Raw genomic sequence first — 70,521 nt, forward strand, 5'->3', positions numbered from 1 at the left:
TTGTAGACACACGCACACACATACTTACATATATACATGCAAATATACATGGACACACATATACACACACGCACACAGAGGTGACATGAAACACAACATACACGCAATGGGCACAACCTGCCTCCCAGGCTTTCAGAAATAGGTTCCGGGGTCAGTGTGGTGAAATGGGGTTTGTGCAGAGAGGACAGGGAGACCGGGGTCACCCAGGGCTGGCTGAAGAGCTGGGGTTAGCAATAGGTGCCCAACTAGAGCCTCCAAGGACCCCATACCTGAGGCAGCTCTGATGGAGATGTGGGTGTTGAGGTTCTGTGGGGCATCTAGGCACAGAGAGAGTTTCAAAAGTGAGGTGAGGGTTCTGCCAGGTGCCCCGGTGCCACCTACATCCCCCAAGATCAGAGTCATACATGAGGCTCTCAAAGTGTGTCATCACAGCTCTCTCACGCCCTCAGTGTCACCCAATGCCGAATACCCCACTTCTGATCCTTCCACTCACAGGCCCCCCAAATGCTGGAGCCCCACTGCTCTACCCACATCAGGACCCTACTCACAGAACACATTGAGTTGGATGGTACTCTCCGTAAATTCCCCAGTGCTCAGGACTGTCACCCGACAACTGAGGTTCCTGCCGTGGTCCTGGAGCCCCGGGGTGAGGCTGAGCTCTGAAGAGGCCTCTGTGTTGGGGTTGATCATCTCGCCAGCCCAAGAGAAATTGAGGTTCGTTTGGTTGCAGGCTCCTGGCAGGATGCAGATGAGGCGCCCGGCGCAGCCTGACACCAAAGGCTCAGGAATGTGGATGATTGGTTTCTGTGTCAGTTCTGAAGACATGGGGCACAGGTCCCCCTGTGGGAACCAGTCAGGTTTTCAACAGACCCATCCTCTCCCCTGAACCTACCTTTCACCTGGATATGTAGTTGTTGGTGCTTTTTTTTGTAGCTATGTGCCACTCCTTCACTCTCCACCCGGAAGATGTATGTGTCAGTGTCCGACCTCCTGACATCACTGATGCTCAGGGAGCAATTTTCGGAATCGGAGCTGCTCAAGAGGTGGAATCGGTCCTTGGTGTTGCTGCTCTCTTTTCTCTGTCCATTGTTCGTGGCCACAGGAGGGTCGTAGCTTACATCAGACTCTTTCCTGAACCAGTAGCCATCGAAGTAAGAGTTCTTAAGGTCACGGTGGTAGAAAGTGCAGGGTACATGGGCACACAGCCCCTCCTGCACCTCCACATCCTGAACCTTCAGCCAGTATCGGTGATCCTGCTGGGCCAGCCCTGGAGGGGACATGTTCAGAGATGTTCAGCCCTGCTCCCAGCATTCCTCCCTACCACAGGCTCAACTGGGAACAGGCTCCTCTGGGGAGCTCCAGGAGGAGACCCTTGGCCTCCCCTGACACCCTTTCCCCCACTCACCCCCACACAGCAGAAGGAGACACATCAGCAGGCAGGGGAGGGCCAAGTTTGCACCTGCCATGGCAGAGCCTGTGTGTTGGGTCTGGCTGTCATGAAGCAAACAGCCAGAGTGTGAGCTGGGGACCAGAAGCCCCAAGAGGATGTGGGGAAAGAAGCAGCAGCCATCAGGGAAGGGGAACTTGAACAACCTAGGTGGAGATGTGGGTGCTGAGTCATGGTCCACTTGTCCTGAGCTGAAGGTGGGTAGTCCAGGCCCTGAACCTTCCATGATGCTGCATCTGTGGTCAGCAGCAGGACTGGGACAGGAGCTCATCTCAGATTCCTGGCCATGTACTCTGCAACCAAGACAGAACATGCTGGAATAAAAGTAGATGCTGACTAAAGAGTGACAGAAGTGAGGAGAGTGTGGGGGGGTCCCAAGAGAGCTAAGAGATAGTGTATATGGACCCCAGGAATATTTAGAGTGCAAGGGTTTTGCTGACTTGCCAATAGGACATGAGAAAGGTCATGAAGCAGGGACATGGGTTCATAAGGGAGGGTCATGGGTCATGGGTCATGAAGAAGTGTCATGATTTATGACAGTGATCATGGCATGAATGTCATAAGTTATCAGGGTGATGGGTCCCTAGAATGGTGGGTGTGTTTGAGACATGGCGTTCTGGTAAATTAGTGTTTCTGTGGACATCAGGGGAGTTACCAATACAAACCACCACCCCATTTAGGGCGATCCCTCAGACCTCCACTCAGCAGATAAACCATTTTTCTACTTTAGTTGAGAATATTCAATCTCAGAGCTCACTCCTCCATTTATGCAAAGCACAGGCATGCCCGAGACAGTGTGGAAGGAAATAAAAACCCAGTTTTTGGAAAATAACCCATTTTTGGAAAAGCCTGTAAAAAGGGCTTTTAGATACTCCTACTGACAAGTTATGCCCGTAAAGTTTCTTTCTTTGTTATTGTCTTAGTTCTGACTCTGCACTCAGGAATTACTCCTGGCAGTGCTTGAAGAACCATACTGGGTGTTGGGGATAGATCCTGGGTCAATTGTGAGCAAGCAAATATCCTTCCATGCATGAGACTCCATGTACCTCAGAGAGGAAACTGATATTGTTAAAGGGATACTGTGGACCCCACTAAAATAGGCAGCTTATTTTCAGGCAGTGAATGCCAGAGATTACAGGTAGCGCAAAGGGACCCTTTGTATATGGTTTTCTCTATTAATATGTATGTATCTATGATAAAGATTAATTCAGAAATTGGGAACAGAAATGTAGATTACCATTGTAGAAGGTGTATTTCTTATATTCTCAAAGCTAAAAAATATTTCAATCAATCATGTCAGAGGAAATATTTAATTCTCAGCTGTATTATTTACACAAGCTTATTATCACTGATGGCATTTGTTTTTACACTTTCCCCAATTTTTCAAGCATCGTGACATCTATTCAAATGATTAAACATAAGATTATTCTCAGTAAAGGATCAACAAAAATATATGATACTCTATGAAGAATGTGTTTTGTAGGTGGTATATCTTGAAATGCTCTGATTTATATATTCATTAATTTTTGGGGTGTGTGTATGTGTGTGTGAGTAAGGGGCCAAATGCTGTGTAACTCAGAGCATATTCCTGGCGCTGCGCTCAGGAATTTCCTTCTGGTAAGACCCTGGGAATCATATGGGATACGAGGTAGCAAAACCAGGTCAGTGCTTGCAATACCAGCACCTACCTACTGTACTAACTTTCTGGCCCTTCTTCAATGTGGGATTTTGTGAACTGCTTGCATAAGCCCTGCTAGGTGAAGGATACCCAAAACAAACAAAGGGTTTTGTGCTTTAGAGATTAGAGATATTGTACAATGGGAAGGAAATTTGCTTGGCATGTGACCGATATCTTTTGAATTTATTTTTGCTACAAGTGCCGCTCAGGGGACTCCTTAGTATGCTTGAACCCAGTTCAGCTGCCTGCAAGACAAGTACCATACCTTCTGTTTTATTGCTCCAATAATACTTTTTCCATTAATTATTTAATTAATCAATAATTTGGGGAGATAATACCCTGCTGTGATTAGAGATTACTCTGGGGCTCAGGGATCTCTTGTTGAGACTCAGGGATACATTGGCCTGTCAGGTATAGAACTCAGGTTGGCTTGAGACAAGTAGTCTCCCCATTGTCCTATCGTTCAGGCTCAACTCCTTCTTAGTCCCTGTCACCATTAACCCTCTGATGGTCCTGCAGGCCAGCTCAGTCACTCTGGCCCCCTGATTCTAGAGAGATTGCCCAAATTACAAATTTTGAAAGATGCCCCCAAACTCTGCACCACACAATCACATCCCTCCTCGCTGTCCTGTTCCAGCTGAGAGGTGCCAGTGGGTGTATTGGAGGAAGGAAGTTGTGAGAGGAAGCCTTGGGCCCAGGTCAAGTTCAAAGACAGGAGAGGAACTTTCTCTATAGTTCTGCTGGCAAAAGACCATGCATGTGGCCTGAGCTGGCAAGGCCAGAATGGGAACTCATCCAAGACTCCTAGACCCCAGGCCCTACTATAATCACAGAACATGCTGGAAAACAAGGAGATGCTGAAAAACATTGCAAGAAGTAAAGAGAATGTTGAAGTGACACAGGAAAGCTGAGTGACAGTGTAAGGGGAACCTAGGTAATTCAGAACACAGGGTTTGCTGAGTTGCCGACGAGATATGAGGGAGGCTCATGGGTCTTGAGGGAGGGTGATGGGGCATGAAGAAGGGTCATGAGTCGTGAGGGTGTCCTTGTCATGAATGTTGCATGTTTTGACAGTGATGGGCCTTAGCAGGGTCCTTGTTGGCAGGTTCCTAGAATGGGGGGATTGTACTTGGGTGGGACATGAGTGACTTGGAGTCTTGGGGTTTGGTAGATAGTGGTTCTGGTGGACCATCAATGGAGTGGCCAATACAAAGCACCTTATTCAGCATGACCTCCCCAACCTAGATTTAATGGATAAACAGTTTGCCACTGTTACCCAAGAATACTCAATTCTGTGGCTCGCCCCTGCCTAGGTGGATCTCTTCTGTGCAAAGCTTGTGACATGTTGTGCCCTTACAGTTTCTTTCTTTGTTATTGTCTTATTTCTGACTCTGCCCTCAGGAAATACTCCTGCCAATGCTCCAGGAACCATAGTGGGTGCTGGGGATTGATCCTGGGTCAATCGTGAGAAAGCAAATACCCTCCCTGATCTAGTCCTGCTCCACGCCCAGCAAGAAAGTTTCTTGAAGTCTCAAGACTCCGTGTGCCTCGGAGAGAAAATACATTGTGGCTTAATGGAGTACAGATGTCCCCACTAAATTAGGGGGCTTTGTTTCAGGTAGTGAATGCCTGAGATTACAGACAGTGTGGGGACATTTTTATATGTTTCTCCATTGGCAGTATGTCTATTTGGAAAAAGTTATTTCAGAAATTCGGCATGGAAATGAACAGCAATAACCATTTTAAAAGGTGTATTTCTGAGATTCTCAGGCTAAAAAAATTGAATCAAGCATGGCAGAGGAAAGATTTAATTGTCCAATGATTATGTATAGAAGTTTATTATCAAAGCTAAAATTTTCACATTATCCCTAACTGTTCAAGTATTCTAATACCTCTTTATTGAGCCAAACATTGGATTGCTCTCAGTCGAGAAGCAAACAACATGAAAAACTAGAGAGCGTGTTTTGCAGATGAATATTTTCCAATGCTATTGTGTGTGTGAGAGAGAGAGATAAGGGGGGAAAGTGTGGAGAGAAGGAGGGATGGACTGTCCTGGCTACGCTCAGAGTTTACGCCTGTCTTTGTACCCAGGAATCACTTCTTGTGAGGCTAGGAAAACTACAAGGGATGAGGGGAATCAAACCTAAGTCAGTGAGTGTATGTAAGGCTTGTGCCCTACTCACTGTACAATCTCTCTGACCCCTTTGTTGAGCTTCTGTAAACTTCTTGCATTTCTTTCCTCATTTCTCAGCACATTGAGAGGGTCAGAGAGATAGAGTGAAAGCGAAAATGCACGTGTACCATGACATTCACCTGGGTTCAATACCCAGCACCCTTGGGTTCATGTGTCCTGCCAGGAATAAGCCCTGAGCTCTGCAGGATATATTCCCCCAAACAAACAAAGGCTGTTTTTGGTCTAGAGACCAGAGAATTTGTACAACGAGTAAGACATTTGCTCTGCATGAGATCACCACCTTTTGAATGCTTTTGCTACACATGCCACTCAGGGGACTCTTTCTTATGCTTGAGGTTGAAGCCAGGTCAGCTGCCAACCAGGCAAGTGCCAGCTCTACTGTATTATTGCTGTGGTAATAATTTTTCCTCTCATCACTTAATAAATTGTTTTGGGAGGGACTAACTTTCTGTGCTCAGACTTATGCCTATGCTCAGAATTTCTCCTGGTAAGACTCAGGGACATAATGAGTGATGGGGTAGAACTCAGGTGGGCTTGAGACAACTGTTCTCCCCACTGTTCTGTTCTTTAGGCTTAAATCCTTCTTAGCTGATGTCTCCCTCTGATGAACCCTCTGATGATTCTGCAGGGCTGCCCTGTGCCTCTTGGAGGATTTGCCCAGAATGTAGACACTACAGGATGCGTCAGTCCTGCATGCTTGCACCCTGGCTCCCATGCATGCTGTCCTTTTCAGGCTGAGAGATGCCAGTGGGCATGCTAGAGAAAGGAAGTTGTGAGAGGAAGTCATGGGCCCAGGTCAAGTTGAAGGCAGGAGAGGAACTTTCCCCATAACCCTGCTGGGAACAGACCAGGGGTGGGGGTGGTGAGGCTGTGTGTCTCCATATGAGCTGCAGACACACCTAATCCAGAAGAAAACCCAAAAGGCCCACTGGTGGAATAACAACAACTACTTTTTCGCAATCAACAAGATGAGAACACTTCAGACATAAGACAGGGTTAAATTCATCACTTGTATTGCTCTTGATTAAGGTGACACTGAGCACCAGTACCCCATAAATTCCCCCCAATTCCTGCCAGGAGTGAACCTGAGTGCAGAGCCAGAAATCAGTTCTGATCACAACTAAGTGTGGAGTCCACTCTGGTGGAACTTGGGGAGAATAGCGAATGATGTGTAAATACCAAAGAATTCAAAACAAACCCCTGGAGTTAATAGAATAACCCCAGAGATAGGTATTTCAGCCCCAAAGGAACAATATTTCATTTTTAGGTAATAGGTCCACTTGGTGGTGCTCTGGGATCTTTTTTTTCTTTACTTTTCTTTTTTTGTTTTTGTTTTTTCTTTTTGGGCCACCCTGGTGGTGCTCAGGTGTTACTCCTGGCTGTCTGCTCAGATATAGCTCCTGGTGAGGCCATCGAGGTGGCGCTAGAGGGAAGGTGTCTGCCTTGCAAGCATGTCCCGTATGGTCCCTCCAATCCAGGGGCAATTTCTGAGCGCTTAGCCAGGAGTAACCCCTGAGCGTCAAACGGGTGTGGCCCGAAAAACAAAAGAAACAAACACACAAACAAACAAAAAACAAATCGCTCCTCTCAGGCACTGGGGACCATATGGGACACTGGGATTCGAACCAACCACCTTTGGTCCTGGATCAGCTGCTTGCAAGGAAAACACCGCTGTGCTATCTCTCTGGCCCTCTTTGTTCTTTTTTCTTTATTCTTTCTTTCTTTCTTTCTTTCTTTCTTTCTTTCTTTCTTTTTTTTTTTTTTGAATCTGGGATCTTTCTTGGAGATACACAGGAGAACCCTTTGTGATGCTATGCATGGAACTCAGATCATCTGCCTACAGCACAAAACTTTAATGCTGCACTATATCTCCAGACCAACAAAGATATTTTAATATCTTTAATATTGGTGTTGTGAGGGTCCGAATTGACCCCCCAAATGGCCCTGAGAGTCAGAGACCACCTCTGATAATGCAAGATGCAAAAGGGTGTTTACATTCAGCTAGCCGAGGTCCCACCTCATCCAACTAACAGATTCTTGACAAGGACCCCAGTCAAATCTTCAATTGGTTTATATAGAAAATATAGTTTTAATTTATGATATCCAAGGTCCATGTGTCTGGGTGAGGCCTTTTCAGGTAGAACATTCCAAGCTCACTCAACCCCTACTTCCTTTGTCCTGGAGGGCACCAATTTTGGTTTAATGTCTGAATGAACTCTCTCTGTCTCAAGAAGAAGTAGTTCACTTCGGTAAGTGATTGAACCTAGAGGGAGCTTGGTTCTTACATTCTGTGGGCATGTTGAGCCACACCTGGCAATGTTTAGGGCTTGCTCCTGGGTCTGTGTTCAGCACTCAGTCTTGGAGTTGCTCAGCAGACCATATCAGATGCAGGGGAGCTACCAGAGGAAAGGTAAGTACCAAAGCCCTGGACAAGCTCTTGATCCCAATGACAATGTTTGTATCAAGGTGAAGTTAACTTCACACAACTTCACTAAAAATCAGTTTGTCTTTTCCTGGTCTTTCTTCTTTTTACTGATACTTTGAATGTGTTAACATTTGGAGGAGGAACTAGCTTAAGAAACATCAGGTAATCAATTATAATGAGGGCCAGGGGGGGCACAGAGGGCAGGACACTTGTCTCAGACCCCCAGCATCCTTTATGATCTCCCAATAGGCCAGGAATGATTGTTGAGCACAAAGCCAGGAGTAACTGCAGAGCACTGTTGGGTGTGGCCCTAAACCCCAAACATAGAGAAGATGGAACAGGGGATGAGCACTTGCCTTGCATGCAGCGAACTCTAGTTTTATCCCTGGCACTGCATGATGCTTTCCCAGCACAGAGTCAGGATAAAGCCATGAGCACTGTCAGGTTTGTCCCCAAAGGCTCATACAGAAAGGGTGAATAAAAGCAAACAAGAAACTTCAAGGGATGATGTCCCCTGGTGGCAGAATGGAGCTGCTGCCAGTTAGACTGCAGGGATTGTGGGCTGTGTGCACAGAAGAGATCAGGGAGATGGAGGGAATGTGAGGTGTGGGATGCAGATATATTGGGGGGGGGGGTCACATCCAGCAGCACTCAGGGGTTACTCCCAGCTCTATGCTCAGTTTTGTTCCCTTTTTTGGTTGTTTTATTTGGGGTGGCTAGGCCACACCCCGTGACGCTAAGGGATTACTCCTGAGGCTCTGTGCTCAGAAATTGCTCCTGGCTTGGGAGACCATATGAGGTGCCAGGGATTGAATCGAGGTTTGTTCTGGCTCAGCTGTGTGTAAGGCAGGTGCCCTGCCATTGTGCTATTGTTCTGGCCCATCATTTTGTTCATTTTTAGAACACAGTTCAGGGTATTGATGCATTTTTATTTTATCTTTTGGTGGGGCTTTCTCCATCAAAGCTCAGGGATTATTTCTGTTCAGTGCTCAAAACTTACTCCTGGTAGTTCAGGGGACCCTATGGGATGCCAGTAATTAAACCTGTACTGGCCATGTGCAATGCAGATATCCTCCATGCAGATTACTCCTGCCCTTGAGTGATTTTTGTTGTCATTTTTGGGGGGAGGACACACTTATCAGTACACAAGTATTATTCCTGATTCTGCACTGACAGGTCATGCCTGATGAGGCTCTTGTCCATGGGATGCTGGGAATTGAACTGGGATTAAGGCAGATGCCCTCATAGCTGCACTATCATCTTGGCTATGATTATTATTATTACTATTTGGAGGTTGTTGCCCCATTCAGCAGTGCTTAGTGTTTATTTTTCAATCTGCAATAGTCCAAACAAACAGGCTCTCTGTCCCCTGGAGGATTTGTATGGGATTGGGATCAAAGTCACGGCATGTGCCCACATCAGCACCCACGAGTCAACACATTCTGGAGATTTGCATATTATTTAATTTGAAGTTAGTCATACATTGTAAAAATATAAAAACGCTTTGGTGAAACACATTTAACATCAACAAGTTGAAAAGTCACATAAATGATTGCGTTGGACATGCCTATACAGACATGAAGCTGCATTGCTGAGTCTACCTTGTCTGCAGTGATCCAATGCATGTGTTTTATATGTTTCCTTTTTTGGACGAGTATCTTGGACTACACATGGTGGTTTTAAAGGTACTCCTAGATTTTTATTCATAAAGTCATTCTTTGGAGGGGTGAAAGACCCTAAGGAATGCCAGGGATCAAACTCAGCTCTGGTGTGTGCAAGGCAAGCACCTTACAATTGTACTATGACTCAGAGCTCCTTATCAGCTCATGCTGTAGAAAGGAGCCCCAAGAAAGGTTTCCAATCATGGCAGAATGTGTCCTGGCTTCTCTAGGAGTCTAAAGAGGATCAAAATCTACCTATTTTGGCCAGAGCTATAGCACAGCACCAAGACATTTGCCTGCCCCAAAACAAAACCAAAACCAAATCACTTTTAGAGTCGCATCTAATCCATGTGCTTGTAGAAAATCCTGCAAATTCCTAAGGACAAGGGAGGCTGAATTGGGGCCAGTGACCCCCCCCCCACCAGGCTGCAAGGTGCGTTCATACTGAAGACAAGGCCAGGCCCAGGAGCATCCACAACTGCACATGTGTTGGAGACAAACACACATCTTCATTCTGTCAGGAGCCTTTGGGGGGCTCAGCCTGGCCTGTGGCTCCCCCACGCCTGCAGGACACAAGGTCTCAGGATACCGCCTGCCCTCTGCTCTTTGGGTGCAGGGTGCAGGGCCATTCCTTACCTGCTGTAGTAGACCCAGGTGAGGCCGTAGGTTAGCAGGAAGCCAGCCCCCATTAGGGTGCCTCTGATCAGCATCAGCACCAGCTGCGAGGAGCCCCAAGATTCAGATCTGCTATTAGTGAGGGACTCTGAGGAGAAAGGGGAGAAAGTATCTTCAGCTCAGACACAGGCAGCACCCACACATCTGCCCCACCCCAAACCTACCCCTTGAGTCCACACCCACAGATTCCATTGCTCTGCCCAGTTCCATTTTTTTCCATGAAGGTCCCGCCCTGCTCCTCTATGGCCTCTTAGCCCCCTCCCCGCCCCAACCTGGCATAGAGAGCCTGACAGAGACTGTCTGAGTGCCCAGGTAGTTTCGAGCCTGGCAGATGAACTCTGCATCTTCCTGGGACTCCGCCAAATGCATCTCCAGTGTGGCCATGTTCTGGGGGACTGCTTCATTCTCGGGGGTGGTGTGGTTCCCTGAGGTGGTGGCCTTTGAAAGGACAATGTCAGTCCCCAGGGACACAGGTATCCAGCTCATCTCTGCTGGGGGGTTGCTGTCTGCTCTGCAGAGAAGCTGCACGCTCTGGGCCCCCGGCCCTGGAAGGATGGAGAGTAGAGATGCACAAGTTGGACAAACACACAAACTGGCATACACACAACCACAGAGGTGAAATGAACCATAACAGACACACATGTGCACATACCTGCCCCAAGCCTTTGGGAAATAGATTCTAGGTTAGGTCTAAGAGCTAATGTGGTGAAATGGGGCTTTTGCGGGCATGAGGGGAGCCTTCGGGACACCCAGGAGAACAACAGGGTGAAGAACTACTGGGTTATCAGCATGTGCCCAAAATCCAGTCCCTAAGGACCTGCGTACCTGAGGTGGCTCTGAAGGAGACATGTGTGCTGAGGTTCTGTGGGGCATCTGGGCACAGAGAGAAGCATCAAAAGTGAGGTGAGGGTGTGGACAAGAGCCCCAATACTAATTTCCCCCAAGATCAGATTCATGCAGAGGGTCTCCAAGCTGCAACATCCCTGCTCACTCATTCCCTCTACATGGACGGTGCCCCACACTTGCTAAGCCGCCCACTGCCAGGCTCCATACTTCTGGTAACCCCACTGTTCTACCCCACATCAGGGACCCCAGGTCCCCACTCACAGAACACGGTGAGTTGAATGGTTCCCTCAGTGCTCTCCCCCGTGCTCAGGACTGTCACCCGACAGCTGAGGTTTCTGCCATGGTCCTGGGGCCCTGGGGTGAGGCTGAGCTCCGAAGAGGCCTCTGTGTGGGGGTTGATCATCTCGACAGCCCAAGAGAAACTGAGGTTCGTTTGGTTGCAGGCTCCTGGCAGGATGCAGATGAGAGTCCCAGCGCGGCCTGACACCAGAGGCTCAGAAATGTGGATAGTTGGTTTCTGTGTCAGTGCTGAAGACACGGGGCACAGGTCCCCCTGTGGGAACCAGTCAGGTTTTCAACAGACCCATCCTCTCCCCTGAACCTACCTTTCACCTGGATATGTAGTTGTTGGTGCTGTTCTTTGAAACTATGTGCCACTCTTCCACTCTCCACCCGGAAGAAGTATGTGTCATTGTCCGACCTCCTGACATCACTGATGCTCAGGGAGCAATTTTGGGAATAGTAGCTGCTGAAGAGGTGGAATCGGCCCTGGGTGTCGCTGCTCACTTTTCTCTCTCCATTGCTCGTGGCCACAGGAGGGTCGTACCTTACATCAGCCTCTTTCCTGAACCAGTAGCCATCGAAGTAAGGGTTCTTCCTAAGGTCATGGTGGTAGAAAGTGCAGGGTACATGGGCACACAGCCCCTCCTGCACCTCCACATCCTGAACCTTCAGCCAGTATCGTTGATCCTGCTGTGCCAGCCCTGGAGGGGACATGTTCAGAGATGTTCAGCCCTGCTCCCAGCATTCCTCCCTACCACAGGCTCAACTGGGAACAGGCTCCTCTGTGGAGCTCCAGGAGGAGACCCTTGGCCTCCCCTGATGCCCTTTCCCCCACTCACCCCCACACAGCAGAAGGAGACACATCAGCAGGCAGGGGGGACCCAAGTTTGCACCTGCCATGGCAGAGCCTGTGTGTTGGGTCTGGCTGTCATGAAGCAAACAGCCAGATTGTGGGCTGGGGACCAGAAGCCACAAGAGGATGTGGGGAAAGAAGCAGCAGCCATCAGGGAAGGGGAACTTGAACAACCTAGGTGGAGAAGTGGGTGCTGAGTCATGGTCCACTTGTCCTGAGCTGAAGGTGGGTAGTCCAGGCCCTGAACCTTCCATGATGCTGCATCTGTGGTCAGCAGCAGGACTGGGACAGGAGCTCATCTCAGATTCCTGGCCATGTACTCTGCAAACATGACAGAACATGCTGGAATAAAAGTAGATGCTGACAAAAGATTGACAGCAGTGAGGAGAGTGTAGGGGGGTCTCAAGAGAGCTAAGAGATAGTGTATATAGACCCCAGGAATACTTAGAGTGCAAGGGTTTTGCTGGTGACAATGAGACATGAGAAAGGTCATGAAGCAGGAACATGGGGTCATAAGGGAGGGTCATGGGTCATGAAGAAGTGTCATGATTTATGACAGTGATCATAGCATGAATGTCATAAGTTATCAGGGTGATGGGTTCCTAGAATGGTGGGTGTGTTTGAGACATGGCGTTCTGGTAAATCAGTGGTTCTGTGGACCATCAGGGGAGTTACCAATACAAACCACCACCCTATTTAGGGCGATCCCTCAGACCTCCACTCAGCAGATAAAGCATTTTTTACTTTACCTGAGAATTTTCGATCTCAGAGCTCACTCCTCTGATGGGTCTCTTTTACGCAAAGCACAGGCATGCCTGAGACAGTGTGGAAGGAAATAAAACCCCATTTTTTTGAAATAGTGGCTTGTAAAAAGTGCTTTTAGATACTCCTACTAACAGGTTATGGCCATAAAATTTCTTTCTTTATTATTGTCTTAGTTCTGACTCTGCACTCAGGAATTACTCCTGGTAGTACTTAAAGAACCATACTGGGTGTTGGAGATAGATCCTGGGTCAATTGTGAGCAAGCAAAATATCCTTCCATGCATGAGACTCCATGTACCTCAGAGAGAAAACTGATATTGTTTGCAGGGGTCCTCAAACTTTTAAACAGGGGGCCAGTTCACTGTCCCTCAGACCATTGGAGGGTTTGACTATAGTAAAAACAAAACTTATGAACGAATTCTTATGCACACTGCATAGATCTTATTTTGCAATGAAGAAACAAAACAGATACAAATACAATATGTGGCCCATGGGCCATAGTTTGAGGACCACTGGTTTAAAGGGATACTGTTAAACTCACTAAAATAGGGACCTTATTTTCAGGCAGTGAATGCCAGAGATTACAGGTAGCACAAAGGGACCCTTTGTATATGGTTTTCTCCATTGATATGTAAGCATCTATGATAAAGATTAATTCAGAAATTTGGAACAGAAATGTAGATTACCATTGTAGAAGGTGTATTTCTTAGATTCCCAAAGCTAAAAAACATTGCAATCAATCATGTCAGAGGAAATATTTAATTCTCAGCTATATTATTTACACAAGCTTATTATCACTGATGTCGTTTGTTTTTTACACTCTCCCCAATTTTTCAAGCATCGTGACATCCATTCAAATGATTAAACATAAGATTATTCTCATTTAAGAATCAACAAAAATATATGATACACTATGAAGAATGTGTTTTGTAGGTGGTATATCTTGAAATGCTCTGATTTATATATTCATTAATTTTTGGGGAGTGTGTATGTGTGTGTGAGTAAGGGGGCCAAACGCTGTGTAACTCAGAGCTTATTCCTGGCTCTGCACTCAGGAATTTCCTTCTGGTAAGACCCCGGGAATCATATGGGATACAAGGTAGCAAAACCAGGTCAGTGCTTGCAAGGCCAGCACCTACCTACTGTACTACTTTCTGGCCCTTCTTCAGTGTGGGATTTTGTGAACTGCTTTCATGAGCCCTGCTAGGTGAGGGATACCCAAAACAAACAAAGGGTTTTGTGCTTTAGAGATTAGAGAAATTGTACAATGGGAAGGATATTTGCTTGGCATGTGACCGATATCTTTTGAATTTATTTTTCCTACAAGTGCCGCTCAGGAGACTCCTTAGTATGCTTGAACCCAGTTCAGCTGCCTGCAAGACAAGTGCCATCTTTGCTGTCTTATTGCTCCAATAATACTTCTTCTTTAATTATTTAATTAATCGATACTTTGGGGAGGTCATACCCTGCTGTGCTTAGAGATTACTCTGGTGCTCAGGGATCTCTTGTTGAGACTCGGGGATACATTGGCGTGTCAGGTATGGAACTCAGGTTGGCTTGAGACAAGTAGTCTCCCCACTGTCGTATCTCTCAGGCTCAACTCCTTCTTAGTCCCTGTCACCATTAACCCTCTGATGGTCCTGCAGGCCATCCTGTGACTCTGGCCCCCTGATTCTAGAGAGATTGCCCAAATTACAGGTTTTGCAAGTTGCCCCAAACTCTGCACCACACAAACACATCCCTCCACGCTCTCCTGTTCGAGCTGAGTGGTGCCAGTGGGTGTATTGGAGGAAGGAAGTTGTGAGAGGAAGCCTTGGGACCAGGTCAAGTTCAAAGACAGGAGAGGAACTTTCTCTAGAACTCTGCTGGCAAAAACAAGTCACTTTTAGAGTCCCATCTAATCCATGTGCTTGTGGAAAATCCTGCAAATTCCTAAGGACAAGGGAGGCTGAATTGGGGTCAGTGACCCCCTGTACTGCAAGGTGCATTCATACTGAAGACAAGGCCAGGCCCAGGAGCATCCACAACTGCACATGTGTTGGAGACAAACACACATCTTCATTCTGTCAGGAGCCTTTGGGGGGCTCAACCTGGCCTGTGGCTCCCCCACGCCTGCAGGACACAAGGTCTCAGGATACCGCCTGCCCTCTGCTCTTTGGGTCAGGGTGCAGGGCCATCCCTTACCTGCTGTAGTAGACCCAGGTGAGGCCTTAGGTTAGCAGGAAGCCAGCCCCCATTAGGGTGCCTCTGATCAGCATCAGCACCAGCTGCGAGGAGCCCCAAGATTCAGATCTGCTATTAGTGAGGGACTCTGAGAAGAAAGAGGAGAAAGTATCTTCAGCTCAGACACAGGCAGCACCCACACATCTGCCCCACCCCAAACCTACCCCTTGAGTCCACACCCACAGATTCCATTGCTCTGCCCAGTTCCATTTTTTCCATGAAGGTCCCACCCTGCTTCTCTATGGCCTCTTTTCCCCCCAACCTGGCACAGAGAGCCTGAGAGAGACTGTCTGGGTGCCCAGGTAGATCTAAGCCTGGCAGATGATCTCTGCATCTTTCTGGAACTCTGCCAAATGCAGCTCCAGCGAGGCCATGTTCTGGGAGTCGGCTTGGTTCCCAGGGCTGGTGTGGTTTCCAGAGACGGTGGCCTTTGAAAGGGCAGTGTCAGTCCCCAGGGACACAGTATCCAGCTCATCTCTGCAGGGGGGTTGCTGTCTGCCCTACAGAGAAACTGAATGCTCTGGGCCCCCAATCCTGGAAGGATGGAGAGTAGAGATGCACAAGTTGTACAAACACACAAACTGACATACACACAACCACAGAGGTGAAATGAACCACAACATACACACATGTGCACACACCTGCACCAAGTCTTTGGTAAATAGGTTCCAGGGTGGGTCTAAGAGCTAATGTGGTGAAATAGGGCTTGTGCAGGAAGAAGGGGAAGCCCTTGGGACACCCAGGAGAAGGACAGGGTGAAGAACTACTGGGTTATCAGCATGTGCCCAAAATCCAGTCCCTAAGGACCTGCGTACCTGAGGTGGCTCTGAAGGAGACATGTGTGCTGAGGTTCTGTGGGGCATCTGGGCACAGAGAGAAGCATCAAAAGTGAGGTGAGGGTGTGGCCAGTTGCCTCAATACTAATTTCCCCCAAGATCAAATCCATACACAACCACCAAAGTACAACATCCCTGCTCACTCATTCCCTCTACGTGTATGGTGCCCCACAGTTGCTAAGCCGCCTACTGCCAGGCTCCATACTTCTGGTAACCCCACTGTTCTACCCCACATCAGGGACCCCAGGTCCCCACTCACAGAACACGTTGAGTTGAACGGTTCCCTCTGTGCTCTTCCCCGTGCTCAGGACTGTCACCCGACAGCTAAGGTTCCTGCCTTGGTCCTGGAGCCCCGGGGTGACACTGAGCTCTGAAGAGGTCTCTGTGTTGGGGTTGATCATCTCGCCAGCCCAAGAGAAACTGAGGTTCGTTTTGTGGCAGGCTCCTGGAAGGCTGCAGACAAGACGCCCGGTGCGGCCTGACACCAGAGGCTGAGGTGCATGGATCGTGGGTTTCTGGGTCAGGTCTGAGGACACAGGGCACCGGGTTCTCCTAAGAGAGATTCCCACCAAACCCTGAGTGGGTCTCCCCTGCTCACCCTTGGGCCCTACCTGTCACCTGGATATGCAGCTGTGGGTGTGGGACGTTGTATTCCACACTCATTTGACTTATTTGTTCCATCCGGATGAATTATGTGCCCTCGTCCGACCTCCTGGCATCACTGATGCTCAGGGAGCAGTTCTGGGATCGGGGATTGTCGAAGAGGCTGAATCGGTCCTGGGTGTCTCTGCTCACTTGTTTCCCTTTATTGTTTGAGGCCACGGGACTGTTCCTGTTTACATCAGCCCCCACCCTGAAGTAGTATACATAGATGTTATAGACTCGCTGAAGTTCAGAGTGGTTGAAGGAGCAAGGCACTTGTGCTCAAAGCCCCTCCTGCACCTCCAGCAGCTCCTGAATTATCAGCTGGTATGTTGGAGCCTTCTGTGCTAGCCCTGGATAGGAGAGAGATGCTAAGCTCTGCTTCTGGCACCCCCCATCCGGCAGGTCAACTAGGACCAGGCTCATCCTATGGGTCCCCAGGAGGGAGCACATTGTCTCCCTGGTTGCCCTGGCCGCGCTTATTCACCCCCATACAGCAGAGGCAGCAGCAGCAGGCTGGCAGGGGGCCTCATGTCTGCACCTACCATGGCAGAGCCCGTGTGGCTGGTCCAGCTGTCAGGGATCAAACAGCCCGAGTGTGGGCTGGGGATCAGAAGCCCCAAGAGGAAGTGGGGCAAGAAGCAGAAACCATCAGGGAAGGGGAATTTGGACACCATAGGCACAGATGTGGAGTGTTGGATCATAGTCCACCCCCAGGTTCCATTTGTCTCCAGCTGCAGGCGGGCAAGCCCAGGCCAACTCTGGTTGTTGGCTGTGACATGAGGCACTTTTTCTGGAGTCTCTTTTAGTTGATATTCTTTGGGCATGCAGAATTTGGCCGCATGTATTCTTTAGCTCTGGTAGTTTCTCTTTAATGATGTTCTTGACCATTGATTCTTCCTGGAGATTTTCTTCCTGGGTCTCTGGGACTCCAATGATTCTTAAATTGTTTCTGTTGAGCTTATCATAGACTTCTATTTTTATCTGTTCACATTCTTTGAGTAATTTTTCCATTGTCTGATTATTTGCTTTACAGCTCTTTTCCAGTTATCCATTTTGTTATTCAATCTGTCTACTGAGTTTTTCAGACCTGTTATTTGAACTGATATTTCAGTTTGGATTTTTCTGATTTCTATCTTCATATTCTCTTTTTTATGTATTTTTTATTTAAACACCTTGATTACATACATGATTGTGTTTGGGTTTCAGTCATAAAAGGAACACCACCCATCACCAGTGCAACATTCCCATCACCCAAGTCCCAAGTCTCCCTCCTCCCCACCCAACCCCCGCCTGTACTCTAAACAGGCTCTACATTTCCCTCATACATTCTCAATATTAGGACAGTTCAAAATGTAGTTATTTCTCTAACTAAACTCATCACTCTTTGTGGTGAGCTTCCTGAGGTGAGCTGGAACTTCTAGCTCTTTTCTCTTTTGTGTCTGAAATTTATTATTGCAAGAATGTCTTTCATTTTTCTTAAAACCCATAGATGAGTGAGACCATTCTGCATTTCTCTCTCTCTCTCTCTCTGACTTATTCCACTCAGCATAATAGATTCTGTGTACATCCATGTATAGGAAAATTTCATGACTTCATCTCTCCTGACAGCTGCATAATATTCCATTGTGTATATGTACCACAGTTTCTTTAGCCATTCGTCTGTTGAAGGGCATCTTGGTTGTTTCCAGAGTCTTGCTATGGTAAATAGTGCTGCAATGAATATAGGTGTAAGGAAGGGATTTTTGTATTGTATTTTTGTGTTCTTAGGGTATATTCCTAGGAGTGGTATAGCTGGGTCGTATGGGAGCTCGATTTCCAGTTTTTGGAGGAATCTCCATATTGCTTTCCATAAAGGTTGAACTAGACGGCATTCCCACCAGCAGTGGATAAGAGTTCCTTTCTCTCCACATCCCCACCAGCACTGTTTGTTCTCATTCTTTGTGATGTGTGCCATTCTCTGTGGTGTGAGGTGGTATCTCATTGTTGTTTTGATTTGCATCTCCCTGATGATTAGTGATGTGGAGCATTTCTTCATGTGTCTTTTGGCCATTTGTATTTCTTCTTTGTCAAAGTGTCTGTTCATTTCTTCTCCCCATTTTTTGATGGGATTAGATGTTTTTTTTCTTGTAAAGTTCTGTCAGTGCCTTGTATATTTTGGAGATTAGCCCCTTGTCTGATGGGTATTGGGTGAATAGATTCTCCCACTCAGTGGGGGACTCTTGTATCCTGGGCACTATTTCCTTTGAGGTGCAGAAGCTTCTCAACTTAATATATTCCCATCTGTTAATCTCTGTTTTCACTTGCTTGGAGAGTGCAGTTTCCTCCTTGAAGATGCCTGTAGTCTCAATGTCCTGGAGAGTTTTGCCTATGTGTTGTTCTATATATCTTATGGTTTGGGGTCTGATATCGAGGTCTTTAATCCATTTGGATTTTACCTTCGTATATGATGTTAGCTGGGGGTCTAAGTTCAATTTTTTGCAAGTGGCTAGCCAGTTGTGCCAACACCACTTGTTGAAGAGGCTTTCCTTGCTCCATTTAGGATTTCCTGCTCCTTTATCAAAAATTAGGTGGTTGTATGTCTGGGGAACATTTTCTGAGTATTCAAGCCTATTCCACTGATCTGAGGGTCTGTCCTTATTCCAATACCATGCTGTTTTGATAACTATTGCTTTGTAGTAAAGTTTAAAGTTGGGGAAAGTAATTCCTCCCATATTCTTTTTCCCAATGATTGCTTTAGCTATTCGAGGGTGTTTATTGTTCCAAACAAATTTCAAAAATGCCTGATCCACTTCTTTGAAGAATGTCATAGGTATCTTTAGAGGGATAGCGTTGAATCTGTATAACGCCTTGGGGAGTATTGCCATTTTGATGATGTTAATCCTGCCAATCCATGAGCAGGGTATGTGTTTCCATTTCCGCGTGTCCTCTCTTATTTCTTGGAGCAGAGTTTTATAGTTTTCTTTGTATAGGTCCTTCACATTTTTAGTCAAGTTGATTCCAAGATATTTGAGTTTGTGTGGCACTATTGTGAATGGGGTTGTTTTCTTAATGTCCATTTCTTCCTTATTACTATTGGTGTATAGAAAGGCTATTGATTTTTGTGTGTTAATTTTGTAGCCTGCCACCTTGCTATATGAGTCTATTGTTTCTAGAAGCTTTTTGGTAGAGTCTTTAGGGTTTTCTAAGTAGAGCATCATGTCATCTGCAAACAGTGAGAGCTTGACTTCTTCCTTTCCTATCTGGATTCCCTTGATATCTTTTTCTTGCCTAATCGCTATAGCAAGTACTTCCAGTGCTATGTTGAATAGGAGTGGTGAGAGAGGACAGCCTTGTCTTGTGCCAGAATTTAGAGGGAAGGCTTTTAGTTTTTCTCCATTGAGGATAATATTTGCCACTGGCTTGTGGTAGATGGCCTTAACTATAATGAGAAAGGTTCCTTCCATTCCCATCTTGCTGAGAGTTTTGATCAAGAATGGGTGTTTGACCTTGTCAAATGCTTTCTCTGCATCTATTGATATAATCATGTGGTTTTTATTTTTCTTGTTGTTGATGTTGTGTATTATGTTGATAGACTTACAGATGTTAAACCATCCTTGCATTCCTGGGATGAAACCTACTTGATCGTAGTGGATGATCTTCTTAATGAGGTATTGAATCCTATTTGCCAGGATTTTGTTGAGGATCTTTGCATCTGCATTCATCAGTGATATTGGTCTGTAATTTTCTTTTTTCGTAGCATCTCTGTCTGGTTTAGGTATTAGGGTGATGTTGGCTTCATAAAAGCTGTTTGGGAGTGTTTTCGTTTGTTCAATTTCATGAAAGAGTCTTGCCAAGATTGGCAGTAGTTCCTCTTGGAAAGTTTGAAAGAATTCATTAGTGAATCTATCTGGGCCTGGGCTTTTGTTTTTGGGCAGACTTTTGATTATCATTTTTATTTCATCAATGGTGATGGGGGTGTTTAGATATGCTACATCCTCTTCCTTCAACCGTGGAAGATTATAAGAGTTCAAGAATTTATCCATTTCTTCCAGGTTCTCATTTTTAGTGGCATAGAGTTTTTCAAAGTAGTTTCTTATTACCCTTTGAATCTCTGTCATATCAGTAGTGATCTCTCCTTTTTCATGCCTAATACGAGTTATCAAGTTTCTCTCTCTCTTTCTTTGTTAGGTTTGCCAGTGGTCTATCAATCTTGTTTATTTTTTCAAAGAACCAACTTCTGCTTTTGTTGATCTTTCGGATTGTTTTTTGGGTTTCCACTTCGTTGATTTCTGCTCTCAGCTTTGTTATTTCCTTCTGTCTTCCTATTTTTGGATCCTTTTGTTGAGTACTTTCTAGTTCTATTAGCTGTGTCATTAAGCTACTCAGGTAAGCTCCTTCTTCCTTCCTGATGTGTGCTTGCAAAGCTATAAATTTTCCTCTCAGTACTGCTTTTGCTGTGTCCCATAAGTTCTGATAGTTTGTGTCTTTATTGTCATTTGTTTCCAGGAACCTTTTGATTTTCTCCTTGATTTCATCTCAGACCCACTGGTTATTGAGTATGAGGCTGTTTAACTTCCAGGTGTTAAAATTTTTCTTCTGAGTCCCTTTGGAATTCACAAATAATTTCAGAGCCTTGTGGTCAGCGAAGGTAGTCTGCAAAATTTCTATCCTCTTGATATTATGGAGGTATGTTTTATGTGCCAGCATGTAGTCTATCTTGGAGAATGTCCCATGTACATTGGAGAAGAATGTGTATCCAGGTTTCTGGGGATGGAGTGTCCTATATATATCCACTAGGCCTCTTTCTTCCATTTCTCTCCTCAGGTCTAGTATATTCTTGTTGGGTTTCAGTCTGGTTGACCTATCCAGTGTTGACAAAGCAGTGTTGAGGTCCCCCACAATTATTGTGTTGTTATTGATATTGTTTTTCAGATTTGTCAACAGTTGTTTTAAATATTTTGCTGGCCCCTCATTTGGTGCATATATGTTTAGGAGAGTTATTTCTTCCTGCTCTACATACCCCTTGATTAATATAAAATGTCCATCTTTGTCCCTTACAACCTTCCTGAGTATAAAGTTTGCATTATCTGATATTAGTATGGCCACTCCAGCTTTTTTATGGGTGTTGTTTGTTTGGATAACTTTTCTCCAGCCTTTTATTTTGAGTCTATGTTTGTTCTGACTATTCAGGTGCATTTCTTCTAGGCAGCAGAAGGTTGGATTGAGTTTTTTGATCCATTTAGCCACTCTGTGTCTCTTAACTGGTGCATTTAGTCCATTGACATTGAGAGAAAGAATTGTCCTGGGATTTAATGCCATCTTTATATCGAAATTTGGTGTGTCTTTTGGTTAGTCTTGTTTTAAATTAGGTCTTTCAGTTTTTCTCTTAAGACTGGTTTTGAGTCTGTAAAGTTTCTGAGCTGTTTTTTTGTCTGTGAAACCATGTATTCTTCCGTCAAACCGGAAAGTGAGTTTTGCTGGGTACAGTATTCTAGGTGAAGCATTCATTTTATTCAGTCTTGTCACAATATCCCACCACTGCTTTCTGGCATTGAGTGTTTCTGGTGACAGGTCTGCTGTAAATCTCAAGGATGCTTGCTTGAATGTAATTTCCCCTTTTGATCTTGCTGTTTTCAGAATTCTGTCTCTATCTGTGGGATTTATCATTGTGACTAGGATGTGTCTTGGGGTGGTTTTTCTTGGGTCTTATTTGGTTGGTACTCTTCGAGCATGCAGGATTTGATCACATATATTCTTTAGCTTTGGGAGTTTCTCTTTAATGATGTTCTTGACCATTGATTCTTCCTGGAAATTTTCTTCCTGGGTCTCTGGGACTCCAATGATTCTTAAGTTGTTTCTGTTGATCTTATCATAGATCTCTATTTTCATCTGTTCCCATTCTTTGACTAATTTTTCCATTGTCTGTTCATTTGTTTTAAGTTTTTTTCCCAGTCTATCCTGTTGTATGGAATTGTTATGTATCTCATCTTCCACAGCACCAAGTCTATTCTCAGCTTCTGATACCCTGTCCCAGAGCTTATCCATTTTGTCATTCACTTCGTTTACTGATTTTTTTCAGGCCTGTTAGTTGACATGTTATTTCAGTTTGGAGTTTTGTGATTTCTGTCTTCATATTTTCTTGATTCTTATTAGTGTTCTGTTCTACTCTATTCATGGTTTCTTTGAGTTCTTTGAGCATATTCCATATTGCTACTCTAAAGTCCTTATCTGAGAGATTGATTAGTTGGTTGGTCGTTAACTGGTCATCAGAATTGTCATCTTCATTCTCTATGTCTGATGCTGGCCTGCGTTGTTTCCCCATTGTCACACTTGTATTGTGGGTTTTTCTACGTGTTGTGGTGGTATTCATTGGTTATATGATGCAGGCAACACACTTCTCTGGCTCCGCCCTTTCTGGATGGGCTGACTTGCCTCCAAGGTAGGGGAGTCCTCCGTGGATGAAGCCTCACACAGAATCAAATCTTAGGCCCGAGCACGCAGCAGAGAAGACAGTCTGGAGAGAAATTCTTGCTTCTGTGATCCAGCACAGTTCTTAGTGTGGTTTTTTTCTTCTTGTGATGGTGTTCTTTTTTTAGAAAGAGTGCACAGCTGTGTAGCGAAGTGGAGCTAAGTGCCTTCTGGAGCCTCTTTTCAGCCCACTCTCAGGAGGTTCACGCAACAGGATAGCAGAGAGACACACACAGGCAGAACTCACAGTTTTTCACAGTCGGGCCCCACTGGTCAGGCATAGTTTTTACTCGCTCGCTGGGCAGCTTCAGAATGCTGTATTTTTGGGGTTCACTTTCCAGGACTCTGAGGAGAGTCACTGGCTCGCTGGGTAGCTTCTGAATGTAGTTTCTTTGGGCATCGCTTCCCAGGGCTCTGAGGAGAGCTTCCAGAGTTCAGGAAAAACAGAGAAGAGTAGGACAGGGCTCCCTTCAGGTGCTCAGTTTCTGGCTCACTGGGTAGCTTCCGAATGTAGTTTCTTTGGGGTTCACTTTCTAGGGCTCTGAGGAGAGCTCCCAGAGTTCAGGAAAGACAGAGAAGGGTAGGACAGGGCTCCCTTCAGGTGCTCAGTTTCCTCAGAAGAAGCACAGCCGGGTGGAGACTCTGCAGGTAGAGCAATCAGCACTCTGCCTGGAAACCCCCACATCCAGCCATTTCTTACTCACTCACTGGCTCGCTGGGTAGCTTCCGAATGTAGTTTCTTTGGGGTTCGCTTCCCAGGGCTCTGAGGAGAGCTTCCAGAGTTCAGGAAAGACAGAGAAGGGTAGGACAGGTCTCCCTTCAGGTGCTCAGTTTCCTCAGAAGAAGCACAGCTGGGTGGAGACTCTGCAGGTAGAGCAATCAGCACTCTGCCTGGAAACCCCCACATCCAGCCATTTCTTACTCACTCCCATATTCTCTTGATTCTTATTAGTGTTCTCTTCTATACTTTCTTTGAGTTCTGTGAACATCCTCCATATTTCTTCTCTAAACTCCATATCTGAGAGACTAACTAGGCTATTGGCCGTTTGGGGGTCTTCAGAATTGCCATCTTCATTTTCATTGCCTGATGTTGACCTGTGTTGTTTCCCCATTGTTACACTTGTATTGTGGGGTTTTTCTACGTGTTGTGGTGGTATTCACTAGCAAGTCCACTAGTAAGGATGCTGAAGAAATACAATCTCAGGCTGCTGGGAACAGCAGGCCCAAGATGACTGCCGAGAGCCTCTGACACCCAGCAGAAACCGGCAGGAATCAGTTTGTGTACGGCTGACCCACCTCTGAAGCAGGCAAGACCGCTGGCAGGAATGCTGGTGCAATCCAATCTCAGGCGTCTGAACAGCATGGCCTAAGATGGCTTCTGCGCACTTTTGACTCCCAGCAGAAACCAGCAATAGGGCTGGGGCAGAAGCTCACCCAAGATTCCTGGCCCCTCTGCTCCCCCCCCCAATAAAAAAGACAGAATATGCTGTAAAAGATATAGATACTGACAAAAGAGTGACAGGAGTGTCAACATTGTAGGGGCGTCTCCAAGAGAGTTAAGAGACAGTGTAGTGAGGACCCTAGGGAGCTGAGAGATAGTGAGGGAGACCCCAGAAATATTCAGAGCACAAGGGTTTTGCTGAGTTGTCAATGGGACATGAAGAAAGGTCATGAAAGAGTGTCATGAGTCGATAAGGGAGGGTCGTGGATCGTGATGGACTGTCATGGGTTATGATTTTCATCGTGTCATGAATGTCATGGTTTATGAAGGTGATGGGGGACCTAGGGTGTCCTATTTGGTTGGTTCCTAGGGTGGTGGTGTAGTAAGTGTGTTGGCATCATGGCATTCTGGAAGTGCCAGAATCATAGTGGTTCTGGAGGACCATTAATGGAGTGGCCAATACAAACCACCCCATTTAGCACTACTCCCCAAACCTATACCTCAGCAGATAAACCTCTTTGCCACTGGTAGCTGAGAATACTAAATCTTGGGGCTCACTTCTGCCATGTCTGTCCCTTTCTTTTGCAAGCTCAAGACAGTGTGGAATGGAAAAAAGACATTTTTTTTGGAAAGAGTGGCCTGTAACCTCTTAACCTGGGCTTTTAGATAGTTCTAGTGACAAGTTGTATCTTAAGGTTTCTTTCTTTGTTATTGTCTTATTTATGACTCTGCAGTCAGGATTAATCACTCCTGGCAGTGCTCAGGAAACCATAGTGGGGGCTGGGGATTGATCCTGGGTCAATCCAAAAGAAGCAAATACCCTCCCCCCTGTAGTCCTACTCCACTCCCAGCAAGAGAGTTTCTTGAGACTCCATGTGCCTCAGAGAGAAAGCACATGTGGTTAAAGAGGTACAGCTGTCCCCACTAAATGAGGGGGCTTCGTTTCAGGCAGTGAATGCCTGAGATTACAGGTGGGTGGGACCCTTTGAATACTGTTTTCTCCATTGATGCATATTTATCTGTGGTAAAGGTTAATTCAGAAGTTTAGCACAGAAATGAACAGCAATAACCATTTTAAGAAGAAGTGTTTTTAGATCCTCAAAGCCAAAAAGAGATTTCAATCAAGCTCACCAGAGGAAATGTTTAATTCTCCCTTATATTGTGTATGTAATTTTATTATCACTGATATTTGTTCTTACATTTTCCCCCATTATTCAAGCACTGCAATACCCAAATTCGAATAATCAAACATAAGCTTATTCTCAGTGAAGAAGAAACCAAAGAATATGAAACACTGTGTTTTGCGGTTGGTATATCTTTAAATGTTAATATATATGATGCATAGATTTATATATATAAAGTGTAGGTGTAGGTATGTGAGGGAGAGGGCCACACCCATCATTTCTCAGAGATTATTCCTATCTCTGCACTAAGCAATCAGTTCTGATGGGACACTAGACATCATAGGGGATGTGGGGGACCTAACCCAGGTCAGAGCTTGCAAGTTCAACACCCTCCACACTGTGATATTTCTGTGGCCCTTCTATGAAAGTTAGTGTGATCTGCTTGCATGCATTTTCTCCTTTCACAGATTTGAGAGACAGAACAAAGGCTGAAATACTTGTCCCCCATTGGACTTCAATATCCAGCACCCTAAGTTTCATGCATACTTCCAGGAATAAGCCCTGAGCTCTCTGGGTGTGGCCCTCAAAACAAACAAAGGTGTCTGTGGTTTAGAGAACAGATAGTACAGTGAAAGGCACTTGCTTTGCATAAGGCCCTTTTGCTGGGGGCTACACCTGCTGCTCAGGGGACCCATTGGGATAGTTGGACTTGAACCTGCATGGGCTACCTACAAGGCAAGTTCCTTCCTGCTGTATTATTGTTTCAGCCCCAAGTCCTTTTTCTTAATTAATTAATGAATTAATTGGCTTATTGCCCAGCTGTGCCCCTCCAGGAGGGGCTCTGGGACACATTGGGTTGTCAAGTATGGAACCTAGGTTGGCTTGAAACAAGTGTCTCCCCATGCCTTATCACTCAGGCTTAAAATCTTATTCCCGGGCCCGGAGAGATAGCACAGCGGCGTTGGCCTTGCAAGCAGCCGATCCAGGATCCAAGGTGGTTGGTTCGAATCCCGGTGTCCCATATGGTCCCCTGTGCCTGCCAGGAGCTACTTCTGAGCAGACAGCCAGGAGTAACCCCTGAGCAACGCCGGTTGTGACCCAAAAACCAAAAAAAAAAAAATCTTATTCCCTGTCTTTTGTGAACCCTCTGATGGTTCTGCATTGTTCTGCAGGGCCTCCCCCCACGCCTTTGGCACCCCAATTTTGAGGAATCTCCCAGAATGTTGACTCTTCACGATGCCTCAGTCCCATAACCCTTCATCCCCCACATCTCTGCTTCCTTACTGTGTCACAGCCTGCTTGGTATGGACACCAAAGGTTTTTGTGGGGTCCTTCTTCTGGAAAGGGGGTACAAAGAAGTCTGTTATAAAAACAGAGTCACACTCAGAAGTGGGGGTGAATCTAAATCTAATTTATTGAAAATTACAGTGGGCTATTTAAGCAAGATTTTTGCAAATCATATCTTTTTGTTGTATGTGAAAAACACATCTGTTTTTCTGCAGTTAAACATATACTTTCTTGGGGCCGGCGAGGTAAGGTGTCTGCTTGCAAGCACTAGCATAGGACGGACCACGGTTTGATCCCCCAGCATCCTGTATGGTCCCTCCAAGCCAGGAGCGATTTCTGAGTGCATAGCCAGGAGTAACCCCTGAGCATCAAACGAGTGTGGCCCAAAAACCAAAAACAACAACAACAACAAAAACCTTATACTTTCTTGTTAACAAGAGCTGACATAAATGTCTACCTTCTGCTTAACCAATAAACTTCTTTACAATAGACAGTTAGCAGGCCTTTTAATTTTAAGATTTCAACAAATAACCATACTTCCTAAGTCTCTTCTTAAGTCTAACTTAGAGAGACAGGTTTTTTTATAAAAAGGGGCAAAGTCTGACTGAAAATATAAGCTTAATTAAAAAGGGGCAAATATTTATCTGAGAAAAGCTTTCTTAACAACCCATTGTTATTTCCAGATCAATCGTTGGGAATTATTCCTGATGTAAAAGATTAGCAAGTCTCTAGACGTCCCTTATGCATCAGATATGTCCCACATCAAGGTTTTTTTTTTTTTTTTTCATCTGAGAGGACAGGGTGATTAGCAGAGCAGTAAGGCACAGGACATTCTATCACTAACTAACTGTTACTAAAATAACAAAATAACTGGTAGTTATTTCACCTACAATATGTTTCTCTTGATGCTAAGTGTTCCAGGTAAAGATATAAATGCTCAAATATATACATCCTTAGCACAACATAAGGGAGATTCCTATTTAGGCCAACTATATGTTTGCAACTATCAATAAGCTAAGAATGAGATATACAACAACTTCTTGTCAAGGAAGCAATTTCTTTTTGAGATCTGATCTCAGTTATCTATGCCAGGACCATTCCACAGTAGGCCTACAGGTTTCCAACTTCCTCTAAACCATTGTTGTGGTACCTGAAGGTAATCTTGTTGAGGGATGCCAGTGGGTGTGTTAGAGGAAAGGAAGTTGTGAGAGAAAGAGGTGGGCCCAGGTCAAGTTAGAAATGCAGGAGAGGGGGCCGGGTGGTGGCGCTAAAGGTAAGGTGCCTGCCTTGCCTGCTCTAGCCTTGGACGGACCGCGGTTCGATCCCCCGGTGTCCCATATGGTCCCCCAAGCCAGGAGCAACTTCTGAGCACATAGCCAGGAGTAACCCCTGAGCGTTACTGGGTGTGGCCCAAAAACCAAAAAAAAAAAAAAAAAAAAAAAGAAATGCAGGAGAGGAAATTTCCCCATAACCCTGCAGGAACAGATCAGAAAGTGGGGTTGGTTGGGTTGTTTCACCCTAGGGGTGTGGATACATGTAATCCAGTAAAGGAATCCAAAGGACATATTTGAGGAATAGCGGCAACTGCTTTTTATACTCAACAAGTTTAGAAAACTGAAGAGATAAAACAAGAGTGAAAGCACTTGCCTTGGGGTTGGAGTAGTGGCGCAAGCTATGAGATCTCTGTTTGCCTTGTGCCCATTAGCCTAGGACAGACCTCGGTTCGATCCCCCACAGCATCCCATATTTCTGAGCTTACAGCCAGGAGTAACCCCTGAGCATCACTGGTGTGTCTGAAAAAAAAAAAAAAAAAAAAAAGCATTTGACTTGCTGGTAGCCAAGATGGCACTGATCCCTAGCACCCCATAAATTCCCCAATTCCTGCCAGGAGTAAACCCTGAGTGCAAAGTCAGGAGTCAGCCCTGAGCAATTCTGAGTATGTGGTATGGTACACTCTGGTAGAAGTCGGGAGTCGCAGCATGTATGAACCCTTTTCAGGGCAATATTGATTATCATGGTGTGTAATTACAACGAATTAAAAACAAACACCAAGAGTAAGATAGAGTAATTTCATAGATACGTATTTACTTCCAAAGGAATGAAAATATTTCATTTTGGGGTTCACCTGGCTGTGTTCAGGGATCACCTTTGGAGATGTTCGGGGAGTCCTATAAAATGCTGGGGATTGAAATTGGGTCAGTTGCTTCAGTGCAAACTCCTTACCTGCTGTGCTATTTCTCCAGCTCCACAAATAAAATATTTTAAATACATATTATTTGTGTGTGTGTTGGGTCACACTTGACAGTGTTCAGGGCATGCTCCTGGTTCTGTGCTCAGGGCTCTGTATTAGAAGTGCTTTGGTGACCAAATTGGATGCCAGGGCCATCCAATATGTCTCCAAGGAGGGACATATTCAACAAATATGTCATTTGGATCCTTTAAATGGATTACACGTGTCCACGCCCCTAGGGTAAAACAACCCCACTTTCTATTCTGTTCCTGCAAGATTATGGGGAAAGTTCCTCTCCTGCATTTCTAAGTTGACCTGGGCCCACCCTGTTCTCTCATAACTTCCTTTCCTCTAACGCATCCACTGGCATCCCTCAGCAAGATAACCATAGAAAAGGTAAGTATTTTAGCCCTGGCCAGCTCTCAATTCCTAATAACAATATTTTTATTGGGGTGAGTTACTTGACACAATATCACTTTGAGTGTTTTTGCTAATGAAAGCATCTGACTTTTTGAATGTGTTGACATTTAGAGGAAGAAGAGTAAGAAACATTGGATAATCAAGTACAATGAAGGCCTGGAGGAGTGCAGTGGGCCAGGCACTTGCCTTGCAATCAGCGGACTTGGGGTTGCATCCCCAGCCTCCCTATGATCCCCCAGTGGGCCAGGAGTGATCCTTGAGCACGGAATCAGGAGTAACCCAAATCACTGCTGGGTGTGGCCCCAAACCCGTGACAAAGAGAAGACAGAACAGGGGGTGAGCACTTGTCTTGCATGAGCAAACCCTAGTTCTATCTCCAGCACTTAGAGTTCCTCAAGCACTGTCAAAAGTGATCCCCGAGCACTGCCAGGTTTGTCCCCAAACGCTCTTACAGAAAGGGTGAATAAAAGCAAACAAGAAACTTCAAGCAATGTCGTCCCCCGGAGGCAGAATGGAGCTATTGCCAGTTAGACTGCAGAGACTGTGAGCTGTGAGCAAGAAGGATGTAGGGAAAGTGGTGTGAGGTGTGCAGATGAATTGATAGGCACTTGCTGCAAATCCAGTACTGGTATATTCAGGCCCAGCTGAGTTCTGCCTGAAAGGGTCCTTCCCTTTGCTCTCTCCACAACTGACAGAAGCATTTGCTCAGCAGAGTTCGTGGGAGGCTGAGCAGAACTTCTCTGGAAAAAAACTCGGGCTATGAACAAGATAGGTGCAAATTGCTTACATGCTCGGGCTTTGCACATGCTGGGCCCAGACTTGATTCTCCATTCCATATGATGCCCTGAGCACCATCTAAAGGAATCTCAAAGCACTGATATGGGAGTAGCCCTCCAACAGTACTGTGAGTGCTCCCCACAAGGAAACTACTCCACTCATATGAAGCAAGAAAAGTAGAAGCTTGCAGAGTTGAGTCAGAGCACAATGGGACCAACCTGGCTTAAATCTACTGCAACCCATCAAGGTACCTGAGTCTCACCAGGAGTAAGTTCTGGGTACTGTGGGGTATATAGTTATTCCCACATGTTTGAATTGGGCATTTGGAGAGAGCTGATGAGGCAGAGTAGTGCCTGTCACTTGCAGGGCACTGGGTTCAATGCCATGTTTGCAAGTTCTCCGCCCCTTATTTGGTGGCCCCCAAGCACTTCTGGGTGTGGCCCCTATGCAAACATCTATGTAAAGCATATGGCACAGAAGACATACTTGCCTGACATGTGTGAGGCCCTGGGTTCAGTTTCAGCCCCATTATCATCAACTTGTTTCTTTGATTTTGGTGTGCTCAGATCTGACTCCTGGCTCCAAGCTCCTGATTAACCCTTGAATTCACCCCTGGTGGAATTCAGGGACCATTGGGGTGTAGGGGATTGACCCTGGGTTGGTTGTATGCAAGGCACATTGCTTTATCTTCAGGGCTGGAGAGATAGCAAGGAGGTAAGGCGTTTGACTTACATGCAGAAGGACAGTGGTTTGAATCCTGGCATCCCATATGGTCCTCTAAGCCTGCCAGGAGCAATCTCTGAGCATAGAGCCAGGAGCAACCCCTGAGCGCTGCCAAGTGTGACCCAAAAAATAAAAACAGAAAAAATGCTTTATCTTTTTGACCCCTCAACAATATTTTTAATGCTTTTATTTGGTGAAAAACACATTACACAATAATAACTAATTTAGTCATTTGCTCAAGCACAGTTTAGGGTATTGATTTATTTTTATTTTATTTTGGGGGGGTTCATCCATCAAGCTCAGGGATTTTTCCTGCTCCATGCTCAAAAATTTCTCCTGGTAGCTTGAGGGACCCTATGGGATGCAGTAATTAAACCTGGACTAGCCATGTGCAGTGCAAGACATCCTCCCTGTTGTGTTATTACTCCTGCCCTTGAGTAATTTTTGTTGTCTTTGGGGTGGGGCACACACATTCATCAGTACTCAAGGATTATTCCTGATTCTTGAGTTACTGGCCATTCCTGATGAGGCTCTTGACCATGGGATGCCGGGAACCGGGCTGGGGCCAAGGACATGCAAGGCAGGTGCCCTCCTGGCTGTGATTTGGCATTGATTGTTATTATCATTAGCTTGAGAAGGTTGTTGTCCATCCACCATTGCTCAGTGTTTATTTTTAAATCTGAGAGTCCAACTAAACAGGCTCTCTGTCCCCTGGATCATCTTGTGTGTGGGTCAAAGTCATGGCTTGTGCCCATATCAGCATCTACAAGTCACAACAATCCTGAGATTTGCCTTTTGTTTCATTTGGAGTTAGTCATAAAATGTAAAGACATAAAAATGCTTTGTTGAAAACATTTAACAGCAGCGAGTTGAAGATTCACATCAAATTTTGCTTTGGACATGCCTACAGAGATATGAACCTTGTCTGCAGAGATCCAATGTGATGTGTTTTGTATTTTTCTTTTTGGGGTGTTTTCTGGGGCCAAACCCAGCAGTGCCCTGGTGTGAGTTACTCCTGGTTACTCCTGGCTCTGCACTCAAGAATCATTCCTGGTGGGGGCTGGAGAGATAGCATGAAGGTAGGGAATTTTTCTTGCATGCAGAAGGACGGTGGTTCAAATCCTGGCATCCCATAGGGTCCCCCGAGCCTGCCAGGAGCAATTTCTGAGCGTAGAGCCAGGAGTAACCCCTGAGCGCTGCCAGGTGTGAATCAAAAACCAAAAACAAAAAAAAAGAATTATTCCTGGTGGGGCTCAGGACCCCTATGAGATGCCAGGGATCAACCTCAGGTATGCTATGTGCACAGCAAGCACCTTCCCCATTGTATCATGACTCAGAACCCCTAACCAGATCATGCTGAAGGAAGGAACCCCCAAAAGGCCCTCAGAGATGGCAGGATGTGCCCTGGCTTCTCCAGGAGTCCAAAGAGCATTAAAAAAGCCACCTTTGGAGTTGCATCTAATCTATGTGCTTGTGGAAAATCCTGCAAGATCCTAAGGACTGGGGAAGCTAAGTTTGAGCCTGCGAGGTGCGTCCACACTGAAGATATGTCCAGACCCAGGAGCTTCCACACTGCATATATGTTGAAGGTGCATCCACATCTCAGTTCTGTCAGGAGCCTTTGAGGTGCTTAGCCTGGCCAGGGACACCCCCACACCTGCAGGACACAAGTTCTCAAGGTACTGTCTGCCTTCCATGTCTTTTGCAGGGCCATCCCTCATCTGTTGTAATACAACCAAGTGAGGTCGTAGGTGAGAAGGAAGCCAGTTCCCATGAGGGTACCTCGTATCAGCATCAACACCAGTGGCCACGAGCCCCAAGACTCACAGCTGCAGGAAGTGGAGGTCTCTGTGGAGAAGGGAGAGAAGGTGTCTCCAGCCCTCCCATTCACAGGCAGCACCTCCAAGCTGCACTGTCCCCATACCTTTCCTCCACACTGCCCTCTATGCCTGCCCACACCACCTGCCTATATCCCCAAAAGCCCACACCCCAGGACTCACCCTTCATTAACATCTGAACAGACACACTCAGGGAGCCCAGTGGATTCTGGGCATGGCACATGAACATTCCAGCATCTGCAGCCCTGATCGGGCTCAACTCCAGGATCTCTGGGCTCCCCGGCCTGGAGGGGTCCAAGGCTTTCCCATCCCGGGACCAGATCAGCATGACAGGTGGGTTGCTGTGGGCACTGCAGACCAGATGTATGGACTGGCCCTCCAGAATGCCCAGGGACAGCGAACCATCACGCATGGTCTCCAGGTGGACTGCAGGGAGAGAGGAGGCATACTGGGGCCCTGCAAGGGTTCTGGGGTTGGAGGGCAGTGGGGTCACGGGGGCACTGAGGTGTAAGAAAGGAGACACACCTTCACCTGACAGAACAGGAGACCACCCCCACTGGTGCTGGGGAAGGGAATCTGAGGGTGGCTGAGCCATGGGGTTCCAAGATGTGGGGAGATTCTCCCTGGGGGAAGCTGGGAACTTTGTCAGTAAGATAAAGGGGATCAGCGCCCCATGAAGATAATCTTCAGGGTCTGGGGTACAGGACATGGTGCCTTGGGGCATAGGACAGGAGCTCAGAGGACATCAGAAGGGCTGAAGGGTATCATGGCTGAGACTGAGCTGGGCCCAAGGGGGATGAGAGGTGTGGAAGCACAAGACTGTCACACAGTCCACTGTCTGGCTCCTAATTCTGGGCTACAACCCCATATTAGGCCCCCAAACTTTGGGGCTGTCTGGAGCCACACCTATATACACTCATCTAAATTCTACTTGAAGCAATTCTGAGCACTGCCAGGAGTGGTTCCTGTGCACAGAAAACCAGGAGTAATCCCTGATCACTGCAGTGTTTGGTCTAAAACCTGGTCCCCAATGATTAATGCAAAAATAAAGTGAGAGGATACCCATTAAGGGGACCTGATGAGCTCAGGAAAAGATTCACGAAGTGGGGTTCCAAGCTCTGGCAGGGAGAGCCACCCATTTCCTTACCTGTGAGGTTCCCATGGAAAATATCCACTGTCATCAGCTGTGGGGCATCTGGGGAGGGAAGACATGCTGGCATGAAGGCATTTCCCTTCACCCTAGAGCCCCCAAATAGAAGAGGTAGAGCTTTTTAGACTCCCATTTCTCACTGAGCCCAACTTCTAGTGGTCCCTGACCCACCACTTAGAACCCCATCTTAGAACTCTCATTGCAAGGACCCCCCCCCCACTACTGGAATTCTACTCACTGCCAGGATTCCACTTCTAAGGACCCCTTGATTCTACTACTGGGACCACACAGATAAGAATTACTACTATTGGGGCCCTGGACCCCCACTCACAGGACACATTGAGTCGAATGGTTCTCTCTGTGGTCTTCCCTGTCCTCAGGTGTGTCACCAGACAGCTGAGGTTTCTGCCATGGTCCTGGGGCCCCAGGGTGAGGCTGCTCAGCTCTGAAGAGGCCTCTGTGTTGAGGTTGATCATCTCACCAGCCCAAGAAACACTGAGGTTCGTTTTGTTGCAGGCTCCTGGCTGGCTGCAGATGAGGCACCCAGCACGGCCTGATACCATAGGCTCAGGCACATGGATGGCTGGTTTCTGGGTCAGGGATGAGGAGACAGAGCATAGGGCACCCTGAGAGTAGACCCCATCCATACCCTGGAGCAGGGCTCCCCCACTCTGTCCCAGGCTCTACCAGTCACATGCACGTTCAGCTGTGTGTATCTGTTGCTGTGTCTCACTTGTCCTTGCTCCACCCGGAAGAAGTATGTGCCCGTGTCTGACCTCCTGGCATCGCTGATGCTCAGGGAGCAGTTCTGGGCTTGGGGGTCCCCAAGGAGATGGAATCGTCCCAGGGTGTCTTTACTCACTACTCTTTGTTTGTTGTTTGTAGCCACGGGGGGGGGGGGTCCCTGAATATATCAGTCCCCACCCGGAACCAGTAGACAGAGAACTCAGCATCTGGCTGATGGTTAGGATAGGAAAAGGAACAGGGTATGTGGGCGCACAGGCTCTGCTGCACTTCCAGAAGCTCCTGCATGACCAGCTGGTACCCTGGAGTCTCCTGATACCTAGAGTCTCCTGCATCAGCCCTGGAGAGGACACAGGTACTCAATCCTGCCCCCTATTCACACCCCCTACAGGTTCAATTGGGTCCAGGCTCCTCCTTTAGGAGCCCCCTGTTCACATTGCCTCCTCCCCAGACTCTCTGTCTCCCTACTCACCCCTACACAGCAGAGGCAGCAGCAGCAGACAGGGGAGCCCCATGTCTCCAGCATCCAGAACAGAACTTGTGCAGCGGGTTGGGCTGTCAGGGAACAAACACTTCGAGTGAGGCTGCTGCGAACCAGATGACCCAACAGGAAGTGGGGGCAAGAACCTTCAGTTCATTCCGGAAGGTAAATTTGAACACCATAAATTGGCAAAGGGATAGAACACGCTGCCTCATGGTTCCCCTCTTCTCCCTCAGCTATGACAAAGTGAGCAATAGTATTTTTACCTTTTTTTGTTATAACTATAATTTCCCAAGTTGTTCATAATACAGTCATTTCAGGTAGCAAATGGCCCCATACAAATACCACCACCAGGGTGACGTTCCCTTCACCAGTGTCTCCAGTCTTCCAACCACCTGCCTCCCTACAGGCCCAAATTCACTTCATATTTTTATTATAACACAAATGCCAATGGAATTACCAAAACTTAGTCCAACAATGATCCATTTGGAATGGTTGGAATGGTTGTCCCACGGCTTTAAGAAAGTCAGTGTCTGAGGATTTTGTGGGCTGTTTTTGGTAATAGTTAATCTTTTGTCATTTTCTTTAGGGTCACGGAGTTTGGTAGATTTCTATAGAACTTTCCCATTACATTTCCTGTGATTTTATTAAAATGACACTAAAATAAAAATTTGAGGTATCTTGTGTTTGTCCATGGTCACGCAATTCAGGGTCAATAGATTTGTGGCAAATTTGGTGAATTGGCAGTTTGATAAGGTGTAGTTGTGGGGTTGATGTCTCTGTCGGAGATTTAAGGGGTGGTACTGGGCTATTGTGGTTTATGCGGTGAAATCTGACTCCTTCCTTTCTGAGATTGCCACAGACCAGACACTGTGGGAAGAGTCTGCTGCCATCGTTTTCTCTTAGAGTTTGGCAGAGGTGGTGGGCTGTCTTTCTACTGGGAAAATGGTGGATGTCTCTCTGCCTTTAAAAAATTTTGGGCCAGACCCTGTGGTGTTCAAGGCTTACTCCAGGCTCTATGTTCAAGGTTCACTTCTTATGGTCTTAGGGGACCATGTTTTATACTGGGGCCCGAACTCAGGTTTTTCAGATGTAAGAAAAGTGCCTTCCCTGCTATACAGTTGCTCTTGGTCAAGAAAGTCACTGTCCTGATACCTCAATAAGCTCCCTGATTCCTCTCACCATCTCTTGGGAAATCGCAGGCTTTTGGAAGCCTGATCTTCCGAAAGGGCTCCAGAACTGTGAACACCACACAGTGCAGAGAAACAGGTTTAGGATGTCCAAATGCCCAGACAGATTTTTTAGGAAGCATGTTCCTGACCCCATCATGGAGTCAGAGTTGGAAGAAGGTGGAGCCTGGACAGGAAATGCACCGAGCAAGAGCCAAACCTTTGACCTCAGCCTTGTCTCCCATGAGACTATAGCTCATTCTTCTACTTTACACGGCAGGCATGGTTTGGAGTATTTGTGTGTGTGTACGAATGAGTGTTTATTTATGTTTTAGTATGTGTATGTGTGTTTGTGCAAGAGTATTAGTTGAGTGTGATATGTTTGTCTTGTCTCTATCAATGTTTGTATGTGAGTATATGAGTGTGTTGTGTCTGCATTGTTTGTGGTGTGTCTCAGTATGTTTGTTAGTGTTTGTGGTATGTGTAGATATATGTGTTCATGGTATGAATTAGAGTGTGAGTTAGAATGAGTGTGTGAGTTAGTGTGAGGCGTGTATATGTGGAATATGGTATATGGGGATGTGTTTGTGTGTGTGTGTGTGTGTGTGTGTGTGTCTGAGGATGGATCCCAGAGCCTCATTCAGGCAAGATGTGAGCTCAACTGCTAGGTCCTCTTTCACTGGGCATAAATATGTATATTTTGTGTTGGGGCGATGCCCAGTGGCTCTCATGGGTTACTCCTGGCTCTATACTCAGGAATTATCCCTGGAAATCTCAGGGAACCCTATGGGATGCCGGAGATTGAACCCACAAGGCAAACTTCCTCTCCACTTGTACTATCGCTCTGGCCCTGGGTCTGCAATGCCTTTCCCTTAAATGTCACTGGGGGAAAGCAAGAAGGGGAGAAAATAAATCTTGAGCATCTGGGGGATTCACTGTGAGAGGAAGAGTCAGGACCTCGGCTCCTCTTCCTAATGACAAACTCAAGGGGAGAATCACGACACCCTGTTCTCCTGAAACTCTTTTCACCCACAATTGCCCAGGCACTGTCAGGATTTTTGTGACCCTGCCTCCAGGGAGCCTCATTGGACTATGCAGAGAAGAAACTGGAGGCCAAGGACTCCCCCTGCTGGTCCAGATGATACTTGAGGCCGTGGGCTCCCCATGCTGAACCAGATGAATTCGGCATCTCTGCTAAGTTTCCCCAGTCAATCAACCCTGGCCCTGAGTATACACACACAAGTCCCGCCTTCTGCCTAAATGTCTCCAAATCCGACCAAGGCACCAGTTGAGAATGTGGCTCAGGTAACCGCATGCTTCACACACAGAAGATCCCTGGGTTTGATTCTTGAAAGTTCCAACTCCTCATCCCATGCCCAGGTCACCCTGCACCCCCAAATACAAAGCAGAAAGCATCTTGTTTGTGTCAATAGATAGAGACCTTAAAAATCATCCCTCTGCTGGTTGGACAAAAGTAGGCCATCAGTAACATCTTTGGCCCACCTGAGAACTGAACCGATCTCAGAAGCCCCAATGTTCAGAATCTCACTGACCCTTGTTTCTATAGAGGAGCAGCTACACATGGAGGAGACATGGAGAGTTGGGGGACTGGAGGGGGCTGGTGAGGGACACCTGGGGGTCTGGGTCTTGGAGTCCTTTCCCATGGGTGAGTCGTACAAGCTGACACTCTCTCCAGTTCTTTTTCTTATATTTTACTTGTTCTTTTGGGGGCCACAACTGGTGATATTCAGTGCTTGCACCTGGCTCTTCACTCAAAGTTCACTCTTATTTTCTATAATATCTTTATTAAAGCACCATGGTTACAAATACGTTTATAGTAGAATTTCAGTCATAAAGAACACCCCCTTCACCAGTGCAATACCCAGACACAATAGAGATGAGGGCTAGAAAGACCAGTGCATGATATGAAAGTTAACAACAAAGATTGGTGAGTGCTGTTAGAGAAATAGCTGCACGAGTCAAAGTTCATTCTTGAGGATGCTCAAGCTGCCAAATGGGATCTGGGGATTGAACCAGTCTGCTGTGTACAAAGCAAGGGCCAACCTAGCATTGCTATATCTCAGGACCCCCAATAGGTCCAGGCTGAAGGAAGGAGCCCCAAGAAAGCCTCCATGGATGGCAGGATTCAGCATAGCTTCTCTAGGACTTTTAAGTGGATAAAAAAAAATGCTGCCTATTAGTTGCAGCTAATCAAAGTGTTCATGGAAAATCCTGCAAAGTCATAAGGGTAGCAGAAGCTGACTGTGGGCCACTGGCCACTTGAATCCATGAGGTGCGCCCACACTGAAGACAGATTCAAATCCAGCGTGAGCAGAACACATCTATGCCTGGACTCCACATAGTTTTGGAGTTGTGCCTGGACTTCTGGTACATCCATACCTCAGTCATCAGTAGCTTCTGGGTCACTGAGTCCTGGCTCAGGTGCCCCCACACCTGCGAAATATGTGGTTTTAGAGTCCTGCATGTCCTTCCTCTCCTTGGGGTGCAGGATATCTCCTCACCTACTGTAATAGATCCAGGAGAGGCCATAGGTGAGCAGGAAGCCGGTCCCCATGAGGGCACCCCAGATCAATGTCAGCATCAGCGGCCATGAGCCCTGAGACTCACAGTTGCAGCAAATAGGGAGCTCTATGGAGAAGAGGGAGGTATCTCTGGCCCAGATGCCCACAGGAGCATATAACCCAATATGCATTGTCCCCATTTGTCCCCACACCTGCCCCCAAGAGGCCCCCCCATACTTGCAACCCACATTTGCCCTAGTCCTATACCCATACCTTTCCCTATACCCAACCCCCTTCCCATATACCCCCAACCTCCCCTGCACCCCTGCACCTTGGCACCCACCCTGTATGAACAGCTGGACAGACACGCTCATGGAGCCCAATGGGTTGTAGGCATGGCACACGAACATTCCAACATCTGCAGCCCTGGCCGGGCTCAACTCCAGGATCTCGGGGCTCCCTGGCCAGGACGGGTCCAGGGCTTTCCCATTTGGGACCAGCTCAGCATGGCTGGGGGACTGCTGGGGGCGCTGCAGACCAGGCGCACAGAATGACCCTCCAGGACGCCAAATGACAGAGGGCGGTTACCCATGGTTTCAAGGGTGGCTGTGTGGAGAGAGGAGGTACACAGGGGCCGAGGGCTTTGGGGGTGCAACAGAAGGTGATAAGTGACCTAGGGGTAAGCTATGGGATTTCAGGTGATAGAGTAGGAGACCCCACTAGTGCCAGGGTGGGGGCTGAGTTTACACTCAGCTCATGGGTGATACTAACAGTCCTGAAAGGTGTTCCCTCAACTTATTTTTTTCCCCAAATATCTTTTTTTGGTATGTAAAAGCCCACCTGGATTTTAGGACTTTCCCCCTACCCTAGTGGATTTGGTTCTGGAGAATAAAGAAAAATCAATCCTTGCTTGGAGTGGACTCACAGGCAGCACAGGGCAGAGAGAGCACATGGCAGAGAAGCAGGCTGACTCTGAAAAATCTGATCCTAACTGCTTGGTGTATTATTTCTCCACAGCTACGCTTGTTCATCAGACCCGTCCACCGAAGGTGTTAGAAAATGGTGGCTGAGGTTGTCTCACTAACTTTTGAATTTTTTTATTTTATAAATAAGGGCTGCTGAGTTGTGGGGCTCTGAGATATGAGCTGGCTCTGGGCTCTGCTGGGGAAGGCTGGAAATGTTGTCAGTAGGACAAAGGGGATCAGTGGCCCGCACAGATAATCCTGAGGGCCTGGAGTACTGGATGGGCCACCCTGAGGCACAGAATAGGGGTTCAGAGGGCATCAGAGGAAATGGGGAAGCATGGCTGAGACACGGGTGGGCCCAAAGGGTAGGATAAGCTGGATAAGGAGTGCAGGGCAGAAGACCATCAGACAGTCTAGGGTCTGGCTCCTAACTCTGGGCTACAAATTCATATGGGGCCCTATAACTTTGGAGGGGATTTGGGGTCACCCAGAAATATACTCATCTAAACCCTACTCTGTGCTCACCTCATCAAGGGGTGCTCAGGGAACACAAGTTTGGGGAACCAACAGCTTCTCAGGTCGCCAAACATACAATCAATTACTCTTTGATAAAGGGGCAAGAATCGCAAAATGTTGCAAGGAAATCTTCTTCCAAGTAGTGCTGGGACAACTGGTCAACCGCATGCAAAAAAGTGAACTCAGACCTTCATCTAGCACTATGCACAAAGGTCAAATCCATATGCATTAAAGAACTGATTTCAGACCCAGAACCATAAGGTATATAGAAGAACATGTAAGTAAAACACTCTATGACATTGAGACCAAAGGCATCTTCAAGGAAGAAACAGCACTATCCAAATAAGTGGAAGAGGAGATAAACAGATGGGACTATAGTAAGCTGAGAAGCTTCAGCACCTCAAAGGAAATAATGAAGAGGATATAGAGGCCACCCACAGAATGGGAGAAACTATTCACCCTATGCCCATTAGATAAGGAGCTAATATTGAAGATATATAAGGTACTGACAGAACTTAATAAGAAGAAACATCTAACCCGTCGAAAAAATGGGAAGAAATGAGCAGAAAATTCCTCAAAGAAGAAATACAAATGGTGAAAAGGCACATGTAAAAATGCTCCACATCACTAATTATCAGGGAGATAAAAATGAAACAACAATGTGGTACCATCTCATGCCACATAGACTGACACACATCACAAAAAAATAAGAACCACCAGTGCTGGCAGGGATGTGGGGATAAAGGATCTTTCATTCACTGCTGTTGGGAGTGCCGTCTTGTTCAGCCTTTATGGAAAACAATATGGAGATTCCTAAAAAAAAAAAAAAAAAAAAAAAGCAAAAACAAAAAAACCTGGAAATTGAGCTTCTCTATGATCCAGCTATATCACTTCTAGCTATATACCCTAGGAACACAAAAACACAACACGATAATGCCTTCTGCACACCTATACTTATTGCAGCACTATTTACAATAGCCAGAATCTTGAAATAACCCAGATGCCTGACAACAGATGGGTGGTTAAAGAAGCTGTAGTACATTTACACACTATATGCAGCTATCAGGACATATAGGAATAAGTATATAGGAATACTATGCAGCTGTCAGAAAAAAATGAAGTCATGAAATTTTCCTATACATGAATGGACATGGAAACTATTATGCTGCATGAAATAAGTCCAAGGGAGAGAGATAGACACAGAATAGTCTCACTCATCTATGAGTTATAAGAAAAATAAAAGACATTAAATTAATACACAGAGACAATAGAGATAAGGGCAGAAGGTCCAGCCCACGATATGAAGCTCACCACAAAGAGAGGTGAGTTCAGTTAGTGAAATGTCTACACTAACAACAATCATGGCAATGGTAGTGAGTGAGAGAAATAGAATGCCTGTCTTGGATACAGGCTAGGGGTGGGAGAGGAGGGAGATGGAGGGCATTGGTGGTGGGAACGTCGCACTGGTGAAGGGGGTTGTTATTTTTTTAAAAACTAAAACCCAACTATAAAACATGCTTGTAATCATGGTGCTTAAATAAAGATATTTTAATAAAACAGCTCCTCATATAAAGATGTGCTCAGATTTGCAAAGTCATCTCTCCACCCCAAGGAATCTCTTGAGTTACTTTATGGGGACTGGGCCATCCCTCACAATTCTGGGGTTCTACCCTGGTCCCTTGGAATAGGGCTAACTCCTAGCAGTGCTCTGGGGACTCTCAGCAGTGCTGAGGATCTCAACCAGGAGTGGCTGAGACAAGGCTGGTGCCTGAGCTGGCCCCATGTCTCCAACTTACGGACACCTTAACTTGAAAATATTTTTCTTAGGGCTGGAGAGATGGTCTAGGCAGGGGGTTAAGGCATGTTGCTCGGTGGTGGCTAGTTGACTAGCCTAGACTACAGACTAGCCCTAGTCTGACTCCCAGCACTACAAGACCATCTGATCCTCGTAGGAGGGATCCCTGAGAATAGAACTGTGAGTAACCCCTGAGAACTGCTGAGGGTGACCCAAGAATGAAATCAAAAGCAGAAATAAGGGAACCTCCAGCCTAGGTGTTTTTGAGAACTTGATTTTATCTCAGCCTCCCACCAAGTTGTTAAGAACTGGTGGGAGGGAGGCCAGAGAGACAACACAGCAAGGAGGATGCTTGCCAACCCGGGTTCAATTCTTGAAATCCAATGGGTTCCCCCAAGCCTACCAGGAGTGATCACGGAACACAGAGCCAGCTGTTATCCTGAACACTGCTGGATGTGGTTCCAAAACAAACCCCCCAAACTCCCAAACTTCCCTACCTGTGAGGTTCCCATAGAAAATATCCATTGCCATCAGCTGAGGGGCATCTGGGGGAAAAAAGACGTGCTTGGGTGTATCCTTTCAATTCAGTGGCCCCTCCAGTGGAAGAGGTGGAGCCTTAAGGACCTGAACTACTCTCCAACTCCCCACTGTGCTGGGACCCCTACTTGGAGGGACCACCTGACTCCACTATTGTACCCTCACAGCCCAGAACTTCCAATGCAGAGACCCACCACCCCCAGGCCCCCACTGCTCGACCCAGACTCCCTGACCCACCACTGGGATCCCACAGTCTGAGATTCCAGAGCTGGATCCCAGTTCTGGGGACCCCACTCACAGGACACGTTGAGGAGGATGGTTCTCTCCATGCTCTCCCCGGTCCTCAGAAGTGTCACTCGACAGCTGAGGTTCCTGCCGTGGTCCTGGGGCTCCAGGGTGAGGTTGAGCTCTGGGGAAGCGCTGCTGTTTGAGAGTCGAGTGTCTCCCCGGCCCAGGAGAACCTAATGAGTGTTTGCTCGCAGGCTCCTGGCAGGCTGCAGATGAGGCGTCCAGCGGGGCCTGACACCAGAGTCTCAGACACATGGATGGCTGGTTTCTGGGTGAGGGCTGAGGACACAGGGCACAGGGCACTCTGAGAAAGGTCCCACCAGACCCTGAGTGGGACCCCTGCTCTCCCCTGAACCTACCTTTCACCCGGATACTCAGCTGTTGCTGTTTTCCTTTGTAGCTGTGTGCCACTCTTCCTTGCTCCATCCGGAAAAAGTATCTGCCCGTATCTTACCTCCTGGCATCGCTGATGCTCAGGGAGCAGTTCTGGGATTGGGGGGTCCCCAAGGAGGTGTAATCGGCCCTGGGTGTCTCTGCTCACTGCTCTCTGTTGTTTGTAGCCACAGGAGGGTCCCTGAATATATCAGCCTTCTCCCGGAACCAGTAGGCATAGATCTTCTAGTCCCAATAAAGTTTGGTGTAGAAGAAGGAGCAGGGCACATGGGCACACAGCCCTTCCTGCACGTCCAGCAGCTCTTGCACCTCCAGCCAGTAATCAGAAGCCTCTTGTGCCTGCCCTGGAGGGGACAGAGATGCTCAGCCCTGCCCTCCTGTATCCCTTTCCTGCAGGATCAAGGGGGAACAGGTTCCTCTTGTGGATCCATGGGAGGGAACATTTTGCCTTTCCCCCCACTTCCCCCAACACAGCAGAGGCAGCAGCAGTAGCAGGCAGTGGAACCCCATGTCTGCATCTGCCAGGATAGAGCCAGTAGGTTCAGCCTAAGTGTTTATTGGGGCCCACTAGCCCCAACAAGAAGTGGGGCAAGAACCCCAAGACCATCCCAGGAGGGGAACTTGAACACTGCAGGTCAGGACAGGGCTGGGACACACGGTCTCATGGTGCCCCTGTTCTCCTAGCTAGAGCCATGTGAGCCTCAATTTTTGTACTTTTAAATATTTTATTATAACATCTGATTTTCCAAGTTGTTCAATATACACTCGTATCACATACTAAATGTCCACACTCCAATGCCACCAGCAGTGGAACCTTCACTCCACCAGTGTCCCCAATCTCCCACCCACCACCCTAGCGTGCCTACTTGCAGGTATAGATTCACTTTATTAATTTATTTATATGTATATGATTTAACATAATATAACATAATACAGCATAACATAACACAACACAACATAACATAATATATAATAATATGGGTTAGGGTTAGTGTTAATATAAGTGAATATATATATGTGTGTGTGTGTGTGTGTGTGTGTGTGTTTGTGTGTGTTTATAGGCTTTGGGTCACACTCAGTGGCACTCATGGGTTACTCCTGACTCTGTACTCAGAAATTACTCCTGGCAGGCTTGGATAAACCATATGGGTTATGCCTGGGATTGAACTCAGGTCGGAAGCATGCAAGGTAAAAGTCTTACCTGAAGTGGAGAGAGCTGAGGACTCTGAGAAGCATCCTAGAGGTCGATATTTAAAGGAAAGAGGAAGATGGGGGAGCACCTTTGTTTTGGGTTAATAGCTGGGTGTCATCTTATACTACCCATCTTACACTCTGACCCCACACTTCATGTTTCTGACACAACACAAAGGCAAGTGGAATCACAAAAACTTAGGTCAACAATGTGCCATATTGGGTGATTGTTCTGTCTCTCCATGGTGGGACAACTATCAGTGTCTGAAGATTTCCTAGATTATGGCTGGTGCTACTTGAGCCTTCTGTGTTTCTATTTCTTTTGTTTTTTGTTTTTGTTTTTTTGTTTTTTGGGCCACACCCATTTGATGCTCAGGGGTTCTTCTGGCTAAGCACTCAGAAATTGCCCCTGGCTTTGGGGGACCATATGGGACGCCGTGGGATCGAACCACGGTTCTTCCTTGGCTAGCGCTTGCAAGGCAGACACCTTACCTCTAGCGCCACCTCGCCGGCCCCTTTGTGTTTCTAGTTAGGCTCACGGAATTTGATAGATTTCTATGGAACTTTCCCATCACATTTCCTGTGATTTTCCTGGGCTGATACTAAACTAAAATTTGAGGTATCCTGTGGTTGCCTGTGTTTGCACAGTTCAGGATCAATTGATCTGAAGCAAAGTTAATGTTAGTTTGATAAGCTATAGTTATGGACTTGGTGTTTCTGTAGTAGGTGGAGGGTGAGGGCTGTGCTGCTGTTGTTTATGCAAAAAAAAAAAAAAAATGGAGAATGTGGCTCTTTCCATTCTGAGATCACCACAGAGGGACCAGTCCAGCCCAGACTATGTGGGAAGAGTTGATGGTCATCATTTTCTTGTGGAGCTGAGATGTCTTTCTGCTAAGAAGATGGTGGCTCTCTGTCTCTCTCTGTCTCTCTGTCTCTCTCTGTCTCTCTCTGTCTCTCTCTCTGTCTCTCTCTGTCTCTCTCTGTCTCTCTCTCTGTCTCTCTCTCTGTTTCTCTCTCTGTCTCTCTCTCTCTGTCTCTCTCTCTGTCTCTCTCTCTGTCTCTCTCTCTCTCTCTCTCTCTCTCTCTCTCTCTCTCTCTCTCTGTCTCTCTCTCTCATAAAATAAAAATCCACGAATTGGTAAGATGTCTCAGGCACTGTGTTTCTAACCCCTTAGGTGGATAGGTCTTATGAAGCAGGGCAGCAGTGGAGAACTAATACCTAGCAGTCAGAAAAGATGCAGCCTGCTTTTTGCCTCATGGACTCTCTCTGCCTTGTACTCTCTCTGTATCCTTCAAAAGCCAGCTCTGCATTCTCTTTTATCTCCAGAACAAAATCCACTAGTGGGGGAAGGTCCTGTAATCTAGGCTGGCTTTTACATATGAAAGGAAGTGGTTACTGGGGAGAGAAAGTCAGGGGAACACCTTTGTTCAGGAGTTCAGCTAGGTTACCTAACATCTCTCAGGGTTGGAGAGATAGCATGAAGGTAAGGCATTTGCCTTGCATGCAGAAGTTCAGTGGTTCGAATCGGCATCTCATACGTTCCCCCCGAGTCTGCCAGGAGTGATTTCTGAGCATAGGTTATAGGAGTAACCCCTAAGCGCTGCCGGGTGTGACCCAAAACCAAAAAAAAAAAAAAAAAAAAAAAACAAAAATCTCTCTCTCTCTGTCTCTCTCTGTCTCTGTCTCTGTCTCTCTCTCTCTCTCTCTCTCTCTCTCTCTCTCTCTCTCTCTCTCTCTCTCTCGATACAGATGGTTCTTTAAACCATCTCTCTTTAAGACAAATAAATATGGCACATCAGGAGGCTAGAGAAATAGCACAACCGGGAGGTTATTTGCCTTTCATGTTTCCAAGCTGGGTTTCAATCCCCAGCAGCCCATTTGGTCACCTGAGCACTGCAGGAGTGGTTCCTGAGGGTAGAGGCAGGAGTAACCCCTGAGCACCACTGGTGTGGCCCACAAACCACAATCGAAAATGGTGCATCAATGACATTGTAGGACCCTCTTGAGAACTGGACCAACCTCAGAACATCCAAACGCCCAGAGTCCCAACTGAAATCTGTTTCCTAAGATCAGAAGCCACACACAGGGTTTACTTGGACATTTAGGGCTGCCTGAGGGGGATTGTGAGGAATCCCTGGCAGTCTTGGCCTCAAGGATCCTCTCTCCTGGGTGAGCCATACAAGCTGACACCACACCATCTCTAACCCTCTTTATTAAGGGATAAATCTGGGCCACACCTGGTAATGGTGGGGGCTTGCTCCCAGCTCTGCATTCAAAGTTTACTCCTGATGGTGCTTAAGGAACAATATGGGATACCAGAGATTGAACTTGGGTGTTAGATTACACCTTATTTTACCCAAAAAAAAAAAAATCATCCCTCGTTTCTTTGTATCTGTTTGTTTACAACTTGCTTTCACCTCCCAAAAATGATTGTTTTATATGAAAACCTGAGTAGGACAGGCTCAGAATAGCCTGAATTTACTGCCCCACCTAGTGGAAAGTCTCTGTATTCAATAAAAAAAAAAAAAAAAAAAAACAGTTCTGGAAGGCAGCTTTGGGGGAAATATGAAGTAGAAGACTCTCTTATGAAGTCTTCTCCCACATGAAGTCTACTGCCTCCCTATATATCTCTCACCCTCAGCCCTGTTTGAATTATTACATGTGTGACTCTACTTTAGACTCATTCCCCTGGGGTTGGAGATATGGTGTGTGGGGTGATTTTACACCCAAGTTGGTTGTCTGCAAGGCTAGGGCCTTCCCCGCTGTCCTATCCCTTCAGCCCTCTTCATGCGTCTTACCTTAGCCTATCACAGAACCTCTTAAGATGCTCTAAGGTTTTCCTGTAAATCCTCTTGGGTTTTTCTAGAAATCATTTGGTCATATCATTCACAAAAGATGACAGTCTTGCCTTTCCCTCTCTGACATGCATTCCACTGATTCCAATTTTCTGACTTCCCCAGCGAGTCAGGAGAAATTATGCTGGTGGTAATTGTGCCATCCTGCCTCGTTCTCGGCACACCTAGGAAGACTTTAGAATCTACCATTATCTGAACGAACTTCCAATTTCTTTCGCCTCTGAGATGACTACATTCTGCTGTATTTGATATGATTCTTTTTGAGTAAAGAATATTGGGAAAACAGAGCTTTGGATTTTCCTCTTGGGTCTTGCATTGGAGATTGCTTTTCTTCCTTTCCCCTTTTTTTCTTTTCTCTGTGGTGGCATTTGATTTTTCACTCAGGCCTTATGTGAGTTTTCACCTTGGGCTAGTTTTTTATTGTGGGTTCCACAATCATTTAAACGTTCACTGTTTGTGCTGGCTGATACACCACTGAGGACACTTGGCATTTGGTTAGCTGTGACTGAGTAACTAAAAATTCAGTCTCATTTCATTTTAGTTCATTTAAACTTAAGAAGTTATCTGTGGTTCATAGCTTCTATGCAGTCTCCCCTGCATGAGAGGTAAATTAAAATTATTTCCCATAGATATATAATGTATGCATATATGTGCAAAAATATATACATATAAATACATATGTACATACATATCTGCGTATATATGTATTTTTTGTTTTGGACCACATTTGGTGATGCTCAGAGGTTATTCCTGGCTCTGCATTCAGGAATCAATCACTCCTGTAGGCTCAGGGGACCATATGAAATGCTAGGTATCACTCCCAGAGGGTTCAGGGGACCATGTACGGTGCTGGGGAAGAAACCCAGGTTGGCTGCATGCAAGGCAAATGCCTATGAGCTGTATTATTACTCTGGTTGCTCTATGGATATTGTATTTATATATTTTCTTCTCCAGTCTTTATTTATGGTGTTTATATTTTGATGTATTTGTATTTGGTATCTAGTCCACAATTACAGTTGCAAGATCAGCTTTTTGTGATACATTTTTTTATCTTTACAAAATATATTTCTGAGGCCATATATGGTGATAGAGGTAGAACCCAGGCCAGACATGTGCAAGGCCAACATCCTACCTGCTGTACTATTGCTCTGGTCCTAACATGATTGTTATATTCTCCTCAATGAGTTATTGTTTTGCTGTGTGATCCAATGTGCTGATAAATTGTTTTCAATATGTGAAATAACCAACTTGAATTTATTCTTAGGACAAACATGTCTGACCTCAGTTTTATAAGATTTTTTTGGTTTTTGGACCACACACAGCGGCTCTCAGGGGTTCTTCCTGTCTCTGCACTCAGAAATCACTCCTGGCAGGTTCAGGGGACCATATGAGATGCCAGAATAGAATCTGGTCAGGTTTGTGCAAGGCAAATACCCTCCCCGCTGTGCTATGCTCCCCTGATTTCATCATTTTAATGCTAATGCTTTCTGGTCTTATTGCTTCTTTTGAAATGATGTTTCACATTGTGCTATGTATTATCCTTGTGCTACTGAGTGTGTGTGTGTGTGTGTGTGTGTGTGTGTGTGTGTGTGTGTGTGTGTGTGTGTGTGTGTAGGAGGTTTCTCACTACAGCAATGGCAAACTTAGAACATTTCACTTTTTCTTTCTGGACCTTTGCCTTGACAGTGAATTCTATTAATTTGGCTTTTTCTCAACTCTCATTTCCACTTTTCTACTTTTAGATACTTAGGGTCTCATTATCCTTCCTTATTTAACCCTCTTTACCCTCAGTTATTAGCCCAGTAAGTACTGGAACTAACCTCCTGCTCCAACAAACCACCACCAAGCTCCCAAACCAAAAGGACACCCTCCCAGCTCCACATCACATGCCTTGGCAAGAAATTACAACCAACACACCTGCTTATTCTTACTTCATGGCCCTTTTTTTCATCTTCCTAATCATGACAGTTGCATGCCACTGACTCAGCCCCGGAAGGACTCTAGTTCAAGGACACTTTCCGCATGGGTACAATAATTTCACAAACTCAACGAGACATGATGTGTGATGAAAAAATGCCCGGGACTCCACTCATCACAAGAACATCTCAAAAGACTCAATGGGGAAGCCTATAGCCCCTTTATGTGTTTAATACCTCTATAATAATATCTCCTAGTCTGTTTATTCCCAAAAGAAAGTCAGCCTCATAAACAGCATTTTTCTTTAAATGTTGTTTGAATTTTTCTTTTTAAAAATATATTTTTATTTTTTCTTCTATTATATATCTATGTAGATATAGATATAATTTTTTTCTTTTCTCTCTTTCTCTACAACCTCACCTCTTTTGGTTCTGCCTGGCATAAAAACCTACAAGAAAAGTCTTGCCTGGGATAAAAGTTCAGGTCAAAACCAGGGCACAGAGACTATGCAGGCTATCATTCTTACCTCCAAATACATCAGCAATATAATATGTCACTATATCCTTTTGCATAGGCACTCTAAATAAAGGGAAATATTATGCACAAAAACAAGCTCTTATCTATTAGAGATAAGAACCCATATTTTTTGTTTGTTTTTGAGTCACACCCGGCAGCATTCAGGGGTTATTCCTGGCTCTATGCTCAGAAATCGCTCCTAGGGCCCGGAGAGAGAGCACAGAGGCGTTTGCCTTGCAAGCAGCCGATCCAGGACCTGAGGTAATTGGTTCGAATACCAGTGTCCCATATGGTCCCCCGTGCCTGCCAGGAGCTATTTCTGAGCAGACAGCCAGGAGTAACTCCTGAGCACTGTCGGGTGTGGCCCCCCACAAAAAAAGAAGTCGCTCCTAGCAGGCTCAGGGGACCATGTTGGATGCCGGGACTCAAACCACCAACCTTCTGCATGCAAGGCAAAAGCCTTACCTTCATGCTATCTCTCGGCCCCCGAGAACCCATATTTTTTTTTTTTTTTGGTTTTTGGGCCACACCCAGTAACGCTCAGGGGTTACTCCTGGCTATGTGCTCAGAAGTTGCTCCTGGCTTGGGGGACCATATGGGACACCGGGGGATCGAACCGCGGTCCGTCCAAGGTTAGCGCAGGCAAGGCAGGCACCTTACCTTTAGCGCCACCGCCCGGCCCCAGAACCCATATTTTTTAAAAATACATGGTCGCCTCCTTACCATAAGCATGTGCCATGTAGACCCAACTTAGACTCCACATGATTGGACAGTGACCATCCAACCCAGAACCCCAGATCCCAGACATGGAACTGACACAGGTCCCAGCAACAGCACCAGAAACCAAACTCCTCCAGGGGAAACTGTGAATGCCATCCCAGCACCAACTTGCACCAGTTTTAACATGACATCCTGACATGAGGAAATGGCAATAACTTGAGCTAAGAGAGGGTTGCCCCATCTCAGCACCTAACAATATGATGCAACCAGGAAACATATCATCCTTTGCTCTAAGCAAAAACCAAAATCGCTATCTACAAAAGACTGACTTTGACAAATATCCACTGGACAGAACCTATCAAAGGACCAATGAGAAAGTTTCTAGCCTAGGCCTCACCCTAGGATTTGTACAAAAACCAAGATCTCTAATTCCAGAATCTAACTTTGACAACTGTGACTGAGCAGAACTTCTGGAACTGTGCTGAAAGATAATACTCTAGGTTCTGTCCTAGGTTCTGAACAAAAACCAAGACCACTAATTACAGAAGACTGATTACAACAACAGTGATGAAACAGAACTCCTAGAACCATAATGAAAAACTCTTCCCTATTCCCTATGACCTACACAAATAACAAGATCTTGAGCTACAAAGGCAGGATATCATCATCCACATCTGAGTGGAAAATTTCCTGGCACCATAAAAAGACCTTGGGGTGTGCAAATGAGTAAGCATGGAGCCAGTAGTTGTGTCCATGGCAGTATGCTTCAAGGGCAGAGAAACCTTGTATCTCTTAGGCCAAGGGAATTCCTGCTGTGATTTTCCCTATTTTTACAGCGCCTATGCAAAAAAAAAAAAAAAAGGAAGAAGAAGAAGAAGAAGAAGAAGAAGAAGAAGAAGAAGAAGAAGAAGAAGAAGAAGAAGAAGAAGAAGAAGAAGAAGAAGAAAGAAGAAGAAGAAGAAGAAGAAGAAGAAATACAACACCCCCCCCCTTTTTTTTTAAGAAGTTGCTGGTCTTTTTATTTTCTTTTCTTTTCTTTTATTCTTTTCATCTTTTTCTGTATCTGATGATTTTGGGTTTTGGCTTATTCTGTGTTTATTCTTTTTGTAATCTTGTTGATACTCCCCTATTGTTTTTTGTTTCTGCGTTGTCTTGTTTTACTACCTTTTTCTTCTTTTTTCCCTTCCTTCTTCTAAATGGATATTTTTTTTTTTTTGGTTTTTGGGCCACACCCAGTGTTGCTCAGGGGTTATTCCTGGCTGTCTGCTCAGAAATAGCTCCTGGCAGGCACAGGGGACCATATGGGACACCAGGATTCAAACCAACCACCTTTGGTCCTGGATCAGCTGTTTGCAAGGCAAACGCCGCTGTGCTATCTCTCCAGGCCCCTAAATGGATATTTATAACACCTAGACAGACTCCTCCTAGTTTTTCTCTTTTTTTGTTTGTCTTTTTTTCTTTTTCCTTCTTCCCCCCGATGGTACCAAGGCCAGACAGTCAAGGAGTAACCTCTGAGCACCACCGGGTTTGGCTCCCCCCAAAAAAAATTTTTAAGGGCCCAGAGAGATAGCACAGCGGCGTTTGCCTTGCAAGCAGCCGATTCAAAACCAAAGGTGGTTGGTTCGAATCCCGGTGTCCCATAGAATCCCAGTGTCCCATATGGTCCCCTGTGCCTGCCAGGAGCTATTTCTGAGCAGACAGCCAGGAGTAACCCCTGAGCACTGCCAGGTGTGGCCCAAAAACCAAAAAAATAATAATAATAATTTTTAAAAACTATACAATAGTGACATTGGCCTATCACATTGGCTTTTAGGTTACAGACTTAATTTTGGGGGGATTTTTGGACCATACCAAGGCCAATCTTGGGGCCAGTTCTTAAGAGAATTTGTTTGGTTGGTTTTTGGGCCACATCTGATGGCATAGTCCTCTGACACAGCTCTCAGAAATTATTCCTGGCAGGCTCAAGGGACAATATGGGATGCCAGGGATCGAACCCAGTTTGACCACATTCAAGCCCTACCTTTTGTGCTATTACTCTGGCCTCTATTTTTGTTTAATGTATTTTTTAAATTTTAGTTTTGGGGCCACACTCAGCTGTACTGAGGGCCCACTCTTGGCAGTGGGATTAAAACAGGATGGTTGCTTATAAAGTAAGAGCTTTAACAACTGTCCTATCTCTCTGGCTCCTCAATCCCATTTTTTAAAATTGGGTTACCAGGTGATTTATTTTTATTTAAATTTAAATCTGTAATAGAAGTTATAAATAGATAGGGTTAGAGGCTTACTCCTGGCTCTACACTTAGGGATCACTCCTAGCAAGGACTGAAGCATCATGTGGGGTGCTAGGGATGGAACCCGGGTCACAAACATGCAGGGCAAGTGCTCTCTCCACTATACCATCTTTTTTTTTTTTTTTTTTGGTTTTTGGGCCATACCTGGCAGTGCTCAGGGGTTACTCCTGGCTGTCTGCTCAGAAATAGCTCCTGGCAGGCACAGGGGACCATATGGGACACCGGGATTCGAACCAACCACCTTTGGTCCTGGATAGGCTGCTTGCAAGGCAAACGCCTCTGTGCTATCTCTCCAGGCCCTCCACTATACCATCTTGCTGGCCCTTCCTTCTATTTGGGGGATAATAACTCCTTATCTGAAGTTTAATGTACAAAATCTTTCTCCCATTTCTGCAGGTTGTCTTCTCATTCTCTTCTCACTCATTATTTTCTTTACCCTTTAGAAGCCTTTTAGTTTGATGCTGTCTGACTTGCTCATTTTTGTTTTGTTCTTGGTGTTTCTGGCTTTGTTCTCACCGAAAACATAATAACCAGCATTGAGGCCAAATGCCACCAAACATGTCTCTGTATTTTCTTCTAGGATTTTTCCTGATTTTATATCTTCCACTTGCTGTTGAATATGTCTGAGGTTGGCTTTTGTGTGTGGTGTAAGACAGAGCCCAACTGACTAATCTGCACTGTGACCTTGACTTATGAATTTTGGTCCCTGTAGATTTCTCAGCATCAGTTATATAAGATGTTACCAAGAGGGGACATGGGGTCCAGGGTAGACGGAGATTCTTGGTGTTATCTTTGCAAATTTTGCAACATAAAAATTCATTTGTGGGCCCGGAGAGATAGCACAGCGGCGTTTGCCTTGCAAGCAGCCGATCCAGGACCAAGGGTGGTTGGTTCGAATCCCGGTGTCCCAGATGGTCCCCCGTGCCTGCCAGGAGCTATTTCTGAGCAGACAGCCAGGAGTAACCCCTGAGCACTGCCGGGTGTGGCCCAAAACCCCAAACCCCCCAAAAAAATTCATTCGTAAATTAAAAAATCAGATATTGGGGGCCAGTGAGGTGGCGCTAGAGGTAAGCAAGTGCTAGCCAAGGAAGGACCGCAGTTCGATCCCCTGGCGTCCCATATGGTCCCCCCAAGCCAGGGGCAATTTCTCAGCCCTCAGCCAGGAGTAACCCCTGAGCATCAAACAGGTGTGGCCCAAAAAACCAAAAAAAAAAAAAAATCAGATATTAGGGCCTTAGCCATTCATTGTATAGCAGGAAAAGTGTTTGTCTTGCACGTGCTTGGCCGGGTTCAATCCCCAGCATCCCATAGGGTTTCCCAAACCTGCCAAGAATAACCCCTGAGCACCACCAGTTGTGGCCCAAAAACCAAATAAAAATGTCACCTAGTAATATAATTTCTACATTTTCAGTTAAACAAAAGAAAGAAGGATTACTCAATGTTTATTTCTGGTTGGTTTGTTGGGGGGCTGTACCCAGTGGTACTCAGGGCTTACTCCTAGTTCTTTGCTCAGAGGTCAGGCCTGGCTCAAGGGGACCGTACACAGTGCTGGGGATTGGACCCAGGCCAGCTACATGCAAGGCAAATGCCTTACCCACTCCAGCTCCTTTTCAGCACAACAATTTTGGGGGGAGAGGGTTTGGATCACAACCCCATAGCACTCAGGCGTCACTCCTAGCAGTGCTTTGGGGAACCTATGTGGTGTCTGGAATTGACTGAATCTCCATCAGCAGCGTGCAAGCCAAGAATCTTACCTGCTAACTGATCCCTTGGTGCTCCCACCCTTAACTGTTTGCTACCATATTATCCCACTTCTGCCGAACAACGAAATAGATGTTCACTTTGCCAGGAAAGATTCCTGCTCACACCGTGATGTTAATTCAGTCAGTTAAGTTTTCCCCTCAGACCAACAGAAACCAACCACCGGAAAGAACTGTTTCCTCTTCAGCAAGATTTGTTCCCGGGGGTGACGTCATGCCACAGCCACCCCACAACGGACTGTCTGATGCTTTCTCATTATTCAGAAGCACATAGAAGCTGTATCTGTTAGTTGTATACTTTAAGACAGACAGAACACATGCATGCATTTATGTGGCCCTGCCCAGAGCAGTGGTCCTCAAACTATTACATATTACAAATACATATTGTATTTGTATCTGTTTTCTTTCTTCATTGCAAAATAAGATCTATGCAGTGTGCATAAGAATTCATTCATAAATTTTGTTTTTACTATAGTCAGACACTCCAATGGTCTGAGGGACAGTGAACTGGCCCCCGTTTAAAAAGTTTGAGGACCCCTGACCCCAGAGCAATCGTATTTGTTTAGAGATCACACATACTTTTATTCTAGTTTTGGGGAACCAGCCTGGTGGTGTTTGGGAGATTGAGCCTGGATCACCAGCATGCATTCTAGTTTTGGGGGGTCATCTCCCCACCCCTCAAATCCTCTGACTGAACTCTCTTGCTGTTGTCATATAGATCAAGAAATAAAACAAGGGGCCGGAGCAATAGCACAGCATTAGGGCATTTGTCTTGCATGAGGTTGTCCAGGACAGACCTGGGTTAGATCCCAGGTCCTCCGAGTCAGGAGATATTTCTGAGCACATAGCCAGGAGTAACTCTCTGAGTGTCACCGGGTGTGGCCCAAAAACCAATAAAATAAAATAAAATAAAATAAAACAAAACAAGTACCAGTAATACACAATCTCTTTGCCCAAGGCTTGTCCATAACCCCTCTGTCTCCCTCCAGAAGTGAGTGATACCAGAACTTTTCAATAATCTTAGACAGCTCTTCCTTTAATTGCTTCTCTGGTTGTTTCTTAAATGCCTAACTTTTTGGTTTGTTTTTGGGCTACATCCAACAGTACTCAGGGGTTACTCCTGGCTCTGCATTCAGGAATCACTCCTGGCAAGCTCAGGAGACCATATGGAATACTGGGAATGAAACCTGGGTTGGTCCTGTGCAAGGCATATACTATGCTATCACTCTAGCCCCAAGTGCCTATTTTGGGGGTGGGGGCCACTCAGAAGTGCTTGGGCCTGGTTTATTCTCGACTCTGTGCTCTGGGTTGACCCCTGGCAGAATCAGGGACCACATGGGATGTAAGGAGTTGGGGATCAAACACTGGTCAATCATCTTACCCCCTGTACTCACTCCTGCCCTTGAGAGGCCCATATTTTGTTTGTTCAGACTACATCTACCAATATTTGCCAGGTGAGACATTAAAACTGAGAAAATGTGAAAGTATTCACACATTGATTCATTTAAAAGAAACCTTTTGCAAGTTTATTTTAAATTTTATCTTCATTGGGGGTACCATTGCAAAAGCCATCCCTGGCTGTACTGGGTGGGGGGGTTGGGTGGTGCCAGGGATGAAATTCGTGACTTCACACCTGCTAAGTAAGGGGTCACCCAATGAAAGCTAATTTCTAATCCCTAGGTAAGATTTCTTTTTTTTTTTTTTTCTTTTGGTTTTTGGGCCACATTCTATTATACACAGGTTTACTCCTGGCTCTGCACTTAGAAATTGTTCTTGGCAGGCTCAGGGGAGATATGGGATGCCGGGGACTGAACCCAGGTCTGTCCTGGATTGAACATTGCAAGGCAATGGCCACAACCCAGCTAAGATTTCTTTAAAAGATTCGTAACTCCCAGTAGGTTTGGGAACACAAAAGAATGTGAAAAAACCATGCTAAACATTTGTCACATCCAATTCACTCATAATCTTTGCCATTTTTGACCTATTATCCACAACTAATTTCTTTGTCTCCTTGCTCTGCTTCCTAAAGCATAATCACTGTATTGTTGCTTTGTAAAAGATCCAGCAATCTATGTCAGCAGCCAAGGAGTAAGAGTAAAATTCATTATAAATCAGATAAAAAATTGTTTTTGATTATTCATCATGTCCAACCTTTTCTAAGATGTGCAATATTCAAAAATTGTGTAATAATCCCATAGAACCTGAAATAATAATTTTTTCAAAACATGTTTTCTTTAAAAAATAACTTTTAGGACTAATAATTTGGGTTAATTTTGAAAAGGCATTCATCTCCTCTCTAAATAGGATTTTAACAGTGAATCTGGCAGTTTTGATTCAAGATTTCAACCTCAATAGATTCAACATGAAAATGAATTTAGCTTAAAGTAGTCCTATAAAAAAGTTTTTTTTGAAGTTTGATTAGTGAGAACAAAATGTTTGCGACATCTCTCTTCTGACATTTTTCTATTTGTGTGTGTTCTTTTCATTCCTTATTCAGTCTGGATGAAAAATAATTTATTATAGAAGCTGTGGTATTTAAATTTTGGAGGCTTTATTTCCACTTCAAGACACTTAAGTGAGCAAGATCATCCATCTTTTTAAATCCATTTTTCACAAAAAAAATACTTTTACTTTTAAAGCTATACGGCCTAAATAGAGTAAAATCAACTTAAAACTCCAGGGGCTGGAGCGATAACACAGTGGGTAGGGGCATTTACCTTGCACACAGCTGACCCGGGTTTGATCCCTGGCATTCCATAAGATCTCCTGAGCCTGCCAGGAGTAATTTCTGGGCACAAAGCCAGGAGTAACTCCTGAGCTGTCAGTTGTGGGTCCCCCCCCCCAACTCCCAAAAAAGAAAAAAGAAAAAAACACTCTCCAATAGTGGGGCCAGAGGGATAGAACAGTGAGCAGAATGTTTGCCATGCTTGCAGCTGACCTGGTTTCAATTTCACGGCATCAAATATAGAACCCTGAGCCCCAACAGGACTAATCTCTGATCACAGAGCCAGGAGTAAGCCCTGAGCACTGCTGGGTGTTGCTCAAAACCTTAAAACAAACAAACAAACAAACAAAACAAACAGAAAAACCAACCAGTCCTTATAAAGATAACTTTTCTCCAATAATAGGAATGCTTGAAGAACAAACAGTTCACCAAGAAGAATGCGTTCTGTAGGAACACAGATTCCTTTTCTTTGTTTTATTTTGGGGTCGACACCCTGTGGTGCTCAGGGGCTACCCCCAGACTCTGTGCTGAATAGACACAGAAAGGAAATGCCTTAACCCTGTACTGTGTGTCCAAACTGTGACTTCCTTTTTTTTTTTTTTTTTACAAGCATGAAGCAGTTCTCAGAAGAGAAAGTTTTCTTCCTCGTGGAATCTCATAAAAGCAGTTTTAAGACACAGAACCACTCCCACCCCCACCCCTGAGCGCCAGTTTCCTTATTTACAGGATGACAAGTAAGTCCTCAAAAAGACATTTGGCAATGAAAAGGTGTGACTGATCAGCCATTCTTCCATCTTCCTGCACCTGCTGGCAGAGCCTCTATGCGCGGCCAGGTGAGGTCCGCCCACTTTCCCCAAGGAGCACCCCCAAACTCAAAGTAAAAACAAGTCAATGCTTGTTTTAAAGGCATAAACCCTTGACCCAGCCTAAGATGCCTATGGGCATCCAGCTCCAGGAGGTTGTCCTGTAGGTGTGCGGAGAATTTGGTCATTGAGTTCAGACCTCCGTGTTCCCTGCTGCCCAAGCTCACTCCCTCGCAAGTGGCTCAGCCTGACAGGGTTTGGCAATCCCTCTCCAGACCGCTAATCTCTTCCTCAGGCTCCGTTTCCTGAAAACCCACAACCGCAATCTAATTACAACAGCTCGTTGTGCCGGTAATTAAGCAATTAGAGGAGCGTGTATTCACAGGCACAGAAGGTTTATCTTCCCCAAGCCACTCTGGGGTACTCGCCTTTAGGTCCACAAGCATGCGCACACCCAGGCGTGCACACAGGGATGGGTTGGGGACACCCGGATTGGGTCAGGGTCGCTGGGAATGGATTTAGCCAAGGAACCCATTCAAGTTCGGGGAGGCCTGGAAAGGACCCGCAAAATGGCATTTCTATGTTTCAGAAAGACTGAAGTCCAAGTCAAATACACACACACACACACACACACACACACACACACACACACACACACACACACACACACACCCCAAAACTGGGGAGGGGTGTGCTGTGCGGATCAAAGGAGTGAATTCACACATGCAAATCATTGAGTCACACCCTGTACTCTCCCCCCCCCAAAAAAAAGGGAAACAGAACAACTTGATTTATTTTGTATTTTGGGAGGAACTTCACCCCAAGGTGCTCAGGGATTACTCCTGGTTCTGTCCTCAGAGATCACTCCCAGTAGGGCTTGGAAGATATGGAAGACATGCCACGGTTGCCAAATAGAAAATTTTTAGGAAATTTTTGAGGCTAGAGATAGGACAGAGGGCAAGACGCTTGCCATGTATGCACTAGACCCAGGTTTGATTCCCAGCACCCCAGAGGGACCCCTGAGGCCTGTCTGGGATGATTCCTGAAGGGATTAAGTCCTGAGCCTCTCTGGTGTGCTCTCCCCCAACAAAGTAAAACCCAGCATTAAAAATCTCATATCTTGAGGCCGGAAGATAGCATGAAGGTAAGGCGTTTGCCTTTTGTGCAGAAGGATGGTGGTTCGAATCCCCGCATCCCATATGGTCCCCTGTGCCTGCCAGTGGCAATTTCTGAGCCAGGAGGAACCCCTGAGTGCTACTGGGTGTGACCCAAAAAACAAACAAACAAACAAACAAATCTTACATCTCGATCAGTTTTGATGGTGGTAATGGGAGAGGGACTCACAAATTAATTTGTAGAATGAATGTTTTGGTTGGTCTATATTGGTCTGTACATGCTTGTCTGAGGTTTTGGGAGAAGAAGAAATATAAATTCGAGAACATTCTAGAATGAGGTTCTCTGGGGTGGCAGGCTGCAGGCAACAATTCTCTCAGTTCCTCAAGATGGCTAAACAGTGGTCTTTGGATCTCAGGGATATGGCAGTTATATAAGAATGACCAAAATAATAGTCCTTCCAGGTCAAGGCCATGACCCCTGTGGCTCAAAGGCTGATGGGAAGAGTGGTTCTGAGTTTCATGGATGCAAGGGAAGAGTGGCTCCTGGGACTCAGTAGTTCATGGGAAGAATAACTCCTGAGTCTCAGGGTTCTTAGGAAAACTAGCTTCCAAATCTCTGAGGTTCATGAGAAGAGTGACTTCTGTAACTCAGGGGTTCATGGGGATAGTAGATTGTGAATCTCAGGTGCTGAAGGAGATTAAAGATCTTGAGTCTCAAGGCTGATAGGAACGTGATGTTTGCTTGTTTGTTTGTGTGGGGCCACATCCGGTCTCGATGGGGACTCACTCTTGGCAGGGCCCAGGGAACCCTATGTGGTGCCAGGTTGGCATGCAAAGCAGCTGTGCTCTCTGGCCTGGAAAGGGGAATTTGTGGGGATTGGGTTGCTGAGTCTAGTGAATTCCAAGGAAACAGAGTTTGGTGAAAACAGAGGTTCTGGGAGTGACTAACCAAGGGCAATAGAGGCCTTGAGGCTCTGGGAGCTCCCACAGGTGACGAGATTGACATTCTCTCAGCCCAGAGCTCCAGCACGCTCCAGCCTGAGGCATTCGTACCTCAGTCAACCCTCTGTCTGTTCACTCAGCAAATACCTCCTGAGCCCTCAGAACTGCCTCTGCACTGGTTTAGGACAAGAACACAAGCACTTCAGTGGACTCCCAAGACAGATCCAGAAGTCAACTGCCCCAACACAGCCAGATGGATCCAGGACCAGACAGCAGGGCTGTGTATGGTGACTGTCCCCACCCCTCAAATATCTGAGGTCAGTGACTCCTGTGGTGAGGCCCAGGGTGCAGGAGCTGGTGAGGGTCTCCTGTATCCCCCAAGGGCCTAGGATTGGGTTTGAATTCAGCCTTTGTCACTCCCTTTTTTGGGGAGCCACACACACCTGGCAACACTTAGGGATTGCTCTTGTTTCTGCACTCAGGAATCACTCCTGGCAGGCTCTGGGGACGCTATGGAATGCCAGGGATCCAACCTGGGTTCGCAGCATGCAAGGCAAACACCCTCCCCTCTGCGCTATGGCTCCAGCCCCAGCCCCAGCCCTTTATGCCATTTTAAGATGGAGAAGTGTTTATCAAGATTTGAGAGGCTTTAAGATCCTGGGAAGAAAATAGTTTTTTTGGGGGGGCGGGGCAGGGAGGAAGAGAGAGAGAGAGAGGGAGACACTCAGGATTTCACATATTCTTTATGCAATGTAACCAACTGCAGTCATTTCCTTGTATAAAAATAATCCCTCCAGGGACCAGAGGAGGACAGCACAGTGGGGAGGGCGCTTGCCTTGCATGCTGTCAATCTGGGTTCGATCCCCGGCATCCCATATGCATCCAGGAGCCTGCTAGGAGTAATTTCTTGAGCACAGAGCAAGGAGGAACCCCTGAGTGTGGCTGGGTGTGGCCCCCAAACCAAAATTAATAAATAAAAGAGATCTCTCCAGGCTCAGGCGCTTGGATTCGAGGCATGTACTGGTGATGAGGGGCCTCCTGCCTGCAGAGCTTTTTTATCCTTATTGAAAAAGTGGTGGGGGGAATAGACAGACGACAGACAGACAGACAGACAGACAGACAGACAGACAGACAGAGAAACAGAAAAGGAGAGAGAAGAGGAGGAGGGGATGAAAATGAAATCAAGAACTTGAATGTCCTTGATTGAAGTTGTAGGCAGATCCCCAGTGCTGGGTGGGGCCAGATGGGGGACCTCACTAGAATCGCACCCCAAGTTTTCAGCTGTACTGAGTCTCATCCCTCTCCTGCATCCTCTTGGTTTGGGGGGTCCTGGGGCCAATTCGGTTTCACCCTCACTCCACCCAGTCTCCCAGCCCTTCTCTCTCAGATCACTGTCTCACTCCAGGGCCTCATCTCCCCCTCAAATCCCCCTATGTCCTGTCCCGTCCCCCAAGATCTTAGAAGGACTTTCTGGGCCCAGGATAGTTCCAGAGGTGTCCCCCTTCTCCAGGCCCCACCAACTGCAGGATAATCATGAGAGGTGCCCTCTCACGTCAAAGTCTTAGCTCCTTAGCTGTGTTCTGAAGGAAGTGGAACCCCGACTTTATTTGAGAGTGCAGCCATCAGAAGGTAGAACCCTGACTTTTCTTGGGGGTGCACCTGTCCTATGGGGCTCGGCTCTGCTGGGGTTACCCATCGCCAGGGTGGGATGTGACAATTTGGGGTCCACAAACATAGGGAGGGGTGGATCATAGGGAAGCAATGGGGACATGGCCCCATAGACACAGGGGGAGAGGAGTGAGAGAGGTTGAAAGGGAGAGGGAGGAAAGAGAGAGAAAGGACAGGTGGGGGAGAGAGAGAAAGAGGAGAAAGGGGGAAGAGAGAGGGAAAGAAAGAGGGAGAGGAAAGACAGAAAGTGGGAGGGGAGAGAAAGAGAAAGGGACACAGAAGGAAAGAGAGAGAGGGAGAGAGAAGAAGGGAAGGTGAGACGAAGACAGAGGAAGAGAGATGGAGAGAGAGGGACAGAGGGGGAAGAGAGATAGGGAGCGAGCAGGAGAGAGGGACAGAGAGGGGGATTAGAGGGAGAGAGAGTAGGGGGAAGAGAGAGGAAGGAGGCGAGAGAGGGAGAGACACACAGAGGAGAGAAAGGGAGAGCGAGAGGGAGGGAAAGTGAAACAGAGAAGAGAGATGGAGAGTGGAATAGAGGGGGAAGAGCGACAGAGGAGAGAGCGGGAGAGAGCTGGAGAGAGGGAGAGAGGAGACAGAGATGGAGAGAGGGAGAGAGAGGGGGAGAGAGGGGAAGAGAGATGGAGAGAGGGAGAGAGGGGGGGAGAGAGGGGAAGAGAGATGGAGAGGGAGAGAAGTAGAGAAGACAGGGAGAGAGAGGAAGAGAGGGAGGAGAGGGAGAGAGGAGAGGAGAGAGAAGGAAGACAGAAGGAGGAAAGAGGGGGAGAGAGGAGAGGGAGGGAGAGAGATGGAGAGAGGAGGAAGAGGGGGAGAGAGAGGAGAGGAGAGACAGAGGGAAGGAGGAAAAGCGGGACAGAGGAGAGAGGAAAAAGAGAAACAGAGATTGAGGGAGAGAGGGAAGGAGACACAGAAAGAGAAAGAGAGGGAAAGGGAGAAGAGATGGAGAGAGGGAAGGAGGGAAAGAGGGGCAGAGAGAGGGAGGGAAGGGAGAGATAGAGAGACAGAGAGAGGGAGGGAAGGGAGAGATAGAGAGACAGAAAGAGGGAGGGAAGGGAGAGATAGGGAGACAGAGGGAAGGAGGGAAAGAGGGAGAGAGAGAGGGAGGGAAGGGAGAGATAGAGAGACAGAGAGAGGGAGGGAAGGGAGAGATAGAGAGACAGAAAGAGGGAGGGAAGGGAGAGATAGGGAGACAGAGAGGGAAGGAGGGAAAGAGGGAGAGAGAGAGGGAGGGAAGGGAGAGATAGAGACAGAGAGAGGGAGGGAGGGAGGGAGAGAGAGAGGGAGGGAGAGAGAGAGAGAGAGAGAGAGAGAGAGAAAGAGAGAGAGAGGGAGGGAGGGAGGGAGGGAGGGCGGGCGGGCGGGGGCCGAGGGCGGCGGCTGGGCCGGGCTCGGCGGCGGGAGGGAGGCCGGGGAGCCCCGCTCGCGCCCCGAACCCCGACCGGCCCCGGCCCGTCTTTGTCCCTCCCGCGCCTGCGTCACTCGGCTGGCGCCTCCCCCTCCCCCATCGCCTCCTCCTCCTCCTCCTCCTCCTCCTCCTCCTCCTCCTCCTCCTCCGGGCGCGGGATGGAATTTTTCGGCCTGGCCGGGGGCCAGCGCGGGGCGGGCGGCGGGCGGGCGCGAGCGATCGGGGCGGCGGCGGCGGCGGCGGCGGGGCCGGGAGCCGGAGCGCGGGCGGCGGCGCGTGAGTGCGGGTCCGGGCGGGCGGGCGGGCGGCGGCCTCGGGGTGCGGCGGCGGGTGGGGTCCGGGGCGCCGTCCGGGCCGGGCCGGGCTGCGGGGCCGGGTTTGGGGGTGCGGCGCCGGGCCGGGCCTGGGGGGCCCCTCCGGCGCCGTTGGCACCCCGGCATCCCCGCGCCGCCCCCGAAAGCTCGCCGCCGCCCGGGCGCGCCCCCTCCCCGCGGCCCCCGCCCCCTCGCCCGCCGGGCCCGGCGCCGCAGGGGTTAAGGGGCGGGCCTCGTCGCCATGGCGCCAGACTGTTTGGGTCGCTCCCTGACCCCGCGCTCCCGGGGGGCTGCGCGGAGGCGGCGGCGCCCTCCGACCCCCGCCCCGGGCGCTGACCTTGAGCGCGCGCGGCTTCCCCCCCCCCCAGGCTCCGTTTCTCCCCTCTCCCCCACCCCCCGGCCCCAGGCCCAGGACCCGCGGCCCCCAGAAGCAGCCGCCCCTCCCCCTCCCCCTCCCGCACCCCCCTCCCCCGCGCCCGGGGCATGCCGGGAGCCGCCGGGCTCGGGGCCAGGTCGCGGGGGGCGGCGCCGCCTCGCTTCTCCCTCCGCCCCCCCCTAGGCCGGGCTTCGGGGTCCGGAGGGTCCCGGGGGGCTGAGCCTGCCCCCCCCCACTCCCTGGCTGGAGGGAGGAGGGACAGAGACAGAGAGAAGGAGGGAGAGAGGAGAGAGAGACTGAGAGAAAGAGGGAGAGAGGAGAGGGAGAGACAGAGAGGGAGAAGAGATGGAGGATAGAGAGATTGCAGGAGTGAGAGAAAGATTGAGGGAGGAGAGGATAAAGAGAGAAGGGAGGGAGACAGATTGAGGAAGGAGACAGAGAACAGAGACAGGAGAGAGAGAGAGAGAGGGAGAAGAGGGGCAGAGAGGAGAGAGATTGAAGGAGAGAGGCAGAAAGACGGAGGAGAGAGATGGGATACAGATGGAGAGACTGAGAGACAGACTGAGGGAGGGGAAGATAAAGAGAAGGGAGAGACAGAAAGAGGACAGAGGATAGAGAAAGAAGAGGGAAAGAAGGACAGAGAGGAGAGACAGAAAGAGAGGAGAGAGGATAGAGAAAGAAGAGGGAAAGAGGGACAGAGAGGAGAGACAGAAATGAGGGAGAGAGAGACAGAAATTGAGGGAGAGAGAGACAGAAAGAGGGACGAGAGACATAAGATAGAGATTGAGGGAGTGAGAGATTGAGGGGTGCAGGATAAAGAGTAGGTAGAGAGAGGGAGGGAAAAGGAAGAGAGGAAAAAGAGAAAGAGCAGGAAAGGGAGAGGGACAGAGAAGTAGAGAGAGAGACAGAGAGGAAGAGGAGGAGGCCAGAGGGAGGGAAGGAGAGAGAAGAGTCTGGCTTGGGAGCCTAGGGCAGGGATGGGGTACAGAGAAACTAGAGACACAAAGAGAGAGAGACAGGGAGAGGCAGAGACACACAGACCGATAGAGACAGACTGGGAGACAGAGAGACAGAGAGGCAGGTAGAAAGGAGAGGGGCAATGCTGGGGCGAGGGGTTGGGTCCCTGAGTCGCCCATCCCAGGTTGGAGGTGGCCCATCAGCCTCCCCTCCAACTGCAGCAGGACCCCCAAAGGGTGTTTGTGAGAGCCAGGAGAGAAGAGGAGGAGGAAGGGCTGTGAGTCTGGGGGTGCCCCTCCGAGCAAGCAACCCTTCATCTGGGGTCCTGGGCTGGTTGCTCAGATCTAAGGGTGCTGGGAAGGTTCGGCCTGGGAGGACTGCCCTGGGGGGACATCATGCGGGGGTATTATTTCCCCCACTGTCATGAAGCTGGGCCCAGCTCGGGGCTCGGGGTCCCTGGAAAGGGGGACAGGGCATATGAACTTGGGAATCTGGAATCTGAGGGCGGAGGCTGGTTGGGATTCTGTGGGACAGAGGAGGGGCCGGGGGCCCCCGATTCCTGGGTCCTGGCACCCACCCGTAGAGCCCGACCTTGCGGGGCCTTCGCTACACACAAGCTCGAGTCTGTGGGTCAGTGTCGGGGCTCACTGTGCGGCTGGGCCTCCCCGGCCCCCCTCTGTCCGTGTGCGTCTGTCCTTGCGTCTGTCTGTCTGTCCCTGCTGCACCCCCTGGGCTGAGGTAGGAGGTTGTATAGTTGAGAAAGACACCCACGGAGTTCACTATACGGCCTCCTAGCTTTCCCCAGGGGGCGCCCCCAGTGGGACCCCACAGCCCCTCGCCGGTACCCCGTCATCCTGGTCTGTCCATCCACCCACCCATCCATCCACCCATCCATCCATCCACCCACCCATCCAACCAACCATCCAACTAACCATCCATCCATCCATACATACATACATTCACCCATCCATCCATCCACCCACCCAACCATCCAACTAACCATACATACATACATACATTCACCCATCCATCCACCCACCCATCCATCCAACCATTCATCCAACCACCCACCCAACCATCCAACTAACCATCCATCCATCCATCCATCCATCCATACATACATACATACATTCACCCATCCATCCATCCACCCACCCCCATCCATCCATCCATCCACCCACCCATCCATCCATTCATCCACCCACCCACCCATCCATCCATCCATCTACCCACCCACCCACCCACCATCCATCCATCCATCCATTCAACCAACCATCCAACCATCCATCCATCCACCCACCCATCCATCTATTCATCCATCCACCCACCCATCCATCCATTCATCCACCCACCCACCCATCCATCCATCCATCTACCCACCCACCCACCCACCATCCATCCATCCATCCATTCAACCAACCATCCAACCATCCATCCATCCACCCACCCATCCATCTATTCATCCAGCCACCCACCCATCTATCCATTCATCCACCCACCCACCCACCATCCATCCATCCATTCAACCAACCATCCAACCATCCATCCATCCACCCACCCACCATCCATCCATCCATCCATTCAACCAACCATCCATCCACCCACCCATCCATCTATTCATCCAGCCACCCACCCATCTATCCATACATACATACATTCACCCATCCATCCACCCACCCACCCAACCATCCAACTAACCATCCATCCATACATACATACATACATACATACATACATACATACATTCACCCATCCATCCATCTACCCACCCATCCATCCATCTACCCACCCATCCATCCAACCATTCATCCACCCACCCACCCATCCATCCATCCACCCACCCCCATCCATCCATCCATCCACCCACCCATCCATCCATTCATCCACCCACCCACCCACCCATCCATCCATCCATCCATCCATCCATCCATCCATCCATTCAACCAACCATCCATCCATCCACCCACCCATCCATCTATTCATCCAGCCACCCACCCATCTATCCATTCATCCACCCACCCACCCACCATCCATCCATCCATTCAACCAACCATCCAACCATCCATCCATCCACCCACCCACCATCCATCCATCCATCCATCCATCCATCCATCCATCCATTCAACCAACCATCCAACCATCCATCCACCCACCCATCCATCTATTCATCCAGCCACCCACCCATCTATCCATTCATCCACTCATCCATCCAGCCACCAACCCACCCACCCATCCATCCAACCATTCATCCATCCATCCATCCGGAGTAATCACTGCACCTGGGTGTGCCTGTGTGTCCAGGGGCTGCAGCTGCACCCTTGATCCCATCTTTGGGGGACCCTTCCCCACCCCATTGCTGGCCGCTGGGTCCCTGAGACCCTTAAACCTGTGAGGATGTGGAGGTCACAGGTGAGGTTCTTGGGAACCCGGCGCCCGGCCCGACCTGCAGCCTTGGGAGTGTGGGGGGACATGTGTCCGACCTGACCACTGACCCCTGACCCCTGGTGCCTGCCCCTCCCCCACCCAGGTGACCTCATAGCTGTTGCCAGGACCCGCCATGGCCCCCAAGGTGTCCCTGGCCCTACTCTTCCTGCTGGGCCTTGCTCTCCGGGTCCCAGGCTGCCTGCTTTGCTTCACCAGCTACGAGGAGCGCCTGCGTGTTTGCCAGTTCTTCCTGGGCGAAGACAGCCCCAAGCTGGAGGGCTGCATGGAGGCATTTGTTTCTGCTTTCAAGGGGCTCCGGGACATCGAGATCAGTGAGGAGGCCCCCCTGCACCCCATTTGCAGAGGGACAGGCAGAGAGGCAGGGGCAGGCTTGTCTGGAGATGGTGTTGCAGGCCTGACAGACAGGTTGTCACAGGTGCCTGAGAGGTGACTCAGTGGGCCTAGGGGGCCCTGTCACCTGCAGGGGTGATGCCCCAGAACAGAGCTGAGGCCACCCCCAAACCATGCACACAAAAGAGAGCGGTGGGGGCAGAGATTCGGTGACAAAAGATGTGGGGTACAGAGACTCAGGGGAGACAGATATGGAGGCAGAGACAGCCCCAGAGAGAGAGAGGGCGGGTTTTTGGGGAACCCAAAAATAAGGCTGTGGAGCATTTGGGGGTGACCTGACCCTAGCAGCGCTGTCCCCGCAGACTACGATGAGCGTGGCCGCCTGCATGATGCCTTCACCCAGATGACCCACGCCCTGCAGGAGGAGGCTAGGGCCAAGGGTGAGTGGGGTACCTTGGGGGAGGGGCGCATGAGGAGACCCCCGGAGTGAGGCTGTGCTCAGAGGGGAGCTGAGCTCGGTTCGCTGTTGTGGAGGAATTTGGGACATACAAGGAGCAGGGCGAATTTGTTCCTTAGAGTGAGCAGGACTCGGAGAGACCGGGGGTGTTGATCCCTGCTGGGGGTGATCCCTGAGCACAGAAACAGGAATCACCCCTAAGCACCACCAGGCATAGCTCCCCCCAAAAAGGAGAAATGGGCTGGGTTGTAGAGATGAAGCCGGAACATTGCTTGCATGAGACCCTGGGGTTTGATCCATAATGCTCCCCAACAACCCCCAAAATATATAATTTATAAAGGTTCAGTGATTCCACATCTTATAGGTGGACCCGGGAGCGAGTAGTTCAGGAGATGTTTCTAGGGATCCGAGGCGGTGTCTGTGGCAGGTTTTATGGCCCCAAGTCACTGACCACCTCACTGAGACTGTGAGGACAGCAGGCATGCCCAGAAGGGACGCCCCTTGGGGTCCTGGAGGCTTATTTCGACTCCTGTCCTTGCCCATCAGGCCTTTGGGCAAAGCTCTTGAAACTAAGGAGTTTCCCCTGTACCAGGGTGTGTAGGGGCCCAGGGGCCATTCTGAGCATGGCAAAAGGGGGTGCAGGGGGAGCCAGGCTCCCTCGAAGCATGTGGAGGAAGATGCTGGAGGCTGATGGAGCTGATGAAGTACTGTGGGGGGAATCCTCAGGTCCTAGATGTGCCAGGAAGGCCCTGTCGACCCAGGGAAAAGGGGTCACTGTCCCTGCACTTCGGGGTTCAGAGGGGCAATAGACCTAATTTGGAAAGTACCTTTATGGCAGGCAGCAGGTTATCTGAGCTGTGGAGGCAAAACAGAAAGGTGTGGGATAGGGAAGAGTGTGGCTTTTATTATTACATTATGAATATGAATATATCACGAATAAAATTTATTTTAGCAATGTTAACATCACAGTATCATATTGTCACACTATTATATGGTGTTTATATTAATATATATATATATATATATATATATATATATATATATATATATTTTGGTGTTACTCCTGGCTGTCTGCTCAGAAATAGCTCCTGGCAGGCACGGGGGACCATATGGGACGCCGGGATTCGAACCAACCACCTTTGGTCCTGGATCGGCTGCTTGCAAGGCAAACGCTGCTGTGCTATCTCTCTGGGCCCTATTAATATATATTTTAGTATTAAAACCATATTAACATTGATATACATTAATCTGAACAACCGATATTATTATATTATATTGTTGATATCAAAAACGGTGGATTTTTCCTGGGATGGTCAGGGGAGGGGAGAGGACTTAGCGGCCAGTGCTCTCACTCTGGTGCTTTCACTCCCCAGTGGACAGATAGGCGCTGGTGGAAATGTATCAGCCAGATCCATCTGCCTCCCGGATGTGAGGTCGAACCTTCCTGAAGCTCCGTTGCTTTGTGCTGTGCAGGGTCTGTCTGAGGCGGGGACAGAGGTTGGGTCTCTTATGCAGTTGACGGGGGCTCAAAGACAAGAGCCCAGAACTGTGGGGCACTGGGGGTACCAATGATGGTGCCGGGGATCAGTCCCAGACACAAGTGCAGGCGGACTCAGGGAGGGGTGATTAGGGCTGTGTGGGAGTGAGGAACACCAGGTTCTGGCTGCCTGGGCCTGAGATAGAGACAGAGACAGAGAGAGAAGAGAGAAACAGAGAGAGGCAGCTTCACCTGCAGAACTTGTGTGTAGTTCTTTTTGTTTGTTTTTGTGCCACACCCGGCAGTGCTCAGGGCTTACTCCTGGCTCTGCACTCAGAATCAATCGCTCCTGGCAGGCTCGGGGGACATACGGAATGCCAGGAATCGAACCCAGGTCAGTCCTGGGTCAGCCGCTTGCAAGGCAAACGCCCTCCCGCTATGCTATCACTCCAGCGTCCTGTGTGGCAGTTCTGAGTTCACATGGCTCTCTGAAAATTTTGCCCAGATTAGGAATGTCCTTTGTGCCCAATGTCGATTTTGGGGAGGGGATGCCCTGTGTACCCCATGACCTGTGCCACTTTCTCATCCCAAACTTGGGAATGCTGGGAACTGACCCCCTCACATTTCTCGGTGCTAAGTGCCCTTTGCAGTACATTGTTGATTTTGGGGGGCCACACCAAGGAGTGCTCAGGGATCACTCCAGGCCAATGCTTGGGGAAACATGATGAGACTTTGGGAGGCCAACTGGGTCTGCCGTGTGCCAGGCAAGTGCCCACCCCACTGAGCTGGGTCTTCAGCATACAGCCATTCTTCCATGCCCTCACAAGTGAGGCCTGGCATCCATCTGGGACTGCTTGCCCCA

The 70,521-nt window shown here is 47.6% G+C and overlaps 4 protein-coding genes across 4 annotated transcripts in view; 1 reads left to right on the forward strand and 3 right to left on the reverse strand.

The window, feature by feature from the left end:
- Window positions 1–1,280, reverse strand: part of LOC126028652 (sialic acid-binding Ig-like lectin 5) — a 13,107-nt gene extending 11,827 nt beyond the window's left edge. Inside the window, exons 1-4 of the mRNA XM_049787592.1 lie at window positions 893–1,280; window positions 549–815; window positions 247–317; window positions 1–23 (exon numbers count right to left, since the gene is read on the reverse strand). The exon at window positions 1–23 is cut by the window's left edge and continues 485 nt beyond it. Of these exons, the coding sequence (XP_049643549.1) occupies window positions 1–23; window positions 247–317; window positions 549–815; window positions 893–1,280 (749 nt within the window). The remainder of the gene's footprint in view (window positions 24–246; window positions 318–548; window positions 816–892) is intronic.
- An 8,642-nt stretch (window positions 1,281–9,922) lies between these two features.
- LOC126028653 (sialic acid-binding Ig-like lectin 14) lies at window positions 9,923–16,285 on the reverse strand. The gene is made up of 8 exons (XM_049787593.1): window positions 16,144–16,285; window positions 15,864–15,911; window positions 11,532–11,909; window positions 11,188–11,373; window positions 10,906–10,953; window positions 10,353–10,625; window positions 10,042–10,168; window positions 9,923–9,968 (listed from the first exon to the last, which is right to left on the reverse strand). Exons 1-8 carry the CDS (start codon window positions 16,283–16,285, stop codon window positions 9,923–9,925), a joined length of 1,248 nt encoding a protein of 415 aa, XP_049643550.1.
- A 720-nt stretch (window positions 16,286–17,005) lies between these two features.
- On the reverse strand, window positions 17,006–43,886 carry LOC126028654 (sialic acid-binding Ig-like lectin 12). Its single transcript, XM_049787594.1, has 8 exons — window positions 43,847–43,886; window positions 43,635–43,720; window positions 43,525–43,601; window positions 34,661–34,832; window positions 34,298–34,556; window positions 33,964–34,011; window positions 32,979–33,242; window positions 17,006–17,067 (listed from the first exon to the last, which is right to left on the reverse strand). Exons 1-8 carry the CDS (start codon window positions 43,884–43,886, stop codon window positions 17,006–17,008), a joined length of 1,008 nt encoding a protein of 335 aa, XP_049643551.1.
- A 23,552-nt stretch (window positions 43,887–67,438) lies between these two features.
- The window catches only part of SPACA6 (sperm acrosome associated 6), an 11,793-nt gene continuing 8,710 nt past the window's right edge, over window positions 67,439–70,521 (forward strand). Inside the window, exons 1-2 of the mRNA XM_049787595.1 lie at window positions 67,439–67,706; window positions 68,088–68,165. Of these exons, the coding sequence (XP_049643552.1) occupies window positions 67,508–67,706; window positions 68,088–68,165 (277 nt within the window). The 5' untranslated portion in view covers window positions 67,439–67,507. The remainder of the gene's footprint in view (window positions 67,707–68,087; window positions 68,166–70,521) is intronic.

Source organism: Suncus etruscus, chromosome 14 (genome assembly GCF_024139225.1).
Source record: "Suncus etruscus isolate mSunEtr1 chromosome 14, mSunEtr1.pri.cur, whole genome shotgun sequence".
NCBI classification, from domain to species: Eukaryota; Metazoa; Chordata; class Mammalia; order Eulipotyphla; family Soricidae; genus Suncus; species Suncus etruscus.

What these genes read in the sequence shown, in the direction of transcription:
- LOC126028653 (XM_049787593.1), bottom strand. Translation starts at nt 16,285, where the DNA reads ATGATCAACCCCAACACAGAGACCTCTTCAGAGCTCAGTGTCACCCCG. An exon ending in ACTACATATCCAGGTGAAAG is followed by an intron (nt 11,374 to 11,531) that starts GTAGGTTCAGGG and finishes GCATCCTGCCAG; the next exon opens with GAGCCTGCAACCAAACGAAC. An exon ending in CTCCTTCAGAGCCACCTCAG is followed by an intron (nt 10,626 to 10,905) that starts GTACGCAGGTCC and finishes CCATCCTTCCAG; the next exon opens with GGCCGGGGGCCCAGAGCGTG.
- LOC126028654 (XM_049787594.1), bottom strand. Translation starts at nt 43,886, where the DNA reads ATGGGGTTCCACTGCCTGCTACTGCTGCTGCCTCTGCTGT. An exon ending in ACTGCTGCTGCCTCTGCTGT is followed by an intron (nt 43,721 to 43,846) that starts GTTGGGGGAAGT and finishes TGTCCCCTCCAG; the next exon opens with GGCAGGCACAAGAGGCTTCT. An exon ending in CATTCGACTCAATGTGTCCT is followed by an intron (nt 34,012 to 34,297) that starts GTGAGTGGGGGT and finishes TTCCCTCCCCAG; the next exon opens with ATGCCCCACAGCTGATGACA.